The sequence below is a fragment of the Rosa rugosa genome, chromosome 3, assembly GCF_958449725.1.
Source record: "Rosa rugosa chromosome 3, drRosRugo1.1, whole genome shotgun sequence".
Lineage (NCBI taxonomy): Eukaryota > Viridiplantae > Streptophyta > Magnoliopsida > Rosales > Rosaceae > Rosa > Rosa rugosa.
In genome coordinates this window covers 22,210,352-22,271,299 of record NC_084822.1, presented here as the reverse complement: position 1 = coordinate 22,271,299, position 60,948 = coordinate 22,210,352, and the positions used below count along the sequence as shown (strand labels likewise).

General features: G+C 39.1%; 2 protein-coding genes across 2 annotated transcripts; both read right to left on the bottom strand.

Moving 5' to 3' along the window:
- Positions 1–352: 352 nt before the first annotated feature.
- On the bottom strand, positions 353–18,744 carry LOC133735470 (methylmalonate-semialdehyde dehydrogenase [acylating], mitochondrial-like). The gene is made up of 20 exons (XM_062162875.1): positions 18,629–18,744; positions 17,089–17,662; positions 15,022–15,116; positions 14,786–14,857; positions 14,537–14,698; positions 14,370–14,448; positions 14,136–14,290; positions 13,249–13,312; positions 10,951–11,030; positions 10,576–10,641; positions 3,499–3,549; positions 3,239–3,390; positions 3,018–3,108; positions 2,546–2,626; positions 1,395–1,472; positions 1,235–1,270; positions 1,099–1,142; positions 936–1,014; positions 712–802; positions 353–570 (listed from the first exon to the last, which is right to left on the bottom strand). Exons 2-20 carry the CDS (start codon positions 17,642–17,644, stop codon positions 470–472), a joined length of 2,133 nt encoding a protein of 710 aa, XP_062018859.1. The 5' UTR covers positions 17,645–17,662; positions 18,629–18,744; the 3' UTR covers positions 353–469.
- Positions 18,745–20,664: 1,920 nt separating this feature from the next.
- On the bottom strand, positions 20,665–23,160 carry LOC133735471 (uncharacterized). Its single transcript, XM_062162876.1, has 2 exons — positions 21,777–23,160; positions 20,665–20,983 (listed from the first exon to the last, which is right to left on the bottom strand). Exons 1-2 carry the CDS (start codon positions 22,633–22,635, stop codon positions 20,934–20,936), a joined length of 909 nt encoding a protein of 302 aa, XP_062018860.1. The 5' UTR covers positions 22,636–23,160; the 3' UTR covers positions 20,665–20,933.
- Positions 23,161–60,948: the final 37,788 nt, after the last annotated feature.

Here is a 60,948-nt window from a genome sequence, read left to right as displayed (position 1 = left end):
TAATGCAAAAAATAAAAAATTTGGCCCTAACCCTGACTTTGATCTAAATGAAAGCAAGTATTAAAAAGTGAGTCAACAATGTTTCACACCTTTACCCACTATTCATAACTTTGCCTCAACGGATAAACTTGTTCTTAGTGAATGATGAAGCAATGCTCTGAATCCTACTTCATTATTCCTACGGACAAGCTAATACGACTGCAGATACTTTGTGCTCATGTTGCTTTATCACATGCACAATTGACTGGAGTAATGCTCCTCCATATTTCATTTCAAATGTTTTGCTTTCAGATTGTAATATTTCTTGAGTTCTAAAGAAAGTTGATCTATTCCCTAGGAAGAAGAAAAAAAAAAAAAAAAACTAACGGATGAAGATATACATTGATTAATTAATCATTCTTAAACACGATAGTTTGCATTAACTAACTATCCCCAATTCATATGGACAAACAAATTAAGTAAATCACTGTCAAGTTGACATTAGCAAGGCTTGTCCATCACTGTCAGGTAAATCCCTCCATTGTTGAGTCACAGTCTTCATCTGGGTGTAAAACTGAATCCCTGCTTTGCCTGCAGTTCAAATATCTCTAGCTTGAAGTTCAGAATGATTAATAAGGAAAATCAGAAAAATTGCCCATCTGACCTCAAATAATTGCCTCCATTAACTGAAGAAATTTGAGTATTTGACCATTATCAAGGACATTAATTTACCATCAAAATTAAGATCACCCGCAAAAGATGGCCGGGAGCTCGTAAACAAGGAATAGGGCAATGGAACTGAGATGGGAATATTTATGCCAACCTGAACCAAACCCAGTTCATATCAAATTAGATGAGGTAAATCGATACAATTTAACAATTTAGAGATCTAGTAGTCCTATTTTTGACCATGAAGGCTAGCTCAATGACATGATCAATACAATTTAACAATTTACCTGGCCCACTTCAATCTCAGTCTGGAATTTTCTTGCAGCCACACCAGACGTTGTAAAGATAGAAGCTCCATTGCCATATCTACAACAGAACAACAAGATATAAGATTTTTAAAAGGTTCTGGCCGTATGAGGGAAACAAGAGAGGAGCTCTGTTTGAAAATACTTATTTTTGTTGACGATGTTTATGGCATCTTCAATGTTGTCAGCCTGGGCAATAACAATTTCAATCTTTTAATACATTCTAAAGTGGCTAAACAACCATTTTGCAATTATCAAACAACAGGTATATGAGTAGTAACCTCCATACAGAGAAGAACTGGGCCAAAGATTTCTTCCTGCACAACATGAGATGGAGGAGTAATTTGTAAATTAACATTGGACTATGAAATTGTAAGAGTTGAGTCTTCAACTGACATGATATTATCTTCCATTTTCTAAAAAGAAAAAGTGACAAAAAACCTTATAACACTCCATCTCTGCTGTGACATCGGATAAGATGGTGGGACCAATGAAGTTGCCATGCTCAAATCCAGGAACCTATTTCAATATTCCAAAATTTTGAACAGATTACCGTAAAATGTCCTACCAAACAAACAAATTCTTACAAATGATAGATAATCAGTAAATGAAATTGTTACAGCATATAAATGCAATTCCCAAATAAAATAATGAGATTGTTGTGTACTAAACCACTGAAAGCAAATAGAACTTTCAAAATAGATAGAGTTGGAGCATGTTTTAGAAGTCTAACAAGTTTACTCTTCAAACTAGACTTTGTTGATCTAAGCGGCAAGTTGGAGTGATCTGCAACTTAAAAATTTTGTTTTGCAACACTCTTTTATTAATGGGTCGTCCTTTTTATTAATTTAATAGATTTTGACCAGTTCCTCCATTTCTTCCATTTTCACAATTTCTTTCCTTCGCAACTCCAGCTGACCTATCAGAAAGCATCAAAAATCAAACTTATGCCTTTAACCAGCAAAGATCAGACTTCCATTTGTCCCACAAGACATGGTCAGATTCTCAATGATCAATACACCATATTTCCATGTTTCATTTTGAATCATCATGAAGCTATATCAATATCTACAAACTCTGTCTCAATCCAGCCTAGCATTTGTGGCAGTCCATGGAGGCAGCTTGGACAGTGGCAAAGAGAGAATTTCAGCTTATTGAAGGGCGAGCTTTCAAGAACTACAAACAGGGGGGGTATGCTAGAGAAGACAGAATGGGCAAAACAGATTTGACTCCATACTTACATAGTGAAACACACAACTACTCTATTAACAAAAAAATAAGCAATTAAAACCATATTTCAGTGTTTCTTTTTATCACTGTCGTTATAATTTTTCCTCTGTTAATGATGACTTTTTGTTGGGCATGATTATTAGAGGTTTAGGTATCATATTTGAATAAAGATAGATCGTTCCTTTTGGAAGTCTTTTTATGCTATTTGTATATTTCTAACTATAGAACCTCAGTCTCCAGCAGGCTTAGTCCTAGTCTCACAGTGTTTTGGCTGATGTTGTGATTCCACAATTGGAAACACCGAACACAGTAAGATTCCATCGGTTAACATGGTGAGATATAAAATGTAGTTCAAAAATTACCAAGATATTTCTACCATCAAGCACCAGTTTTGCACCACTTTCAACACCTGTTTGAATCAATCTGCATATCTGTTCCTTTACCTGTAAGTAACAAGGAAAACAGTATACTTGAGAACTGATTTTAGCTAGATGCAAACAAAAGCGTCCAAGTTATCATGAAGCTCTGAATCATGCTCCAAATTGACGACTCATAAATTACTTCACTTGTATAACTATAACATTATTTCCTTGAAACTAATAAATGACAACTGTTGTAAAACCAATGAAATAATATGCAGAAAGGATTAGAAACTACCAGTTTCACAACCAGTAGGTTTCTAGGAGTCACTCCTGAGAGAAATAAAAAATAATGGCTTCACACCGGCCTTTGGCATCACGCCAGAGGTGTCTTGGAATCTCTCCAATTCAACCCATGCTTCACACACAAGTTTAATGCTAAGACATCTGTAAAAGGCATGAATCATGTATCAACCTGCTTGCTAATCACTGGACCAATGTCTACATCTGCTTGTGATCCGGCATCAACCTTGAGTGCTTTGGCACGCTCTACAAGTTTGTCTTCCCTGGAAAAAGGTCATAACAAAAGAAAATCCCTCTACAACAAGCTATTTGATATTGACGACTAATTTAACTCTGACATGCTATACATACATATACAAATATTAAAAAAGCAAAGGGGATAAATTGCTATACCATAGATGTATGCCTCCAATGAAAACAACTGTTGTAAGTGCTGTGCAGCTTTGTCCTGCAGCACCAAAGCCAGCAGCAACTAGAGCATTCAGAGTAGTGTCGATGCTTGCATCAGGCATGACAATAGCATGATTTTTCGCTCCAACATTGGACTGAGACAATAGATAACCAGCCGATTTACATTGACTTCAACTATTGTATTGGTGAAAAAGTGCAACTGCATTGCTCATAGTACGAACTGCATAGATGCTTGGAATTACCTGAATACGTTTCCCCTTAGCCGATGCTCGGGAATAAATGTAAGCACCTGCCTTTACAAAATATCAAAAGGAATATTACAATACATCGAAAAGTATTGTGTAAGCCCCCCTTTAGGATCTTTGTGTTTTACTAAAGCAAAATCAGAAAATAGATGAACTGAAAACAGAAACAACACAGCAGATTTTATAGTGGTTCAGCCAAAACTTTAGCCTACGTCCACTTCGTGATCTCTCTTGAGAGATTCACTAGCACTATGAAGAATTTAGGTGTTTACAAGTACTTATTGCAGATCCCTCAAACCCCTCAGACTAGTTCTTATCTCTCTATCACCTTAACTCTCAGTTTTCTGCACTCTCTGTCTTCTTTTCCAGAAAACTGACTGCAGCTCCTATTTATAGGGCATAGAGGCTGCTGATACAACATGGGATTAGGATTCCTAACCCTAATAGACTAAGCTTTTAATACAAATCCTAATAGATCTTGAAAGACTAACTTTCCTAGAACTTATAGAAAACTGCGCGCAAACCTCTTTCCTTTCTAGACTTGGATTTGAATTCTACATCCTAATTTTCAGATTGTATCAATGAGCCAAAAACACAACAATCTCCACCTTGGTGAGTTGATACCAAAACGATTGCTGCAACCTTCAGGATGTCTTGAACTTCTTGAAGTAATCCCGAACAAACCTTCAAGAACCCTCACCTTGGCAAGACTCTTCTTGCCTCAACGCACCTCAAGTGAGGAGGTGCTCCACCACAACTCAACATGTTGTGACACTGAGCAAGTTCAAGCAATGCTTGAACTTCTCTACATCAACGGGCTTGGTAAGACAATCTGCAGCATTGTCATTTGTGTGAACCTTCTCCACAAAGATATTTCCAGATTCTACCCAATCTCTGATCCTGTGATAGCGAACATCAATGTGTTTCGTCCTTGCATGAAACACCTGATTCTTTGCCAAATGAATGGCACTTTGACTGTCACACTTCACTACCACTCCTTCTTGGTGAATTCCAAATTCACTTGCCAGCCCATTCAACCAAATAGCTTCCTTTGAAGCTTCCGTTAATGCCATATATTATACCTCAGTAGTAGATAGAGTTGTGACTGCTTGAAGAGTTGATTTCCAGCTCACAGGTCCTCCTCCACAAGTAAAAACATAACCTGTTGTGGACCTCCTTTTATCCAAGTCTCCTGCATAATCTGCATCCACAAAACCAGCCACGCATGCTACTTCTTGTTTCCTCTCAAACATGATTCCAAGCTGCCTAGTCCCTTTTAAATACCTCAAAATCCACTTCACTGCTTCCCAGTGGGGCTTACCCGGATTTGACATGTACTTAGAGACGACGCTCAATGCTTGAGCTAAATCTGGTCTTGTGCAAATCATCGCATACATGAGACACCCTACTGCACTTGCATATGGAACATCCTTCATCGCATCAATCTCTTTTTGACTTGATGGCCTTTGCTTTGCACTTAACTGATAATGTGCAGCTAATGGGATAGAAACAACCTTAGCTCCATCCATGTTGAAGCGTTCAAGTACCCTCAGAATGTACTTTTCTTGTGACAACCAAATTTTACCAGCTTTTCTATCCCGCCTTATTTCAATTCCAAGGATCTTTTGTGCAGCTCCTAGATCCTTCATGTCGAATTCAGCTCCCAATTTCTTCTTAAGCTCTTGAATTTTCGACATATCCTTGCATGCAATTAGCATGTCATCTACATACAAAAGTAGTAGAATAATCTCCCCATTTTTATTTACATGGTAGTAAACGCAGCAGTCATATAGGCACCTTGTGTAGTCTATTTTCAGCATGTATGTGTCGAAACGCTTATACCATTGCCTCGGTGATTGCTTAAGTCCATATAGAGACTTCTTTAACTGACAAACCAGATCCTCTTTTCCTGTTTCAACAAAACCCTCCGGCTGCGACATATAAATGTCTTCTTCGAGGTCCCCATGAAGAAACGCAGTTTTCACATCCATCTGCTCAATCTCCATATCATACTGAGCTGCTATAGACAACAATAACCGAATTGAAGTGTGTTTGACGACCGGAGAGAAAATTTCGTCATAATCCACTCCCTCTTTCTGCGAATACCCTTTTGCCACCAAACGTGCTTTATACTTTATGGCATCAGCATCATGTATTCCTTCTTTCTTCCTAAACACCCACTTGCAGCCAACAAGTTTTCTTTCTTTGGGTTTAGGAACCAACTCCCACACGGAATTCTTATACAAAGATTCCATCTCTTCTGTCATAGCACCAATCCAACCTGCCCGTTCTTCACTTTCTATGGCATCTTGATAAGTAGTTGGATCTCCTTGACTTATACTCAGAGCATGACTCACATCTTCTTCCTGTTCGAATCCGAACCTTTGTATTTTTCTTGGATTCCTCTTAGGTTTGTCAAGTGCTATGCTTCTTTTAAATGGCTCAGGTGCTTGTGGGATAGGGGAATTTCGACCCCTCTGTGGGGATTGCTCCACCTGAGCCCTAACTGGTGACTGTTGCTGCTGCTCTGTTTCTTCAATAGCTCCTTGATCATTCCCTACTTGCTCAATTTGCTCCACCTGAACTTGGGAATCTTCATCCAATGGTTTAGCTAATGAAATCTTGATTGCTTCTTCTTCAACAACAGCCATCTTCTCCTTCTTGCTATTAACCTCCTCATTCAATGGCATAGTCTTCTCATCAAAGATTACATCCCTGCTGATCACTCTTTTGTCGTTGACTATATCCCACAACTTATAACCTTTCACCCCTTTCTCAAAGCCGATGAACAAGCACTCATGGGACTTAGGTTTCAGTTTGGTTCTTTCATCGCTGGGAATATGTGCATAAGCACTGCAACCAAACACTCTCAAGTTGGAATAATCAACTGACTTTCCAGACCATACCTCCTCTGCACACTTGAAGTTAATAGCCCTAGAAGGTGATCGATTAATCAAATAACATGCATGATTAACCGCTTCTGCCCAAAAGGTTTCAGGCAACCCCGCATGAAGTCTCATGCTTCTTTCTCTCTCCATGAGAGTTCTGTTCATCCTTTCTGCAACACCGTTTTGTTGAGGAGTCTTCTTAACAGTAAAGTGTCTTGTGATGCCCGCATCCTTGCACAGCTGTAAGAACTAATTATCTCTATATTCACCTCCATTGTCGCTTCTCAAACACTTGATTTTTCTGCCTGTTTGGTTTTCAACTTCAGCTTTCCACTCCTTGAACTTAGTGAAAACCTGGTCTTTAGTTTTCATAAAATATACCCAAACCTTCCTCCAAAAATCATCTATGAAAGAGACAAAATATCTGGCTCCACCCTTTGATTTTGTTGGTGTAGGCCCCCAAACATCTGTGTGAATGTAGTCCAATACTCCTTTGGATTTGTTCTCACTGCTGCCCACATTGAACGTCACCTTGGTCTGCTTTCCGAGTGTGCAATACTTGCAAAATTCAAGTTTGCAGCTCATTACACCTTCTAGCTGATCCCTTTTGTGTAATTCCTGCAACCCTCTCTGACTTATGTGCCCTAGCCGTTTATGCCAAAGCTCAGTCTTGTCTTCCTCCGTACAAACTGCAGCTCCACCTACCACCGTAGAACCCGTAAGTTTATACATGTTATCTGGTTGCATCACACTCCTCATGTAGACCATTTGTCCCTTTCCTACCTTGAGCTGTCCTTTTTCAGATTTATACCAAAATCCAGCCCTATCCAAAGTGCTCAATGAAATTAGATTTCTGCTCAATTTTGGGACATGTCGGACGTTTCCCAGCGTTCGGACAATTCCATCATGCATCTTGATTTTTAGTGTTCCGATTCCCATAATCCTACAAGGTGAATCATCTCCCATCAACACTTCCCCGGTGTTCCTCTCTTCATATGTGTCGTACCAATCTCTGTGTGCACACATATGAAATGTGCAGGCTGTATCCAAGGTCCAATATTTAAGAGCGCTGGAGCTGGTTGTTACTGCGAGAAGTTCTCCATCGTCACTATAATTTCCAGCAACGACATTGGCTGACTTGGAGCTTTCTCCTAACATCTGCACCTTTTTCTCCTTCCATTGTTTGCAATTCCTCTTCCAGTGGTCGAGTGAACCACATTCGAAGCAACCATTCTTCTTTTCTTTGCCTTTTCCCTTGGATTTTGACCTGCCTCTTTCTTCAAATCCACCACCTCTATTCCTGGACCTTCCTCTCTCCTTGCCTCTGACATGAAGTCCCCGTGCTTGAGAACTTTCTTCTTCTTTGTCCATTTTGACATATGATTCCAAGTTCTCACAGACTTTTGAAAGTGTGATAGTATCTTTGAATATCATGGTGGTTTTGAAGTGCTTGAATGAAGGTGGAAGCGAATGAAGTAACATGACAGCCGTGTCTTCGTCATCCATCTTTGCTCGAAGCAACCATTCTTCTTTTCTTTGCCTTTTCCCTTGGATTTTGACCTGCCTCTTTCTTCAAATCCACCACCTCTATTCCTGGACCTTCCTCTCTCCTTGCCTCTGACATGAAGTCCCCGTGCTTGAGAACTTTCTTCTTCTTTGTCCATTTTGACATATGATTCCAAGTTCTCACAGACTTTTGAAAGTGTGATAGTATCTTTGAATATCATGGTGGTTTTGAAGTGCTTGAATGAAGGTGGAAGCGAATGAAGTAACATGACAGCCGTGTCTTCGTCATCCATCTTTGCTCCAACCTTCTCCAAGTTTGATATGCAATTCTGAAAATTGCATATGTGATCATTAAGATCATCCCCTTCCTCCATCTTGAGGCCAAAGAGCTGTTCCTTCAAGAGCAACTTGCTGCTAATAGTTTTACCCCTGTAGACGCTTTCAAGCTTCTCCCATGCTTCCTTTGCAGTCATATTCTCACCAATATGAAGCAAGACATTATCAGCAAGATGCAGCTCAATGGAGCTCTTTGCTTTCTTATTCTTCTTCGTATAATCTGCTTCAGTCATTGTTGCAGGCTTATCTCCAATTGCCTCATCAACCTCTTGCTGAACCAGAATGTTCTTCATCTTCCTTTGCCAAAGCGTGAAGTTGTCCTTGCCATTAAAGGGCTTAATGGACGGTTTCACATCCCCTGCTTCGACAATGACTTTGCCGTTCACCATCGCAAAACACCTTGAGCCTAAGCTCTGATACCACTTATTGTGTAAGCCCCCCTTTAGGATCTTTGTGTTTTACTAAAGCAAAATCAGAAAATAGATGAACTGAAAACAGAAACAACACAGCAGATTTTATAGTGGTTCAGCCAAAACTTTAGCCTACGTCCACTTCGTGATCTCTCTTGAGAGATTCACTAGCACTATGAAGAATTTAGGTGTTTACAAGTACTTATTGCAGATCCCTCAAACCCCTCAGACTAGTTCTTATCTCTCTATCACCTTAACTCTCAGTTTTCTGCACTCTCTGTCTTCTTTTCCAGAAAACTGACTACAGCTCCTATTTATAGGGCATAGAGGCTGCTGATACAACATGGGATTAGGATTCCTAACCCTAATAGACTAAGCTTTTAATACAAATCCTAATAGAACTTGAAAGACTAACTTTCCTAGAACTTATAGAAAAGCTGCGCGCAAACCTCTTTCCTTTCTAGACTTGGATTTGAATTCTACATCCTAATTTTCAGATTGTATCAATGAGCCAAAAACACAAGAAAAAGTAGACCCAAATGAAATGAAAGTAGAGAATTCCAGGGAAAGTAAAGCAAAGGAGCCCGAATGAAATACAAACGTAAATGTTGAACTACAATGCAATGCATATAGCACATCAGGAAACTATATTGAATAGGAGATAAAGTAAAGTAAGTGACTGAGTAGAGAAACTACAAAGACAACTACTATATCATGTCAAAATCAATTCTTCATATAGAGCAAGGTGATAGATGTCTAATAAACGTACACAAGCCAACGTAAATATATTCTAGAAAAGTCCCGATCGGGTTAAATTAACCATTTAGGCCAGTAGTTTTCTTTTCCCGTACTGCCACTTTACTACAATGCAGTAACTACTACAGTGCAGTAACACTGCACTGAAAATTATTGGAGTATTAAGCTTTTGATATATACAACATGAAATTTCAAATAAAATAAAAGATTAAAAAAAAGAACATAAACAAAAGAGATATTCCTAGTTGTAGACTTTAATACAAGAGTAGAACAATAAAATTTAAACGTAATTATGAATTCAAAAAGTCATAGATGAAAATTTGGAAGAAAAAGAAAAAAAACTAATACTAGCGCCATAAAAATCAAAACTTTCATAAATTACACCAACTTCCCACATGACCATTATCAGATTAACTTTTTAATACGGGACATGTAGTTTAAAATCCTAAACATTTTAATGATGGAGATAGTATTGACAGTACAAATGCTTCACAGTGATGATTACTATATTGTTGGAATATTGAGATGAGTATAATTGCTATATTCTGAATTTAATTGGAGTTCTAACGGATGTATAAATCAAGAGAAAAAGAACCCACAATGTATTTTGCTATCTTCTAAATTTATCTCAGGCAAGTGTAATTTCTAAGATACGAGAAAATTTTCACTAACCATGGTGACGTTTGTGTAGATATTTGCTTATTCAAGAAATATTTCATATATTCTCTTTATTCTATGAATCATTATCACATAGAAGATTAATATATTGGTATCATTATAACATCTGGATCCAACCAATGGTCCTCAACCTCATTAAATTCTCCACCCTAACAACAACCTGAGCAATTAAAAAAGAAAAAAAGAAAGAAAAAAAAAACCATATACAAGTCACAGAGAACTCCTTATATTATGTGCTATATAAATTATTGGTCGTGACCTCTCCACCTTGTTAGCCATGATTACAATTGAGTGTCTTTTCGTGTAGCTATAAGGTCGTCAGCCCACCATATTTAGCCACAGGAGTCTACCACAACTATTCGACCAAACTAGAACACAAAATTTATAAAATAAAATTGAAAAATCTACCACAGGTACAGCCTATCCATAAACCCTAAATTCTCTTACAGAGATGATAAATCTGTAACTTGTAGTGGTAGTTCAACTGAGGATAAACTTACTGCTTTTGTTCCAACAAATGAGATAGCTTTAATGTCATCATCATCACAAATAGCATCAAAAGTTTCCTGCTCAAAAATTTAAATTATGTTAAATTTCCACAGAGAAAAAACCATATGTTAATTGATATGCAATATTGAAACAATAAGTCACAAAAAGTTGACTGTTGAACTCCAGTTAAAGCTTCTGGAAAAAGACAAGGACAGTGAACAACGCAAGTGGCGTACACTAAATAGAAGTGGATTTGTTTGCCAACATTCGTTGAAACTGTTACATGGCTTATTAGACAGTTCGAGTAATATATCACTTCAAACATTTGGTAGAATTTCAAATTGTTGAATGGGCTGAACAAAAAGTTGATAAAAGGAAAACCTTACATTAGTGCCATGAACAATATTTAACACGCCACTTGGCAAGCCAGCCTCCATTGCCAACTCTGCAAGCATCACAGATGCACCTGAAAAGCACCACCAAATATATCACATCTTTCTAAAGCATAAACATATAAATGTTAACGGGAAACAAGGAAATAAAGATAAAAAGAAAAAGGTTGTCAGTAACACACACATTTAGTATGTATATACATTTACACACACACGCACAAACAGATTGTGGGCAGGGGAAGGTCAAAACATGCCTCCCACAAACCTGCAATCATCACCAAAATGCAATAACCAAGGTATAAATCAAAGGAAAATCGATACTGGAAGAACACCTAGCATTTTGGCCAACTAGGTTATAAGAAGAAGCCAACCAAAATTTCTTCCAATGTAGTTAATACCAGACTAGAGTGGTCAATCCAACTAAACTGACCAGAAATAAGCCGGTCGTTTCACTTTATCAATAAAAGAAAAATTGGCCAAAAGCAATGAAATAGTCAGTTCACCCATGGACCAATAAAACTGACCACAGTTTAACTAGCCAGTTCATATAGTGCATCGCCAATTTAACTAGCACGTTTCTTTTACATAAACTCAGTAATAAGTGTTTAAGTTACAATATGTTTAAATGTGATCAATTTAATTATATGAAGTCACGCCCCAGCCCCCCCCCCCCCCCCCCCCCCGGTTCACTTCAATCAACAGAGTTTGGGTTTCTAATTTTTTATTTTTGCAGATCCTAAAATCAAATCCAAAGCTTAATTTGCTGATATCTGAGAATGAGAAAGAAAAAAAGAATGCCAGGAGCCCAGGAATTGGAATGCTTCTGTAAATTCCAATCCCAAATCCTAAAATTACTGAAGGGCATTCCAACCAATAACTCCAAAATACTCCAATGTAAAGAAATATTATATATCTTTAGATTATAAGGGATATATATGCTTGCATTTATTTTTCATCGGTGTCTTGTTGCATTTATAGTTGGTTGTTTATTTCATTTCATTTGAATCTCAACATTTAAAAATGTCAGGATCTAAGATCTTCGCTACTATTCTCAGTTTAATAGCTCAATCGTTATTGACAAGGAAATCTGGAAATGTTTCAACTAAAACAGTTCCAAATTATGAAAAGTTGAAAACTCCACAAAATGTGACCATTCAAAAAAATTATAAAAAAATTAGAATAGGATGGTGAAATTCCGAAATTTGCGGTCTGAATTGAAATGAAAATTACCTTCCAATGTTTTTACATCAGAATTGGAACAGCTTGTTTCCAATCCAACATGTGCAAAACATATCCTAGCTAAGTCACACCAAACAAGGAATTTGGCCCAACCTAATGTGAATGAGCTATATAACGGTTAAAAGACACAATGCCTAAAACAGAGGAGAGAACTTTAGCATACTTGTTTAGTCCAATTGTTGTACACAGAAAAAGAAAAAATAAATTATGTGTGTGTGTATAGAGAGAGAGAGAGAGAGAGAGAGAGAGAGAGAGAGAGAGAGAGAGAGAGGGAGAGGGAGAGAGAGAGATGCATGGCTAGATAATGGCATGTTGTGTCTCCTACAATAGAAATTGATTTCCATGAGATTGAGGTTTTGTCAAGATAAGGTCTCCCATGAGATTGGCGGATTGAGGTCAGTTCTTGAACTAGTTGAGGTGGGCATTCACTTTTAATATTAACTATTTCATTTGCTTACCCTTGTGAGTTTTGAATATGGACACTCGGTTTGAGTGAACATCCATATCTTTATATCTCTAGTAAAAGAAAACAAAAACAAAAATTCAACAGTAATATGCTTCAGAGCAATAGGATAACTGAACAGACCAGCCCACATTATACAGATGAAAACTAAAAGCATTTCAAATGAAAAGGATGTCAAGTTTAAGAGAAATTATCACAAAAGGTACCTGAACTCATCGCTATCTATCATACTTGTACCTGAACAGATTTATCATTTTGGTGTCACCAGCGACATGCCAATCGGAAAAATATAAGCAGCATAAGCTCCAAGGCAAAGAACTTAAATGAAGTAAATTATGTAAAGGTACTAAGATTTCTGGTTTTCCTCAGTTTAGGAGGTTTTATGGGTTGTTAATTATGTCTGCTGATGAAAAAATGAGATGGAATCACAAGTTCTCAGTACTAGTTCTAGTGAAACGATGAGTTCGTGTTCCTAATGGAAATTTGCCATGATTTCAGGAAACCTTCTGTGATAATTTCTCCAAATTTAATGCATTATACTTTTAAGAAGTAAAAGATCTATATATTAGGAGGAAGGATTTAGCAATCACCTGGATCCATCTCTGATGGCTTTAGAATAAATGAATTACCACATGTCACTGCAGTAGTGAACATCTGCGTATAAAAAGATGAATACACATAAATAAAACACCTTTTTAACTAAGTACCATATACGTCATTGGAAACTTGCAACGAAAAGCCTATCAAGCACAACAGTCATTAGGTTTTTCATGGAAGTAACTGATAGAAAAGCAGCTTATATTAACAAAATTTATGGCAAGTTGACATTAACCCAAAGTCTTATACACAGTCGCAACTATCAGTTTGCATATTGAACGTGTTTCTTGATCAAAAGCCTATACAACTGTCTCTGTATTTTGCAAGATCATAATGGTTGCACTTAATAAGGTTGTGGATTTCTGTATCTTTGTATTCCTTCATCTCTTTCTGTTTAAGGACAAGTAGCTTATACTATACCGGCGAAGTGACATACTATCCCAAATCTAGGAACATGACATAAATTATGGCATCCTAGTCAAGCTTACCCTACAGAATCAGGAGATGAGATCAAGGGGGTGGCTTAAGTAATGACATTTTCAACCAATATCAGTAAAATGAACTGTTTCGAGCACCATAGAAGATTTTCTACTTCTAAGCTTTTGCAGTAATATATTATGTATACTTTAAACACATCCAGTACAGTTATTAATTTTTTCTTGACTGAAAAGCACCACCATATTTTCTTTTTACACATGTTGGCTAATCAGATCAAGCACGACTTGTTGTCTCATTTAAAAGGCTAAAAAACCTTGTGTGAAAATGCTATACTATTTATCTATTTCTAATTAATCACCTCATAAAGCACACTCAAAACAATATTGTAGAATCAAACAGTGAAGAAACAGCAAACTGAAGTATTGAAGTATAGCGAGCTTACCCATAAGGGAATCATGGCTGGAAAATCAAAAGGGCAAATCCCAGCACAAACACCAAGTGGCTCCCTAATGCTGTAGCTATCAATTCCATTTGATACATTGGAAATAAAATCTCCCATCTGCAGAGTTGCAAGTCCACAAGCATGTTCGACCACCTCTTTGGAAGGAAATCAAAGAATTATTGGGTAGCCATAACCAACGGAGAATGGAAAGCTTATCAAAATCTAAATACCAACCTAGCCCACGTGAGACATCATCATATGCATCCTTCAATGCTTTGCCATGTTCACTTGTAATGGTCATAGCAATCTTATCCTAGAAATTGTATTACTTTCCATTAATAGGAATATTCTAACTATAACACATTAATTTGCCTTATGTAAGTAATAAATTAAAAATTTACAATGTCTCTGCGTATAAGCTCTTGGAACTTGAACATAATACGCTGACGAGTAGTAATAGGTGTACATCGCCACAATGGAAAGGCACGTTTTGCTGAAAATACTGCAGCTTTGAACTCCTCATTTGTTGTTAAAGGTACTTGAGAAGCAACTTGCTGTGTTGCCTACAACAACAGAAACATGTACCCAAACAAAAAAATTAACTCGACATTGACAAAATGAATAGAAAATTTTATTCTTTCTGAACTTACAGGGTTTAAAACATCAATGGAGGCAAATGACTGTGAATCAACAAATCTACCTCCAATGAGATTGGGAACTCTCTGTCATACATCACAGATTTGCAGTGTAAAATAAGATAACAGACAATGAAGGGAGATATAAAGCTGATAACCTAATTTATTTATTTATTTGCAGGTATCACCAAGTATTTCCAACATAAGGAACTTATGTTGAGTTGCACTGCATTCAATAACATCTAGCTTACCGGGGGGTTGCGCTGCCTCCAAGATGGCTCGATGACCACAGAGTAATCGTTCCTTCCCAATGATTTCTGTGGACTCAAAGACTTGAAGTTTCTAACTGCAGCACAACATGTCATCATCAACTGTAAGGAACCTGATTCATTTCTTTTCTTTTTGTATCTTATGCAGAAAAGAAACTAAAAACTTGTGATATATTCACAGAACTATAACGAGAACTTGTGGTTAGAATTGCAAGAACTTATTACTAGGAAAATGCAATGATGAGTGCAAATGAGTAATCCATGTCTACTACTTGTAGTTATAGTTAGAAGTTTCTGAGATAATAAAACTAAGCTTATTTGCTGAAAAATAAAAGACATGCAGAACTTGCTCATTGGCTCAACATCACTAGAACTTAGTCATCAGAAAATGAGGAGTACTTGAATAAAAAGTCAAATAAAAGAGAGCATAAGAAATAAGGGGCATACCAATTACCAATATGCTTACGCAGCAAGTTCTATTATATAGAAACAAAGTTAAAGTTGGTTGGCCAAAGCAACATACAAGGAGACTTGGGAATCTAGAAGAGTCCCAACCTCCACTCAGGGCCGTCCCAATGGTAAGTGAGGCCTAAGGCGAAAATCATAACCTGTTTTTTATTTTTCTGTATTTTTAGCATATTCTTGCTACTTTACAAACAAAGTATTTGGTACAAGAATTTTGGGTCTCTACTATGAAAATAAGAATAACATAACCTATAAATGGAGCCTAATTTCAATTAGTTAACTACTTAAGTTCAAACAAATCGAGTATGCATTAGCTGCATTAGCTAAAGATAGACAAGTACAAAATATACAAGAAAGTTTGTAGTAGAAAGAGAGAAAAAAATTGACGCAAAGGTACGAGGCCTAGTTCTACAAGATCTAAATAAGTTCAAATGACTTGATAATATGTTGGGTAATTTAGAAGTTGTATTCAATTTTTGTTGGGCTTTAAATAGTATAAAGTACAAAAACTTGTTTCAAAGTGAGACCTTCACCCAAGTGAGGCCTAAGGCAGTTGCCTTGTCTGCCTTGGGCTAGGACCGGCCCTGCCTCCACTCTTTCACATAGAGTTGATTCCAAGAATTAAATCCTTAGACTTATACCAGAACCCACTTTCCTATCTGCTTGACTTGGGAATGACCAAATCCAGGGTCTACCATTAACTGGAAATTAAAGATGAATGAGCTCAGCAGATCCACGCTTCTAAATAAATCTTACTATTTGACAGATGGCCTCATAAAATATACATTAGCTATAGCCTATAATCCAACATTAATGGTAAAAACTCATCCTGAGAGGGACCATGATTGGGCATGCCTGCCTATATAGAACAATCATAGTGACTGAGCGTCCTAGCCAGTTCACAGCTGAAACTAGCATTGATCTTATATGAGACAAGATTCTACTAAACCTGACAAGCCATACACACAAGATGTCCAATGAATACCTAAGCTACAACTATTGAAAAGTAATAAGATATCACTCCTCTATATTAGAACAGTCCAATCTGAAGAAATAGCAAAAAAAAAAAAAAAGGGATATCCTTGAATTCTGAAGAGATCAAATGAAAGAATACCAAAACCTTATTCTATCACTGCTCCCTAGATTCAAAAGTTCTACCAAAACCAGGTGATTACACCACACATATAATAGCTTTGTCCCTTCCCTAACAACAATGTGATCTCCTTCCCCATTATAGTACAAGATTTAAAACAGCACCTTTGAGACAATAATCACCACCATCTAAATCATCTATGAAGTTTTAATCAGAGCCTATCTCCATACATAATCCCAAAAAAAAAAAAAATGTATAGCATGAAAATAACTTGATCAGATCATATACAACCCCTATGATATTAACCAACAGTGTAACCTGTAACCCATCTATTACACCCAATTGTTTACCATGGAGGACCTTGTGCCAGCTGGTTTAGTAATTACTAAAGTGTTTTTCATATGAGAAAGTGAGAAAAGATTTGAAGATCACAGCCACTCAAACACTCTTTGTATACTTAAATAAAATGAAACCAGTTTAATGTCACCTACCTCCAGTGTTTCCTTGGCGAAGCTTTGCTTTAACATTATAAACATGCTTCGGAGTTGATAAAAGATCTGGATTGCTTTGTCTTAATCTCTTTAGAATTTGGCGAGGTTTTAAACCAGATTCTGTCATCTCTTTAATCATCAAAACTTCTCTCTCGTTGAAACGACGAGCAGAGGGATGTTCAGAAATATCCTTCATGGGTTCATGGTTGTGGGTTCCATTTTTTACAGTAAGTACCCACAAGCCATCACCCTTTTTCCCCACAGCTTCAAAAGGACAATTTGTCAGCCGAGATCCTGCTTTTCTCCTTTTGTTCTGTTCACTACAGGACTCATCAACCTGTTTCTGCCTATTACGGTAAACACCTCCTCTGTCACAACCAAGGATAACTACTCTATCCCTCTTAGACTGCTTGATAGTTACAACATAACCCTGTGACACAGCAAAGTCCCCAACATGTTGAATGAGTTCGTCACGATCCACAAAAGATCCAGGTGGAGGTGGAAGCATCTGTCGTGGGTCATTTAATCCCATGCAACTCTCAAGGTCCATCCTCATATTACTGGAAGACAAAACCTGCAGTAAAATGTCCTTATAAATCATCATTCGTGTACGCAATTTTACTCATATCCGATACTAGAGTTGTGTTCCTGAATTATAATGCATTGTGTGATATGACCCCTTAAGAACAATAAAGAGATTTTCTTATGAATTTTCGGATGTCGGACCTCTGTAGTAGTGATGCATGCTCTTAATCTCAGATTGCTGCAAAAGTAATGCTGAGATATCTAACTAAGAAATGAAACCCACACCATATGTCCACGAATGTTCACAAATATTTAATTTCCTGTCGAGAGAAAACGAAAAACACATCATCAAATTACTCAGGTTCTATTTTTCAATCTGCTGGTTCGCAACCATCAACTCATGCTATGCTTCATTAAAATACAAGAAAACCCGCTTTCCCCAAATTAAAATTGGTTGATGAGAAGTATTAACCAAATGATGCTACGATAGCTTTCGTGCTTCAATCACAATACCATTTGGAAATTATATTGTATAACAGTTGAGATTTGAACTAAAAGCCTTATAGTGAGACCAAAAATCCTGGAACACTTAAAAACCATGCAATGTACTCGGGCATTCATCATCCTTTCATAAAGTTTATTAGAGGTCCATTTTAAGATAGTTGTGCTTCCACTTGTGTATAAATATCCAATCAAACTATAAATGACTAGAATATCCCAAACAGATGAATATGAACAATGTTATGCAATCTACTCAGGCATTCATCATTACGTGTTTCGCAAAAGTTAATTTGATTCTTCAACCTCCAAAGAGCATTCTTTTAAATGGAACAAGTGAGCAATGTTACTCTGTCCACCACAATTAAAGTGAAATGCATTAGAAAGATATTCAAAATCCAAAAAGAAGAACAAAAAATCAAATTCCATACTACTCTAGCCGTCTATTATTGAGTAATTCAATTCCTTCTTGTTAATATTTTGAGTTTGTCCGCAATCAAAGAGAAGATAGGCTTACCGGGAGAATAGACGGTGACGGAAGTCCGGGAAAGCCAGAGCTTTTGGTTCTTCGGCAAATGGCTACGACTCTGTGTCGCTCTGAAACTTGTTTGCCGAAATAGTTGGACCTTCGTTCTGGTGTTTTGTCGGTTAAAAAAAAAAAAAAAAAAAGAAGAAGAGGTTCTCAGATTAACCACAAGGCATTTGACATTTCTTTTTCTCTGTTTGAGTTTTATGTAAAAAAGTAATAAAAAATAGGGTTATTATCACAAATGGTACCTGAACTATACCTCAATTTTATTGATGGTACCTGAACTTCAATTTTGATCACAACCAGTACCCGAACTTTTCGATTTCATTTTAAATGGTACCTAGAGCCACCTCCGGTCACTATTCCGACTAAAAACGGCATGGGAGGCGATCATAGTGATGATTTTTGTTGATTTCAAGGGTTGCGATCATATATAGTGATGATTTTTTTGTAATAGACTTGCCTTGAACTTGTTTTTTTGTTTTTTATTTTTTTAGATTTGGGTTTTTTGGCCGGAATAGTAACCGAAGGTGGCCTTAAGTACGATTTAAAATGAAATCGAAAAGTTCGGGTACTGGTTGTGATCAAAATTGAAGTTCAGGTACCATCGATAAAATAGAGGAAAAGTTCAGGTACCATTTGTGATAATAACCCTAAAAAATAAAAGAAAACCATATGAGACATAAAGGTGCCCAGACATTCAAAAGCAACCACTAATAAGGTAGTAAAACATTTAAAACCACACTATGAAGCTCCCTACGACCAAATTTCGTTACGCTCCGTTAAATTATATCACGTGTCGTACGCATGATTAAAAATTGAGATTGTATTTTTTTTTTTGGCTAAAATAATATTTACTAACTTGAACCGGACATAAAAATACCAAACTTTCAAAAGTGATCAATAAGATACCAGGCTTTTCTAAAAACACACCATGAGGGTTCCTATATCTATTTTCAGCTATAACTCAGTTAAATGAGATCACATATTAACTTTATGGTTCTTGTATCTCCAACAACATCTTGTATTTTTCCGAAGCTTTTCCTATTCGACAAGACTAGAGACTAGTCCAAACTTGCTCATTGAGGCCCTTAAAGTCTAGGCTTCATGAAAGCCACCACTTCTCTAGTCAATTCCATTTACCATATGTTGGAAGCCAATGTCAGAAATTCATGTTTTCTGTTTAAAGTGGAAGCAAATCTGATGCCCTGAACAAGGGCGCTTCAATAGCAGAATTTGTAAAACACTGCACCGATGAACTAGCACGAAAAGCCCCCTTCAGCAGTCCAACCACACCAATTCCAGCTTATTTACTGTGACTATCCCAAAGAGACCTGATGTTTAGATAGTCTGTAATTGCCCATGGACGATTGTTTCAGGGGCCGGAGGGGCCGGCAACACATTATTATACACCTGCTCCTCCAAACTTTCCACATAAAATAAGCAACAAAGGTGATCGATGAGGTAGTACTCCCTCTTCTTTTTTGCAACTTCTTGTTTCCTGGCCAACTGCCGACTCCTAACTACTTTACAATGGCCTGCAGTTAGAACCTCCTTTAACCTTTCTCATACATCTGGTTTTTGAGTCTGCAGCAGGCTTTGAATGAAACAGGTATCATACATTGTTTTAGTTTTGGCTTCGGGGTTCCTTTTCGACTAATGAGTTTATTTAGAGAAGTATCATTCCTATCATACGGTGGGAGGGAAGACAGTAATGTGTCTAAAAAATTTGAACAAGGTAGATAAGCTAAATTAGCACTCAATTGTGTATGCTGTACATGTAATGTTTCTACTACTGTGTGTGCATAACAACTTGCAGACCAAAAATATTGCCATCATACGTCAAGTTTTTGTTACTGAATTCAACACAATGATTGTGGAATGGGGTCTTTGTACTATTAACTTATGCAGAAACAAAGAAACACAGCAAGCTAAAAACAGACGGTTTAAGATATTACTGATGCATGGTCAGAACAATTATGAGAATAGAATCAATATTTATGGCTTCTTAAAATAACCAAGAACCTAAATTTTTACTAAAAATGTCATCGAATGTATGTGAATACAAATTGCCTCTCGAACACACGCACGGCAATGTGCGTGGATCGACTTGCTTCTGTAACAAGAACAAGTAAATAGAAAATCTCCATCCCATATGCCCTTCATTGATAAAATGATGATATGATGTTAGTACACCAGACTCCAGAGTATTCAATTGTGTACACATATGCAAGTGGGTACTTCAATAACATACCCAGAATTCCACACATATTTGCAAATAGAAATTTGTGCTTCACAGTAACAAACCATTCAACAACACTAGGAGAATAATGATGGAGTTCCCTGATCAAGCACAAAACCAAAAAACAACTCAGACAAATCCAGTAACCATTGGGACCACTACTATCTGTGGTCCTAGTATTCTTTGGGACCATTATAACTTCTAAAGCTAAAATATAGAAGAATGAATGCACAAACTTCTTAGAATGATTCGTTACCTAATGATAATATATAGAACAAGATTAGAACTAAATGAGACCAGAATCTCAAACAACATGAAAAAGAGTGCATTGCATAGCAGCATTTCCTGCTCTTTTTATCCAACTCATAAGAGTGAATGCACAAACTTCTTAGAATGATTCATTACCTAATGATAATATATAAAACAAGATCAGAACTAAATGAGGCCAGAATCTCAAACAACATGAAAAAGAGTGCATTGCATAGCAGCATTTCCTGCTCTTTTTATCCAACTCATAAACATGAGAGCTACATTATGCCATACATATATGGGGGGGGGGGGGGGGGGGCTTCCCTGCAATATCATAAACCTGGTTGTACTACTCACTTCTACTGAACCCAAATGAACAGCGAAACCAAGCTATATCAATGCATTATTCAATATGTTTCCAACAGCTTCAAGAGGAGTAAAGCTATTAATTCTAGCAAATTTATGAATCACATTGCAGACGTCATATATCCATTTGTACTCACTCATCCACGTCACGCACCTCATCCGAAAAAATGATTCGTCGGTGCGCAAGTGGGTCCTACCTCTGTTTATAGAAGAAGCTAAATCCATGATGCAGTTCATAAATGTGATTCTTCTAGCATTACTCGGATTCAAAATACCTACAATGTGCATCAAAGACATCTTCGAGGCCATCATCTTCCAATGTGGTGGAATCGAACAGGTTTTTACTTGGATCACCTTCCTCAGACTGACCATTGCACGTTTGCCTGCACAGCCTCAGTTGCTCTTCCAATTGACTCCTCTCGGATTCGTGTTTCATTATAATCCACTGCAAGGACTGAATCACTGCTTCATCATATTGCTGCTTCTGCTCAGCTATCTGGCGATAATGATTGGCTTGGATTTCAGTAGAACTCTTCTCGTTCTGAAGACGCAAGATCATGGTCATTGCTTCCTCAGCTGCAGATGCAGCAGCCATCCTTTCCTTCTCGAGTTCTGCACGTGCCTCATCCCCCCGCCGGCGCTCAATCTTTACCAATTTCCTCAATGACAGAACATCAAACACTTCATCCTCCTTACAACAAACATTCTCATCATCATTGTCACCATCATTATCATCTTTTCCTTCAATTGCATCTTCTGCCTTGACAATTTTGGTTAACAGAAAACCATCTGTATTTAATGACTGTAAATTCTCCAATGATTTCAGTGGTTCAGATTTGCAAGACACGGCCTTTGAAGCACAAACTTCATGAGAACCGCAGTTTGAGCAAAATCCATTACTAAAGTCACTGGCTTTCGCTCTATTGTCACATACGAATTTAATCAAATAGTTGTAATTGTATAACAACCCAAACCCGAACATGAGAGACAACCCTGACACAAAAAGCGGCGAGAAACGACCGTACAACAAAACCCCAAACACAAAATCCATCCCGAAGAATCCCAGAAAATTTTGAACAAACTCAAGAACAGCAGAAAAACAAATAAGAAACAAGTAAAACTGAACCAAACTTTGCATCTGGTCACCTTATCCGACACTCCCTAAATCAATCAATCCACCCAACCTTGTCACCCTCCTGCCTAATTCCTATATATATAAGGAGTGAAACAAAGAATGAATTATCCAAAAGGGTTTGGGTTGGTCTTTCTATATACGACGATATACACATTGAGAAGGTTATAACCTCCAATTAACTAGAGGGAGAGAGAGAGAGAGAGACTTACACAGAGTGGGTATGAAACACTATGAGCGTGAGCAAGAGATATGGTATTACCGTATTGAGAAGCCAGAATAAATTGAAGGCGTGGACAACGAGGATATTTATATGCGAGTCATCAAAGGCTGGCTATATGTAGATGACACAATTAATAGTAATTATAAGGCCAGTAATCAAGTCCTGAGGCTAGTAATGCTGCACATGACCGTTGGTGCGTTACGATCTTGTAATCAAGGAGGAGGTTAGGGGAGGGTCGTGTTTCATTATGCGTCTTCTAGTGGCGGCCTAAAGAGCAACGCCGGTGGTCCTTAAGAGGGATGAGACTTATTGCGAGGTGGCTTATATTTGGAATTTACCGTTAGATATGGTCTTATATTTATATGTGAGAGATTTAGACCATGATTCTCTTCGGTTCGGAAAGAATGTTCAAGGTTTGTATTTGACGCCTCAAAGTTTCAAGTGCACGTTGTCATTTTTATCTTATGCTTGTTGTGGATACTTGAGGCAGACTTCTCCAGTAGCTGAGTTTGTAAAGGATGCAACGCTCTTGCAAGCTTGTGTGGTACTTCGTTGATTAAGATCTTTATTTAGGCTTTGGCAAGATTTGGTCTTTCGCTTCCATATCTCCTTTTGAGAATTGACTAGGAAAAGTTCCCATTTTGACTTGGACAATATATGCGATCCAAGTTTTGACCCCGATACGGCATAAATACCTAAGACCTAGGGTAGCAAGTATCATTATGTATTTTGGGCTCAAACTATTTATGGTTTAGCGATCAATGCTCCCTTGGAGGGGGTGGGTGGGTGGGTTTAGCATATAATTTGATTCATAATCGGTAATTGAAAGAGACTCAGGATTTAAAAATCGGATTAAAGCTTGAGGGAAATTTCATTCTGGACTAATTGGCTCACAATCTCGCGTAGTTATACTTTTTTTCTTTGTAAGTAAAACTTGTTCATAACTAAATAAGAGTCACATAAATGGCCAGAAACTAATTTAATATCATAACAAAATGGAACGAAAGAAATACTAAAAATAAAATATAAAATAAAGGTTAATTCACCAACAAATAAGTACAAAAAGAATCGAGCGAAATATTTATTCTAAATGTACACCTTTATCGCCAATATCTATTGACAGAATACCATCAACAATCAGTAACATATATCATGTCATACTTGTAGGCTCAGTTTGATTATACTAATTAGTATTACTCTTTCAGAGTGCGTTCATTCCCGGCAGACTCATTACTGATAATACTTTGGTGGCTAATGAGTTAGCACATTTTATTCATAATAAACGAGCAGGTGCGGAATTCATGGCCTTAAAATTGGATTTGAGTAAAGCCTATGACCGTTTGGAATGGGGGTTTTTACAAAAAGTTTTGGAGCGAATGGGTTTTACTCATGGTTGGGTGCAGATGATTATGCAATGTGTCTCCTCTGTCAGGTATTCTTTTCTTGTCCGGGGTAAACCTAGAGGATATGTGGTACCTTCACGAGGGTTGCGTCAGGGGGATCCGTTATCACCATATTTGTTTCTTCTTGGAGCGGAAGGTTTGTCTGCTTTGTTGCAAAAGGAAGCTCATCAGGGTATGCTACCAGGCATTGCTATTTGTGATGGAGCTCCTATGGTAAACCATCTTCTTTTTGCTGATGATAGTATGTTATATGCGAGGGATAATTTACTAGCTTGTCATGAGATTAGTAATGTATTGAGGGTGTATGGTAGAGCGTCCGGTCAAAAGGTGAATTTCCATAAGAGTTCTGTTACTTTTAGTAAGAATGTCAGCACTGATCAACAGAATATGCTTGCAGCTCATTTGGGGGTCATAGTAGTGGAGTCCCATGAGAAATATCTTGGGCTGCCTACATATGTTGGTCCGAACAAAACTCGTACCTTTCAATATATCCAGGAGAGATTGGATCAGACTTCAAACATGGCAAGGCCGGTTGCTTAGTGGGGCGGGTAAGGACATTATTATCAAAGTGGTGGCCCAATCTTTGCCTACATACGCTATGAGTTGTTTCCAATTAACAAAGAATTTCTGTGATGACCTTCAGCAGAGGTGTGCTAGATTTTGGTAGGGGGTAACAATGAGCAACGGAAGATTCATTGGAAGTCTTGGCAATTCCTTTGTCGTCCAAGGGAGGAAGGAGGATTGAGGTTTCGTGATTTATATGCTTTTAATAGAGCCATGCTAGCTAAACAAGGTTGGAGAATTATTCAGTTTCCGGATTCTCTGATTGCCAAGATGTATAAAGCGAGGTACTTTCCAGATTCTTCTTTTTGTGAGGCGGAACACCATCCATCCCCTTCTTTCTCTTGGCGTAGTATTTTTGATGCTAGTGATGTTCTGGTCAGAGGGGCTCGTTGGCAGGTGGGAGATGAGGCTAATATTTTGTTATCTGATCCATGGGTACCTAGAGCGGCGCCATTTCGTTTAGTACCAATTCATGGGGGTTGGAATGAGGTATGGAGAGTTAGCAATTTATTGAATAATGAAGGCAGGTGGAATGAAGCGTTGGTGCATCAGGTTTGCCATATTGATGATATTCCGTTTATTTTATCTATTCCCTTGAGTAATCGTAGGGTGAAAGATCGTTGGGTGTGGCATTTTGAACCCAAAGGTTTGTTTTCGGTCAAGAGTGCTTATAGACTCTTAATGGAGGAGGAGAGAGTGCATGAGGTGTCTGTGCAGATGCAAGAGTTCTGGAAGAAACTTTGGTCTATTAATATTCCAGGTACGGCTAGAATCTTTCTATGGAAGGTGTTGAATAATTGCTTACCAACTATAGCTAGATTGATTGAAAAACAGGTCCCTTTAGAGGCTTGTCCTTGTACTCTATGTGGAATAGGGGATGAAACAATTGAACACATTTGCAGACTTTGTCCATATGTGAAGGGAGTTTTGGATGTTGTATCTGGTGTAGCACGGGTTGCTTACTCTATTGATGCTATGCAGCTAAATTTTATGGATTGGTTAGTGTATTGTGCTTCAAATTTATCTCCTAAATTATGGGCAGCTCTTGTGTTTAATTTGTGGGGCATCTGGAGGGAGAGGAATAATAGGGTATGGGATAATAAGAGTCTGGAGGTGAATCATGTAGTGGTGCAGTTGGCGGTGAGGTTTCAGGAGTACCAAAAGTATCATGGCAAGGGCTCTGGGGGAGGCAATATACTTGTAGTCCCTTGGAAACCTCCGAGTGCAGGTTGGGTTAAGATTAACATTGATGGTGCATTTCATAAAGATACCAGTTCGGGGGGAATTGGTGTTATTATCCGGGATAATATGGGGAAGTGTTTGGGAGGTCATTATGCTCCATTTACTAATGTCTCTTCTCCAGAACAAGTTGAGGCTTTAGCTGGGAGGTGATCGAAGTAATATTTTCTATGATTTTAGTATCATTTTCCCTACATTTTACTTGGTTATTCTCTTAACAATATCATTTCTAACTTACTTTTTTATATTTAGGTAGAAATGAGCTTCATAGGCAAGAAATGAGCTAAGGAGAGCTGGAAATGAAAGAAATGAAGGCAAGGAGGAAATGAAGCGCAGAAATGGGAAAGAGATGGAGAAATGTAAACTTTCCTAATCCAAAACAGGAAATCCTAATTGAAGTAGGAATCCTAATGCAACTAGGAGTGAGCTCGGAAAAATGGTGTCCAGAAATGAGAAATGACAGAGTCCTAGTTGGACTAGGAAACCTGATGACACTAGGAGTCCTGGTGGTGCTAGGAGATGTTGTGGCTTCAAGATAGTTCAAGAATGTTCTAGAATGCACAAGGAATTTCGGCAACAAAGGAGTGGGCTTTGAAATTGTCTAATTGAGAAGTCTGGCCCAAAGATTGAAACATGTGACTTGCACATGAGTTTCTAGATCCTTCTTGACGTTTTGGGAGAACCCTAAATCAATTATTATTGGTTTTTACCGAAAATTAATAGAAGATTCATGAAGATTTCGGCAAGAGTCCAATTAGGGATTATTTCGGATTACTTTTGAATTCTTGGAGAGAAAATAGAGGAAGGAGAATTGAATTATGATTCTACATGCAAGGAAGCCGAAATGAGACTAGATACATGGAGAATTCGGCCAAAGAGAAGGTGACTTGTTCTCTAATTCAAATGGAATTTTCTCATTGGTTGAATGATGTCACACAAGAGAGATTTCTTAGGGAAGTAAACCCTAGGCCGTGCACTATATAAAGGAGGGGATAAATTGCCGTGAAGATCATCATGAAACCCTGAATCAAAATCGCAATACCTCCCTTTACTCTCTCAAAGTTTCGGCCTCTCCAAGTGTTCAAGGTTTTGAAGCCGTGAAGCAAGTTCTCCCTCCATCCTCCATCCTTGCCGTGATCATCCTTGCTGTCCACCACCATTGAAGATCTTCTTGCGTTCTTGAAGCTCCTTTAAAAGTGTAACCATGAACCTTAGAACTTTGTTTTCGGTTTTGCTTTCTTGTAACTTTGAAATCAATTTGTGTAGCGTTCTATCTTTTTGGTTTTCTTGGATGATGCGATTTCATGTTAGATTAAAGTATATGTTTTGATGATTAATTTCCAATAACCTTGAAGCATGATTTAGTTTTAGGATTTTCAGATTTATAGTTTTCGAAATCTTTATATGTTCTTGAATGTTTGTTGGTTTTGTTCTTCAATCCTATCTTTCATGTTTCGATTTCTTTGTTGACCAACTTAGGTTTCGAGTTGCATGATTGAATTCATAACGAGATGCTAGCGTCCTAGGTCTTGTTAATTAAAGTGGAAAACATATAATTACTTAGGTAAATCAACAAAGAGAATTGCATGCTCGATTAGCGTTCTAACTTGTGTGTTTTTCTTAAATCAATCAAACTTTCTAAGTGTTTAATGCGTTGAATGTGTTTGTTATTGGATTGGTCACTCATTAGCATAACATGTTTAATAGGGTTAACTATGGTGCGTTCATCTAGTTAATTTAACTAAGGAAAGTAATAAGAACTTATGCATGCGTTCATGGTTTGTTCTTGATTGATTTCGTTCAAGTATGTGTTTGATTCGAAAGTTATGATTTGTGTTCTTGGATTCGTGTTAAAGGTTGTTAATTACATCATACATTCTCATCCGTCCATCTTATCTTGATTCTTGGTTGATTGGTCATTGTAATTAGTTAGTTAGATAATTAGTTTAGAAAACAAACAAATTTCGAAACCCCCCTTATTCCTTGTATATTTTCATAAATATTGTGTAAATATATTAATATTATTTCTTTGATGCTTAAATGACAGGAGCACCCTCAATCCCCAGACAGAACGATCCATATTTGCTATATACTAACAATTGACAACATGGTTATTTTTGAGAACTCATTTCGAGCTCATCAGGAGGGAGGCCGTCTCAATTGCTATGCAGCAAGGCCTTTCTCCTGTTATTTTTTAGACGGATTTTCTTACCCTTTTTCATGCTACAAAGCTGAGAGTCATTCCCCATACTTCCTTCATTGGTCGTGTGTATGATGACATTACCTTCCATCTTCAGCAGATGCCGGGTTCTTATTTCACTCATGCTTATCGTCAAGCCAATGTTGTGGCTCATACTTTAGCTAGTTATGCTTGTTCTTCTTCTAGTTCTTTATTTTGGGGCCTAGAGCCTCCAGCTTGTATTGTTGATGTACTTTCTAAGGAGTTTACCTCCTAATTAATCTGAGTTGACAGTTTCTCTCAAAAAAAAAAAAAAAGATTGGTCAATTGATTATGTACTCAATTTTGTTAAACTGCTTTTAGATTTACGTCCAACGGTAGAGAATAATGACGCAAATTAACTTATTTCAACTACCTCAATATTTTCCACTCTTGCATTTAAATCAAAAGTCATGCAGTTGAACACAACTTACTAAGGTAGTAATTGACTACTGCACTGGAGTGTAATTAGTATGAAATAGATGGAAAATAATTCAAGCGTGTTATCGCTCTATTAGGGTCCCTAATTTGATTTCTCAAGAAAACATCAGATAACACTCTTTCACGTGTTAAGCACTTTGATATGCTATGGAGGTTCCCTACGTCATCGCACCAATCAATGGAGCTGGTTGCTTGGCTCTTTCCTCATTACTTTACTTTTTGGGGTTTCTTCCTTGGGAGCTAAGTTCAACTTCAAAAGGTTGATGGCACTTTATTGTGGTGATTCAAATCTATTTAGATCATGTCGGTTGTATTAGGGTCTCCCTAGAGGTCGATGTGGGACTCACGTAGTAACTGAACTAAGAAATTTACCTTGGAGAGGGCTGAACAAACAAGTGATCGATTACAAAATTTTCTATCATTTTCTTTAGATCCATTTCTTTTATTATTATATGATTTGTGAGATTTATGTTTAGAATAGACTTTAACTCTTATGTATAGATTTTTTTGTCTTGGTACATTTTTTTTTAAATAAAGGGTAGGTGTGGCTGCCCTCAAGCCTTGACTAATGAAATTGCCGATTACAAAGGGAGGACATTGAGCCTAGATCATCTAGAAAACATCCCTAAATGATTACATGAGTCTCTCTACCAAATAAATGTAACAGGCACCAACTAGCAAAGAGTGTTATATTGGCTACTCCATTTGCTTTGACATGGCGGTGACATAACGAAAAGCTAACTCAATTACTACAAAGCATAATTACTAAAAGCATAGCTTTCTTACTATATTGCTGTTAGAGGATAAATCCGACGATACTTAGTTTCACCCTGCCACTAGGAAGTTTCGACCATTTGACAAAACAAGTAACTTGCCGCCTATCCAAAACAGACAAGGCAACTCAAAACACAACCCGCTTCGCCCCACCCCAACTTGAGAGAGACTTATTGCCAGCATAAAGCCACATTTAACTAAAAAATAACAACAAAAGATAACTTTAAAACTAAAAACAGGGCAATAATGGCCCATTGACCACTTCCAGGCCCAATCCCATAAGCAATGTCCAAGCTCAAAGGGCCAAGGCAACACAAACATTGTCTTCTTCCCTGTCCGCCCAATTCAGTAACCGCACAGACACCGCCGCCCCAAAACCAATGTCGAGCCCCCACCATCATCGCATCTTTGTCTGCCTGTCTCAGCATATCGTTGTAGAACCACCCAGAAAACCATGGGTATACATTGGGATCCAATTCAAACGCATCATCGCCATCGTCTATCCCATCTAACCCTCGATCTCATCCTGCCTTCCACTGACCGCCACAAGACACCGCTTTGACCCGATAAAGAGCCAACCCCCCTCCCATCCCACCCCGGCCCTTAGCCACGCCTCAGCCCCAGATGTGGCCACCTCCTTCCACTGAGAGAGATGAAAACAAGACCCCAACCTCTAAGTTTAGGACATGCCCACTGATAGCACAACCAGTCCAGCCGCACACACTGTGCACTAGTGAGGCCAGCACCAGTGCTGAAGCGCAGCCAGACAGGAGCGACCACTGACAATGGCGTTCTCTAGTTCTTTCTCTCTCCTTTGTACATTATGTATAGAGTAATTTTTGTTTCAGTACTAATTATGTCTACATAAATAGTACCAGTAGCAGAAATAGAGAACTGTCCATGGAGGGGCTAAAAAAATAATGAGTACAGAATTTTCTACCATATTCTTTAGATCCATTTCTGTTATTATTATTTTTTTGAATCAAGCCCCTGGGGCAAAATAATATATTCATCACAAGCTAGAATAGGCCGTTACATACCCTTCCGCTTCCATATATAGATACACAAGAAGATAGTGGTAGTACCCACAATAGTATTAGAAATAGACATACTCATTATACAATCAAATATGTAGAGGTAACGGGGATCCTCCATTGGTACTACGCCGGAGGCGCTAGAGATCTAGGTTCCTAATACAAGGAAAATTATTGCAATTAGACAAAAAAGCTAAAAACATAGGGTTGGACCAAGGGCCAAAGCCCCAGCCCAAATTAAAGCCCAGTAGCTCAAAGAATAGGAATCCAAACTCAAGGCCCAGCAGGATTGATGGCCCAGAAGGTAACGTCAAACCCGCCTAGAAGCCGTACTGCTGCTCTGATGCAGTGCCACCCGACTCTACTGCCACAAAGCTGTAGGACCATGCCATCTTGACCCATGCCGCCATTAAGCCGCACCACCCGATCCAGCACTCACGAACCTATGCCGCCATGAAGCGACACCTCTTGATCCAGCACCCACGACCCATGCTGCCGTCTTCAGCACCTTCCGACGCCTTCGACAAGGCCCACAGGACCTGTGCAACACAGCCACCGCGCTGCAGCGACGTCCACCTGACTCTGCTGCCAACACCACCCTGCAAACCTCGAGCCGAGCAACTATTCATGGGAGCCCCGGACAATACTATCAATCATTCGGTCCGGCAGCAGCCTGCTAACGTCGACGAGGTTGGCAAAGCCAGCTCAGATGTCAAGCGCCGTCGGACAAGAAAACGAACTCACAGTCGAAGGTCGGCTTTAGGGTTTTTTAGATAGAGAGAGAGAGAGAGAGAGAGAGAGAGAGAGAGAGAGAGATTCTCCAATTTTTGATCTTCTGTTATTATTATTTGTTTTGTGAGATTCAAATTTTACAATAGACTTTCTCTTATGGTATATAATATACCATAATGTATTGATTAGACCTAATTAAAATGAGTTGATTTGTTTCAAAAAAAAAAAAAATATATATATATATATACACACACACACAGCTAACCAAAGAATGGGAGTCAAACAATTTGCTCATTTTTGTTTAGAGAATGTGGGTGTCGAATGCTTCCTCCCACGTAGTTTTTTACCAACTTGACCACTTGTGGTGGTTAAATTTCAATCATATTCAAACACTATTTCTATGACGCATTCAACCTTCCAAACTACATATAACAACTCCAGAATATCATATCATTATAGTTAATAACTACGGAGTGAAGTCTAATTTTTTTTTTTTATATTTCATAATAATTATACTTAAATACAATTATCCCAACCTCCGTTGATGTCTTTTTTGGAGTTTTGACATAATAAAAAAAAAATCAAAAATAGTCGCTCAGATCGATTTAGCCTATCGACACTTAACTCACTTACTTTTAAAAAGTATCACTTTAATTAATTAACTCTAACGGTCCCGTTCACCTGGTCACTAGCTGACCAGGGATTATATAGTCAGTGACCATCCGATTGAAATCGGACGGTTGACAGTTTTCTAACTTTTTAAAAGATAAAAGCTGTCAACCGTCCGATTTCAATCGGACGGTCACTGACCATATAATCCTTGGTCAGCTAGTGACCAGGGGAACATCTCTGTTAACTCTAATATCATCTTACACTTTGGTCGTTTTGTATGGTTACCATTCAAAATCATCACGTGATTAGTCACGTACCTTATTTGCAGAGCCTATTTCTTCCATTCCAATTCACATGATTAGCCACGTGATTGCTAAATTAACAGTGAAGATTTTAACGGGATAATAGACAAAAGGACCTAATTGTGACAGGGTCTAAATGAGTGAATAAAATAAATAAAAAAATTTCCGTGAATGAGTTAAGTGTCAAATTATCGAAAACTAACTATCTCTAATTATTCCTTAATTTTTTAAAGTTTAGTTTCTAATTATTTTCGTCTCCCTGTGGCCTTCTCTTTTCGTAAATAATTTGTCCCTTGTCATATGGATTACATGGCAACAAATTCAGTGCCCGTTATATAAATCATGAGAAGCAAGGTATTCTTTTTAGGTTAGATCCTAAGAAATGTATTAATTAAGTACCATAAGGTACTGTTGCCGAGATCCATAAGGTTACACATGAAGTTTCATTCTTTTATAGCAAGTGGAATCAACAAATGTTTTTGTTGGAAAATGGTGCTAGCTGGAATGAATGTACCAATATGAGCTTTACCAAGGAATACTTTGTTGGCTTCGACCTACAAAAGGAAACATTGACGAAATTACCTAGGCTATGTTGATTCAAAAGGAAAGATTTTGTTGGAATCACAAGTCAAAAAATAGGGAACTGAAACTTTGAATTGAAATGCATTAACTATTGAGGGGATCTATATTTCTGATTGCTTTCCAACAATTTTTTTTTTTTTGCCCTTTACTATATTGGATGAGAATCATGAGATCGAACTTCTAACTGAAATCCTAATCTAGTTCTTCACCCTCTCTCATAAAAGTGGCAAACCAACTAGGCTTGTTTAAAGTGGGCTCATTTAGGAGTTGGATTGTGCTCGGACTTGCCAATTTATTGTTGGGCTTGTAGCCCATTTATGCAAACATTAGCCCAGATCATAACCCACATTGTGATGGGTCGTGCTAGTGTTGGGAAAATATACGGATCCTGTCGAAACTAAGTCCCATTTAATATAAATTTAATTATTTAGAATTGTGAAACTAAGCCTGATTTAATATAAATTTAAGTATGTTGTAGAGAAACTGAAATTGAGAGAAATTTTCTGTCAATTCTTATTGATAATAGGGGCCTCTTTATATAGAAGATTACAATACATAGAATCTTAATCATACAAGGAAAGTAATCGTACATTGAATAGGAATCTAGATCCTTCTAATTTAACCCTATTACCACTAGGTCAAGTAACCTAGGGTTTGGGCCAAACACAAATTAGGGTTTACTTGAACACTCCCCCTTGTGTTGCCCAAACGCGGTGCTTCTCTCGTTGCCTCGTGAAAAACCTTGCCGAGTAACAAAAACCCAGTGGGACAAAAATAACCTCAGTCGAGGGGGAAAAAGAGCACAACACACCCTTCACGTTTCGAGACGAACATGTAGACATCTCCCCCTGATGTCTGCGCCTCCCCCTGATGACTACGATCATGGGAGTTCAGATAATTTCCGCAAGCCAATTCTTGCCACATGTTTCTCGAACGTGGATTTGGGCAATGACTTAGTAAACAAGTCTGCCACATTGTCCTCAGATCGAACCTGGTTCACTTTGATCTTGAGGAGCTTATGTTGTTGCTGATTGTAGAAAAATTTAGGCGATATGTGCTTGGTATTGTCGCCTTTGATGTAGCCTTGCTTCATTTGTTCAATGCAAGCAGCATTATCCTCATAAATGCTTGTTGGCTCATCTGTGGTAGACTTCAAACCACAATTGCTTCGAACATGCGTAACTATGGACCGAAGCCATATACATTCACGAACTGCTTCGTGAAGAGCAATAATCTCTGCATGATTCGAAGAGGTAGCGACTAAGGTCTGCTTTGTAGACCTCCAAGATGTCGCGGTCTTTCCCATGGTGAAAACATAACCAGTTTGGGAGCGACCTTTGTGTGGGTCAGAGAGGTACCCAGCATCAGCAAAACCTTCCAAAACACTTATATCGTTTTGGGATGGGGAGAGGGAACGCAATCCACCATGTGTGGCGTCCCTGACACTTGATGGGTCCCAATCCATCTTCTCTCTGTAGGGATAGAACAAGCCCATATCAATCGTACCACTTAGGTATCGAAAGATATCTTTAACACCAGTCCAATGGCGACGTGTTGGTGCAGAGCTATATCTAGCTAGCAAGTTCACAGCGAATGAGATATCCGGTCTTGTGCATTGTGCTAAGTACAATAATGCGCCTATTGCACTTAGGTAGGGCACTTCTGCCTCTAGCACTTCTTCATCGTCATCTTTTGGATGAAATTGATCCTCCCTTGGATCAATACTACGGACGACCATTGGGGTGCTTGAAGGCTTAATCTTGTCAGTGTTGAAACGCCTAAGCATCTTTTGGGTATAAGCTGATTGATGAATCAGGATACCATCTCTACGGTGCTCAAGTTCTAAACCGAGGCAAAACCGTGTTTTCCCAAGATCTTTCATCTCAAACTCAGATTTCAAGTGTTCAGCGGTTTCCCTTAACTCTTTAAGGGTGCCAATTATGTTCATGTCATCGACATAAACCGCTACTATTGCAAATCCAGAACTTGTCCTTTTTATGAACACACATGGGCATAGTTCATTGTTGACATATCCCTTTCCAATCAAGTAGTCACTTAGACGGTTATACCACATCCGTCCGGATTGTTTCAATCCATATAGTGAGCGTTTCAATCTAATCGCAAACGCGCTCCGTGGTTTAGAGCCACTTGATTTGGGTAACTGAATTCCGTCTGGAATCTTCATGTATATCTCTGTATCTAAATCCCCATATACATACGCAGTAACCACATCCATAAGCTGCATGTTCAGTTTTTCGGAAACTACCAAACTGACAAGGTAGCGGAACGTTATGACGTCCATTACAGGAGAATAGGTCTCCTCATAGTCGATTCCAGGGCGTTGTGAGAAACCTTGCGCCACAAGGCGAGCTTTGTACCTTACAATCTCGTTTTTCTCATTACGCTTTCTAACGAATACCCATTTGTGACCAACTAGTTTGGTGTTGGGTGGTATTGGCACAACTGATCCGAATACCTTTCTTTTCGCTAGAGAATCAAGTTCTGCCTGGATCGCATCTTTCCACTTTGGCCAATCAGCTCTATGTTGGCATTCATCAACGGAGCGTGGTTCGATGTCATCGGTCTCAATAATCTCACGCGCCACTGTATACACGAATACATCATCAATGATGATGGAGTTTCTTTCCCACGTCCCATGTACACTAGTGTAATTAACAGAGATCTCTACGTTCTCAGGGATAGGTTCTGACATTGAGGCATCCCCCAATGATGTCTCTTGGACATAACCATAAGCCGGAACATTCTCATGGGACGGATTTTGAGTATCGATGATCAAAGGATTTGTTTGTGCCTCATTCGCTCTCTTTCTAGGGCGAGTATCCTTCGAACCAATCAGTCTACCGCGCTTTCTTGCGGGACCTGCGGCCATAAATGCCACATCATTGCCATGTTGGGCAATGGCGCCATCTCCTGGTGTCACAGGAGTGGCGTGGTGTCCAGTATTTGGGACATCGATCCTTGCAAGCACGTTTGCAGCAGGTATGTGTGATCTCGTCACTTTGGCAACATCAAAAAACGCATCCGGCAGAGTGTCTGCTACGTTCTGGAGCTCGATTATTCTTCACACTTCAAGTTCGGACTGTGCGGTACGGGGATCGAGATGAGACATAGTGGGGACAGACCACGACAATTCCTGTCGTTCCTGTTGAACATCTGTGTTCTTATCTCCCCCTAACGATGGGAAGACTGTCTCATCAAAGTGACAATCCGCAAATCTAGCGGTAAAGAGATCGCCTGTCAAGGGTTCAAGGTAGCGGACGATCGTTGGAGATTCATATCCAACATAAATGCCCATTCGTCGTTGTGGACTCATCTTAGTACGCTGTGGCGGAGTAATAGGCACATAAATGGCACACCCAAAAATGCGTAAGTGCGAGATATCAGGCTCGTACCCAGTCACTAGCTGTAACGCAGAGTAAGATTGGGTGGCAGTGGGTCGTAGACAAATTAGCGTCGCTGCATGCAATATTGTATATCCCCAAGCAGAAACAGGGAGATTGGTGCGCATAACCAATGTCCGTGCTATCATCTGTAGTCGTTTGATAGCGGCTTCTGCGAGACCATTTTGGGTATGAACATGGGGAACTAGATGCTCTACATCAATCCCCAGTGACATGCAATAGTCATCGAACATTTTTGATGTAAACTCCCCAGCATTATCAAGTCGAATTGACTTAATAGGATGGTCAGGGTAGTGAGCCCGTAGACGGATAATCTGGGCGAGGAGTTTAGCATAAGCAGCATTTTGAGTGGACAATAGCGCGACATGTGACCAGCGTGTCGACGCATCAACCAATACCATAAAGTATTTAAAAGGTCCGCATGATGGTTGAATTGGTCCACAGATATCCCCTTGGATTCTCTGTAAGAACGGAATGAGTATTTTGGGATCCTTTGCGTAGGACGGTCTCGGTCCTAATTTCCCGAATGAACAAGCTTTGCAGAAAGAGCGAGGGGCCTTAGAAGCAACCAAGGAGGATTTTGGTTGGGCCTAAGCGACTGTAGCGCTATTAGAAGCAAAATGTGTGACTACATCTCCCATCATGGCATTCGAGCAATGGGAATTTTTGTTTATGGCGTCATGGTCATTGGGAGGAACAACCATGGCGTCATGCTCATGGTTGGCGCCATTGATGGCGTCATCACATGGGACTTGGGCGGCCCTATGGCGCCCCAAGACTACTGCAGCGCCAGATGCTGCAATTGTTGCGGTCTTGCTAAGTCCTGGAATCAATTTTCAATTCTTGCTTCTTCTCACTCTGAAGAATGGATGTCCGTGTGAAGTCTTTAGTATACGGAGCATCATATCATGACCAGGATGTCCTAGTCGGTCATGCCAAAGCCAATATGTGTCTGAATCCAAGAGATCTTCTCTTATGACATTATTGGATTTAATAGGTCGAATTGTAGTGACATAAAGTCCACTAGATTGACACATAAGCTTCTCTAATATGCGCTTTCTTCCGCAATCATTAGAGGTAATGCAAAGGAATTCTATTCCGTTCTCACTATGCGTTTCCGCATGGAATCCGTTGGCTCTAATATCTTTAAAGCTCAATAAGGTTCGATTTGCCTTAGGAGCGTAGAGAGCTTCAGTGACTTTAATCAAGGTGCCATTAGGCAAAAGGAATTGGGCCATTCCATGTCCTTGAACTAAACATGATGGCCCAGCCATCGTAGTCACAGATGAATATGTAGGTAACATCTCCAAGAATAATTGCCTATGTCGTAGAATGGTGTGCGTAGTCGCACTATCCGCAAGACATCGAAGTTCATCCATTCTTAAAAGAAAAGCTCGTAATTAAAAAGGAGTCATAAAGAAAAGAACTCAACTTTTATTAATAAGCCAAACGGAATTACATCATCGTTTCTTTAACCAATATGGCAATTGCCTACATCTCTTGGAAAATAAAAAGACTTAATCAAAATAGCCAGTTTCTGGGTCTTGATCCTTGTAGTCTTCCACCCTTAGATCGAGATCACCATCTTGATCTTCTTGTTCCATGTAATTTGCCTCCCTTGCTTCACAATACATCTTGTATGTGTTTGCAATATTTTGGGATGCTTTACACGCCCTTGCCCAATGTCCTGGCAGTCCACATCTGAGACAAGCATCTTTACGGTCAAATTCCCTTGATCGAGACGCTTTAGGAGCGCTTTGAGGGCGGTTATATCCTTTGGTGGCGTCACCACCATAACTAGAGGCTTGGCCTCTCTCTCTCTCTTCAAACGTTTACCTCCACGGTTCCGTGCACGCCTATCTTGACGGTTTCCTTCCTCTTTAGGGCGAGAATATGAACCAGAACGTCCAGAATTATCCCTATTCTTAGGGTTTCGCTCCTTGCGTCCTCCCTTGGAGGCGCGACTATAATTAGACTCCGGAATTGACTTGGTTCCCACGGGTCTAGAGTTATAGTTCTTCACAAGTATGTTGTCGTGCTTTTCAGCTACGTTCAAGGCACTAATTAGCTCATGAAATCTTGTGATGCGTCTGGCATTGACATTAATCCGATAGTTTTTGGCTATCATCAATGCAGAGACGGGGAAGGTGGAGAGAGTCTTCTCGATCAACATTGTATCAGTGATGTTCTGTCCACAGAATTCCATCAAAGATTTGATACGAAGGGCTTCCGAATTGTAGTCAAGTACAGACTTGAAATCACAGAAGCGGAGGCTAGACCGTCTCACTTCTAAGTCTGGAAGCAGGGAATCACGGACGTTGCCAAAACGCTGCTCGAGTTCTACCCATAGTCTTCTTGGGTCTTCCTCATTGAGGTACTCATTTTGGAGCTCGTCATTCATGTGCCTTGTCATGAGAATGATGGCTTTAGCTTCATTCGCCTCTCTCGTAGCTCTATTCGCTTCAAAAACAGCAGCTTGTTGAGGAGTACGCACGTCCTGACTTGGCTCTTGGATCGTACTCAGGATCCCATCAGTCTTAAGATGCTGGCGCACATCACGGACCCACTTGTGGTATCCAGCGCCTGTTGTCTCTAGTGGAGCGAAGCTCAACTTGTTCAGGCTACTCATCCTGAAAAGCAACAAGAAAATAGGGTTAGTTTCGGAGCGAAGAAGGCTACCACGAAAAACTATAAAATTTCTTAGCGGAGTCGCTTCCAAGAAATTAGGGATTTTCTGAGCGTAGTTGCTTCCAAGAAAATCCGATTCCAAGAAGGGTTTTTGGATTAGATCGAAACGACAATGTATGTGGTCGATCGTTTTCTTCTCAACAAACTCTAAGTTTGGAGGACTCTACAAGCTCTAAGCTCGGAGTGAGCACGAACCCCCACAGTTCGGCTTTTGGTCTCCCCCATGAAGAAGAAAGGGGGGTAGAAGAAAGGATGTTGGAAGTCCCCGAGAAAAAGAAGAAGAAATTGAAAAACTTCAAAAATGGGAACTTTTAGAAAAGTTTACCTTGAAAATATGCCGGAATTCTTGACCGGAAAAGATGTTGGTTGGGCTGTGCAGTGATACTGCAGGGTCGCTGCGAGGATGCTACGGAGATGCCGCGAGGACTGTTGCGGGGCCACTGCGGGGATGCGACTGCTGCGGGGAAGTCGCCAGGTCGCGGGGACAGTTACGGGGCCGCTGCGAGGATGTGATTGCTGCGGGGATGTCGCGAGGCCGCGAGGATAGTTGCGGGGATGCTGTGGAGATGCCGCGAGGCCGCTGGTGAGTCGCGGTGGTGAGGGCAGGCGAGCGCGCGCGAAGGTAGAAGGCAAGCAGGGCTTGCGGGCGCTATAGGGGCAGCGAGGCTAACCTGGTAGGGTTAGCGATGAGTTGCGACGCGGGGGCTGCGGAGGCAGTAGTAGCGCAGGCAAGGCAAATCTGGTGGAGCTTGATCAATTTCTGGGGTTTTTGTTTCTAAAGCTAGGGTTAGGGCTCGTGCTAATAACGTGTTGTAGAGAAACTGAAATTGAGAGAAATTTTCTGTCAATTCTTATTGATAATAGGGGCCTCTTTATATAGAGGATTACAATGCAAAGAATCTTAATCATACAAGGAAAGTAATCGTACATTGAATAGGAATCTAGATCCTTCTAACTTAACCCTATTACCACTTGGTCAAGTAACATAGGGTTTGGGCCAAACACAAATTAGGGTTTACTTGAACAAAGTATTTATAATTGTTTCAGAACATTTATAGGATAAAAATGTGAGATCTGAAAGAATTGGTTTCCTATTTTCGAAAGTAAAAATAATTTCGAGTTATTTTTATTTGAATTTCTATTATTTTTAAACTCTTTAGACCCCGTTTGGATGGCAGAAAATTAATTTCATTTTTCATGTAGAGGGTGTCGTTTGGTTGTAGTTAGAGATTGGAAAGGAAATAAAAAATGAGATTTGACTGAAAATTGACTCCCTCATAAAGCTTGAATTGAATTACCTAGTAAGGGGTAGTATTCTAATTCCATTTCCCACCATTAAAGGCAAAATTACATAAACTAGAGATCGTTACGGATTCATAGGAATTTTCGGATGCTTTTTCATACACCTGAACTATTTTTAATTATTTTTGGACGTTGGATCTATCAAGAAATTTAAATAAAAATAGAGTGGCGCAATCTGGACCGTTGATTTCAAACACCGCTAGATCTGGACCGTTGGACTAAGTTATATATATGTCGGATCAGCCCAAAGGAGATTAGATCACTCGACCTGATTCTAGGTTGAGGATCCGTTTTGGAGCTACGGTGATCCGATCTCATCTCCACTTTCGGGCCACTTCCCGAAGTCAGACAGGCACCATTGGATTCCTCTTGGCGGCACGAAGCGGAGCCCAACCTTCTATTCTCCAAACAACAGACAACGACGGCAGGAAGAAGCTCAAAAATTTTATGGATTCACCAGCGAGTTTTCCGATCCGGTCACTTCTCAGACACTGACGGGTATAGATGGCTTCCTCTCGACATCCTTTCTTGGTGATGTATCTATGGTGTTAGATTGTTCTAAAAATGAACCAAAAAAGAGAATCTAAGGACAGAAGCTTCGGGGCCGCAGTCGGGTTTTCTGGATTTTCGGCTACTCTGACTTATATCTGATACGTTAAAAACAAGCACGCAATTTAACCCTACAAGAATGTCAATTGTCAATATAGAATAAGTAGGAATCGTTCAAACTAGGTATTGAGGGTACACAATTAATCACAAAAAATAAACTAAGTAAACCAAAAATAAAAGAAAACAAAGTTTGGGGGTTTTAGGGTTTTTACGAAAAATAAAAAGAAAGCAAGAAAACAAAATCAGTTTTTAGGGTTTTGAAGAGATAAGATGAAGATGTTAGAAACTCAGTAATCCACCACCAATTATGATCAAACAATGTCATCATGTTAACCTAATTTCAATTACTAAGGTGTGAAACAGAAACCAACCAAGAAACAAGTCGGAGCAGATCATGTCCCTTATTATTATTTCCCTAGATATTTAGTCTACGTGAACACACAATAACTAAACATATCAAACATGCAATTAAGGTATAGAACGCTATCCTATCAACAACACATATAATGTCAAAATGTTTGAAGCATTAAGATCTCATGAAAACGATTGGTTATAAAGTTGCATCATAGTGTGGAACGCCTACCTAGCATGCTCTTCTAGTTGTTTAAGACTCAACCTTTGTCCAAAACCTTGCATACTAGTGGATTAGAAAATAAGACAATTAGGTGAATTATTTTCTAAATCCTAGCTCCAATTACATGCATATATCCTAAGTGTCAACCCAAAGAACATAAACATATAAAAGTTTTCAATCAAACAGAAATAAACAACCAATCTCAAACCAAAGTTCAAGAAACTAGATTAAACAAAATATATGTTCTACATAATTAAAGAAAGTCAGTTACACATTGTCTTAAAAACCAAAATAAAACAAATAGAGAAAACAAAAAAGAAGAAAAAGATGGTAGCAAATGAAAAAGAAAATGAGATAGAAGAGAAGATGAAAGGTGTGGTAATCTTCAACATATTGCAGAGGCTCTATATATAAGGGATTACACATCCCTAGTTTCCTTCTTCAATTCTACTTTGCAAACCTTCCCTAGTTGCATAAGGTTTCCTTTGATTGGTGCACAATTTAATTACTTTCAAGCCTTTGTAATTTTTTCATAATCTTGTAGAATTCTTGTAGGACTCTCCTTGATAATTACAGCATCAATAACCCACCAAAAATGCACAGAAAACTCGTCCAAAGAAGATTCTTGGCCAAACTGCCTTGTTCTGACTAGGATTGGTTTTCTATTTCTGAAGCTTCTTTCTTGGACTAAGTTTGACTTGCTATTTCCATATTCCTGGATGGTTCTTGACTTCTTCATGATCTATGACTTCACATCTTCAATAATGATTAATAACTTTCTAGAAAAACTCCAAGTAAGTCGCCGGAAAAGATATCCCAAAAAGTTTCGTGAAAAGCTAACTGTTTTTGCCTTCTTGGAAAGCCTACGTACTTTGCGCTTGATTTCTTGCTACCTCGTTGATGATTCTGACTAGTTATTGGACTCATATTGTAGTAAAACATCATGGATTCAGGTAATTTTAGCCCTTTATGCAAGAGTGCACTTGGAAGGATGTAAGAAAAGCTCTCCAAAACTGTTCCCGAAAAGCTGATTCTGAATTGCAGTTTTTCTGTTTGCAGCAACTGTTTTACACAACGTTTTCCATGGACTTTCCTTGTAATTTCCTGCCAAAGGAAGGATAGAACTTGGTCCTTTGCATCAGTACTTTATGGTCCATGACTTCTTTACTCCATTTAAGCTCCCATTTCTCTTGAATTGCTTCACAAAGTACCTAAAAAGATAACCAAGTTAAAATGGACTTTTTAAAAGAAATTATACATATACTAAAGTTGGTGGGATTGGTACTGTCACTAAGCCGTGTAACAGTACGGCTCAAGCAGAGTCGATTATTGAAATTACATTTTTGCCCTCTCTTATTTTCAAATTACAGTCTTGCCATTCATAAAATCACATCATCAGCCGCAGTCTATCCTTTCCTTTCTATTAGTTTTCAAAAAAAAAAAATCCTTTCCTTTCTCTCGATCTTGTCCCTCTGTACTTTTCGCGAAGGCACTGAAGGAGATGTTGATGTTGCATGATGAAGATGTGATGACCTGGATTTCTGTTATTTAATTTTAGTAATTATTAATGGACCAGTTGTACGAATAATTGTTATTGTGCTTTATTCGTAGGTTGTTTGTGAAGTGTAATGGTTTTCGTACGTGTAATTATTCGAATTTTACAGTTTAGGGGGTCGTGTGAAGTTTGACTTTTATTACGTTGGGATTCTCGGAAAACTTCCTTCACAAAAGTCGTAGAGCACGTTGATACGAGTTCGTGGATATGTGGAACGCGGGAATCGGAGTTCGTATGAGAAAGTTATGGCTAGCGGAAGAAGTTTCCATTTTAGTATAAATAGAGAAAAAATCAGAATTCTTTCATAATTTCAAGTTTCCATTTCCGGAAACCATCTTTTCTCTCTCGGTCGATACCTTTAGTGTCTGAGTTTTCTGTCTGACCCGACCCGAACCCGGCGATCCGACACGGCCGGATTTCGCAACTGCGGCGGTCTCTGGCCGTGAAACTTGGTCAGCTGGTTCGCCTCCTCTGTCTGGTCGTCCCTGTGGTGTTCTCTAGCGGCGATATCCACCGTGTACGGCGCAGCAAGGCGGTGCAGATTGGTGTTTTTGGACCCGACCGGAAAACACAGCTCCGGCGACGGCACGGCTTCAAGCTTCCTTCTTTGGCTTCGTGGGGGTCGTCTGAGTCGATCTATGGTGTTTGTTTGGATCGATTTACGTGGAAATCGGTTCAACTCAGTTTGAGCAAAAATCCAAAGCTTGTGAGGTAGTTTTCGACCCTTTATGCTTGTTTTCTGACTTCGAGCTAGTTATGAGAATTCACAAGCATGCTTAGATGAAGCTTTTTGATGTTGGAAGTTTTGTGAAATATTGAGTTTTGGCCGGCGGCGGTGCGCCACCTTCTGTGGCGGCGTTCCGGCGGTGTTCCGGCCATGTAAGGGACTGTTTTTGGTATTATATATGTTCTACTCGTTGATACGAGCGTTTCGATATATAATATGCAAATTTTGGAGTTCGTATGGATTTGTTATGATTTTTACGGTTTCATACCGATCGATTTATTCGATCCGTGAGGATTCGAGCGTCCGATCGACTTGTGTTTGGGTCATATCGATCGTGGACGTATTCCGGAGACTTTGGGAGGTCTCGGATGTGGTTTTGCCTCGATTGGCGCCACTTTGGGGATTTTAGTTCAAAACAGGGGTTTTAGACTTAAATCAAATGTGAATCGTTACTAAGTGGAAACCGTTTGTGATTAGGTACTTGAGGAAGTATTTGGACGATTATTTGGCGGATTGGCCGCTTTGTTCTTTGTTGAAGACGCAGCAGGAATTCGAGGTGAGTAATCTCACAAGGTTCATTATGAACTGAATTACCATTATCGTTTTGGCGTTAATTAATTAACTGCAAACTATAGTTGGTATTAGTAGGCATTCCTGAGCGAATGACTACGTATATATATATATATATATATATATATATATATATATATATATATTTTACGTGAAATATATATATTCTTGTGGATGATGTGTGATGAATAATATGCATGATGATGTTCATATTATTGTTGAATGTGACTTTTCATTGAAACAATGTTGTGGAAAAGATGTTTTCTATTGTTTTGAAAAGTATCGATGGTCGATTTGAGACCAGATGGGGTCTGAAAAGCATAGGTTGCAGATGGTGACCAATGGTTGGTCCTAAGACCAGACGGGGTCTGAAAACCAAGAGTCACAGATGGTGACAGGTTGCAGATGGTGACCAATGGTTGATCTAAGACCAGATGGGGTCTGAAGATCAAGTGTCACAGATGGTGATAGGTCGCAGATGGTGATCAAAGGTTGATTCCGAGACCAGACGGGGTCTGAATGATTATAGGTCACAGATGGTGACAGGTCGCAGATAGTGACCAAGGCCTGAAAAAGGGAATCACGCAGTTGACCGGGTAAGTGGGTATGATAAGCTAGAGCGCTAGTCTGTCTGCCATTATAGTTATGGGGGTAACGGTCGAGGTTGCTGGAGACTCATAAGTATGTAGTTAAAACAGAGTTCCGAGAGTATTCTTCTTTTATTGTCTAGATGAGACTTGAATTGCTTCTTGATGGTTAAGTTAGCAAATAGAACATTGTCACAGCGGTGATTTATGTTGTCCTTTCAGTGGAAAGGATATGGAATGTTGGAAGGAATCATGGTTGCATGTTTCCTTATGCTGAATTGTGTGACTTGTTGATTGATGTTCATGAGTTACTCATACGGGCTTGCAAAAGCATACCGGGTTTGTTGTGTGGCAACCCGGTGCACCATTCAAACGGTGTAGGGGTTAATCCTGCAGGTCAGGGAAATCGTGGCTGAAGCTGAGGTAGCTTGTTGGCAGCAGAACGGGTAGGAAGCAAATTTTGTTGGCTTTGCCAGTGTATGACTTCCGCTATGTAGTAAGCTCTGAGGATCATTTACGTTTTATTTTGTGATGACAATTTAATTCGTAAGTTTGTGTAATATATAACTCTGTGGAACGAGTGTATATTGACTTAGAGGGTTCAGGGCATCAGTATGTACTTGATTTAAGGGAAATATGTTCCAGGTACTTTGTATTGATGACTGAACGATCGCGCATGTATAATTATGGGATTATATATCGATTTTTATTGTGTAAAAATCAGGGGCGTGACAGAAGACTTGAAAGGATTACTAATTCAAAGAACACAGGTTTGTAATCCAGCGATTAGATTTCAATTGATGGGCAATTGTAGTTTCCATTTAAAATGTGATTTGGGTATTGCTTAGCTTCATATGGGATTGCTCGGTTTGCGATTGGAAGTGGTGTGGTGTTCTCTTGCAGTTTATATTGTCTTGCATGTATGATTTACTCATTGTTTTTTTCATTTTCTGTAGAGTCATAGGTTGTGGACTGTTTGGTACAATTTTTCATGATCGATATCTATCGAGTTGTTGGGTTGTGCGAGTTGTTTGAAGGTAAATATTTTCTTTTCATGTGATGGATTTTGGATGTGGGATTGGTTTACAAATGGAAATTTCAGGGTTTACCAGGTCATTTTAGTATCTTTATATTCTACAAAGTTTGTTACTCGATTGTGTCGTTCTTGGCCTCATGGAATTTGATTGATATCTTGATGCATTTTCAGTTGAACAAAGATAGGAGATGGGATGAGATTGTATCCTCTTTGAAATTGGATGGGAGGAATCTCAATTTTCCGGATTTTCTTCTAAAGCTTTATGCACTCTCTCTGTTTCATTATGAACAGATTTACTTTTATAGGGGACCTGATAAATTGGCTTCAGTGCTAGGTATAGGAGTTAATCCAATAGCTTACCCAAACCTTTTGGATACTACATTCATATGTTTGGCAAAATTTACGCAAAGCGTGTGGTGTTAACTGCTTATGAGGTTGAAATTTGCAGATCTCACTATTGATATTGAGGATAACCTACAAATGGAAATGAAGTGCACAAGCCATTCATCTCAAATGGTAACAAATGTTGATGATGGGCCTGGAGAGAATAAGATGCTCAAGTAGAGCTATTCTTAATCAATGTCGACAGATATATACGGTATAGTCATCATTTCTTTTACAACTTTGTAGATTAGTCATCATGTTGCAATTGCACCTTGAGCTGTTATAATTCAACCTGATTTTGCATATAGGTTGACTGTGCCGATGGTTTCTCTTTATCATGAACAAAGACTAAAGTGTGAAGTTTGGTTTCCTTTTTTATTTACAAAGCTTCCATTTTTTTTTTTTGGTAAAAATAAGCTGTTCAATATAGTTAGATCTTGCTAAATGGTTTGTTAACTTCAAATTCTTATATGATATGATCTTTATGTGACTTACATTTATGGAGATTGATTTTGGGTTAAGAAACTACTAGACAACATTAGGTTTTTGAATGCAAAAAGGACCGATGGCTTTTTTTTATTATGTGAATGGCATAAATGGGCCATCCCTTTGCTCCAGTTTCATTTTGATCTCCCTCTTTAATTAGCAGTGTTTCATATTATGTTACATTGGATCTAACTTTTTTGTTTTTTTTTTCATTTGTATGAGTGATTGGGAAGAAAAAGAAAAAAAGGGTGAAATCTTCATTTTGGTTTTTGTTCTTTGTTGGGTTTTATTTCTACTTTTGGTGATGAAATTGAGTTGATGATTGAATGCTATTAACACATTGCTCTTTTTATTTTTGGTAAGTGCTTTGATTTCCCCAACAATTTTCATCGAAATTCTTCATCTGTATAAATTAGGTGATGAAATTGATATTGGTTTTTTATCTCACTTTCTGCTGTTGTTATGATTGCTAGAAGTTGCAGAGCAGGTTAAATTACTGGAACTTCTTCAGACTATATCAATGCAAGCTAACAAGGGAAGCACCAGACTTCTAGGTTATGGGTTATGACATTGAAGAGCCAAACAAAGAAAAACCAATTAAGTGAAAAAGGTTACCATGAAAAAGAATTGAGACTGTAATTGTAATAAATTTTGAGAGGTTTTTTTTTTCTTTTTTGATTATTTATTTTACCTTAATACATTGTACGTTGAAATATAGGAAATTAGAAAGTTTGATCTTTGTTGTTTTATAGTTAAGAATTCAGTTTAATGTTTCAATTTTGTATGCAATGATATGCAAATTTTACGTTTTATTTATGAACATCTCAATTAAAAGAATACTCATATTAAAAGATGTCAATATTAAGTTGCACATGCATTATGCGTGTGCGTTGCTTGCTTGTAGCTACTAAAAATGTAAAGGTTTGCACACTATATTTGTCGTATGCTCCTATCGATGACAATTAAATTTCAATCTTCATCGCCTCTTCCCCCTCTACATGTTTATACCCTTGGTTTTCAGTTTTACTTAGGATTGAATGAGTTGGGATTTTGGAGTTACTGAACCACCGGGGTTCAATGTTTGCCGTGGTAATGGTGGGTTGTTTCTCACGTATTTTTGGCTTAAGTTTGAATTTGGAGCATGTGTTAACTCTTGATTATGTTTGAAATCGACTTTTGATTAAGTGTGGAAAATTTGGAGTTTTGAATACCGAGCAGCTATTGTGTTCATGATGGATTGTGGTGATATTGTCTACTTTGACCATTTTCCGATAGCTTTGAACATGAATTGGTATAGTTGAATATCAATATGATTTTATGTTAAGAAAATTTGATGTTTTTGGTCGTGTTCTATCATTGTGGGTTTACTATTGACAAAGGCAGAAGTTGTAAAGTTGAGTCAAATGAGTAGAACACTTGCAGAATGGGAGGTTGATTTGAGATTCAATTCAGAAAAATATGGAGGAAGAGAATTTGGGTGATAGGAAGGTTAAACAGTATTGTTTGTGTTTTTCAAATTTGGGGTGGAGTTTGATGAATGTGTAGAGTAGAACAAGTGAAAGTCAAGATGTCTGAAACTGCAAAGGTTGACTCAAATTTTGGATGAAGGGTTTGGTTGAAAAGAGAATTGGGTGTCTAGAGTAATTACAAGGACTGGAGCGATTTCTATTTCAAATTAATTGATCGAATTGATTTGAAGTGAGTCGCCGGCTTTCATTGATTAAAGATTCGATATGAGGTTAAATGTGTGCTAGCAATCTTATAATCAAAAGGATACGAATTTCAGAGTGCGAATCACAGTGTTATTAACTTTGAGCAGCGTTGGAATAAAGCTTTGATTTTAGGTAGAGTCTCTCGGGTAACCTTTTCTCTTAAAGCGTTAGTTAGTATTATAATTGAAATCGGTGAATTGTTTGATATTGCTTAACTTAAATCTCAAATGCTATTGCTTTCTATAAAAGCTTGTGTTAAATATAATATTATGAGCATTGATATTCAAATTGTCACACATAATCCATAGAGAGGCATTGTGAGTATGCATTTGAAAGCGGTGCATGTGGAAGGATGTGAGATATGTTGAGATCGAAATGAGATTGAAAGAAATGAATTTCTTTTGTGTAGTTGAGTTTACATTATGAAGCGTTCAGAATCTATGCTCAGCCCAAAACAGGTTTCAGAACTATGATTATAATCGGCCCGTAAGTGCACATTGAGGTAAAGCAGGCCATTTCAACAAAGAGTGTTGATAAAATGATCTTATCAGGTTTCAGGTCTAAAGATCATTAATTAGTAAACAAGATGAGTAACAAAAGGGGTATATGGATTGAATTGTTACATGTGTTAGATCATTTATTCGAGACATTCTAGAGCCACCACGGGTTGGTAAAATACATGGTATAGGATGTGTAGGCTCTCTTTTTTTGATATATGGACTAACGAGTAATTAAGTGAAGTTCATTTGGCATATATACATCAAATTATTATCATTTAAAAAGTATTGATTGATAACTTTATTGCGTTACATAGTTAAGAATAACCTAAAGAGGTTTGGCCCTGCTGAGCGAAAGCTCACCCTTATAGATTCTTGTTCAGGTACGCTACAAGGTACAACACATTTATCGAGAGAACTAAGCGAGACGTTGCTTATATGTACGAGACTCGAAAAGGATTACAAAAGAGATCGAATAGCGAGTTAGATCTGAGAACGAGATGTAATTTCTCTTTATTTGAGTTTTGTTATTTCAAATGTTTTATTTTCGACGATTTTTGAAAAAGTATTTGGTATTTCCATTTTGAAATTCTACGATCACACCTCGGATTCGGTGTTAGATACCTAATCTCACCTAAACCTGGTTTCGGGCGTGACAAACAAGGTAAAATTGGAATAGCTTTTGAACATATATGTCTTATGTTCAAATCACAGAATTGTAATTTTTCATACTTTTAAAAATATTTATAAAATATTAATTATGTAATGGGCCGGCTCAATGTTGACTCAAACCATTAGGGGAATATTCCTTAGTGTCGACTTAGCCCACAAGAATAGGTCGTGCCAATCGTGACGTACTCGGGTCAAAGTGGCCCATTTGTCATCACTATTCCCTCACCATTTAAGTAACATTAATTTATAATTTATATATACATGACTTCAGAATTTAAATATTTACTATTTTTTTTTTTAATTTAACGTGCCGTATTCCTAACAGAGAATTTTTTTAGACAACTAAGTTTATTAGTTTTTTTTTTTTTGAAGGAAATAGGTCAGCCCTTTCATTAAGATTCAGCAAGTAGTACAAAATCGAAACACCCCTATGGGGTCGACAGAAAGAATCGTTCCTTAGAACCTCATGAAACCCTATTCTAGAAGAATAACATCCCAAAAAATCCCGAGTACACCCAACTTTTAGGAAATTCACGCACCATTATTCTAACAAAAACCTGGAAACCTCAAAGCTTACAATAAAATAGTTCCAACTAAGGCTCTGGTTTTTGCGACCCAAACAGAAATTAAACAATGCTATGGGCCAATACGACCCAATTCATAGGTGGAGCAGAGAGAAAGCATGTACTCTCAACCCCCATTCCAGAGGCAAACCAAGCCCTAAAAAGTCGTAGGACCCAATCCATCCACCTCCAGTCATGCGACAGGCCCTCTAGCCTATTGCCGGCCCAGCCAGCCCAGTAGGGCGAAATAGCTAAGGCCACCCCACATATTCCTCCATAGGCCAGCCAGCCACCGCCGCCGTCACCGTGGATCGCAGCCGACGAAATTGCACCATCTCTAGGATCGAAAGGCACCCAAGTCAGCGCCAACTCTTGATCACCTCGAATCAAAATCCGATCAATTCCAGTACCTTCGCAAGCAATGAAAAAACCAGATCCTAGATCGGGACGAAGCCGATCAGAGACACCCAGCACAACCAGTTCACTCAAGCTTTGATCGGTCCCCTGATCTGGTCGGATCAACCCAACTCCGGCGACACTTCGACGCTGCAACGAGTCCCCAATGCCGACGGTATCATCATCCTCCATTTCCCTCGATCCAAAACCAGCAACTGACTTGAACTCCAACCATCTGTCACCCAACATGTCCACCCTACGAGCCATCTCTGAGAAACCAACCGGACAACTCCGATTCGTGACCCAGTCCGCCACACAATCAAAGCACGGCCCCATAGATACCACCAGAACAACAGACCTGCCATCCCAGACGAACCAAATCCACGGCAGCGCTCCTAACAACCCGTCGAAAACAATAAGAAAAAAGAAACAATTAGCCACAAGGCTAGCAGTGGCCATGGCCATCAAAGTTTGAAAATTTTAGAAATTTTATCGAAGGTGAGAGGCCGACGATAAACCCTAGCAGAGCACTAGGTCAAGAAAAATAACAAATTTATTAGTTTTTTTTTTTTAAATTTTGTTTATAAAATATATCATTCATTGATTATTCAGTGAGATACAACCTTCCCCAATAACTACTATTTTTTATTGTGGGGTTAGAGAGAGAGGTTTACTTGAAGTGATAAGAGCTCTCGTCCAAAAAAATATATATATTATATAAAGTTTACCGATTACTTAAACATGGATTATCACGAAAAAATTTGATCATATGTTACCACGACAGTTGTCTTTGCAACTTAACACTTAATTTGAGCTATTTTAACCTCACTTATCCCAACATCTTATAAGATTGCCCATTTACCTAAATTTGAGCTACTTTAAGCTCACTTACCCCAACATCTTATAAGATTACCCACTTACCCAACAAATTACATATTTTTTTTCCTCTAATACCCAATTAATTTTTATTTATTTTTGTTTATTTTGGGATAATTTTGCTCTTTCTCCATTTGTCACATGGGGGGAGAGAGGGACAGAGAGAGAGAGAGGGAGAGGGAGATCGAGGGAGGGAGGGAGAGAGAGAGAGAGAGAGAGGGAGAGAGAGAGAGAGAGAGAGAGAGAGAGAGAGAGAGAGAGAGAGGTCATTGGACTCCCATCACCATCACTGAAATCCGGTTGTGGGAGGTCTCCAAAGAAGTCGTCGGAGACTTTTATTGCCTGCTAATAAAACTTAATAAACTATTATCTCACAGAAAAAAAAAATTATTGGCCCCAATAAAGGTTTACTGCCCCCCAATAAAAGGTATATTTCCCCCCAATAAAATTTTTATTGAGGGTCAATAGGCAGTGAAAAATGAAAATGTTCTTAATTTTAAAAGTTCTAGGAGGTTTATTGACCCCAATAAAAATTTATTACTCTCCAATAAAAGTTTATTTAGTACATCATTTTTTCAATAAACACTATGTCAAGCTGAATTTGCACATCCAATGACCATAACATCTTCATGAGAGATAGATATGTATAAAAATTAATAATAACCATTTTTCTTTTTTGTAGTGTACATATAGCACCCACACAATTTTTCCAAGACAAAGTTCGACGAAAATAAAACTGACAGGACCCGCCCCGGATTTCACCCTGAAATCCGAAGTGGCCCTGCGGGGCCCACTTTAGAAGAAATTCTACCAAAAATTTGGCGGAACTTCCCCTAAAAGTAGGCTACCCAAAACCTGTAGGAAAACATTTACACTTCTAAATCATCCATCCTTAATCTCCTGGAGCCATCTGCTCCCCCACATCACAACTCCAATTTCACAAATATCAGTCTCAACCCAAAAACAATATTAATCCCATAGGTTATCAGAGCAATACTAATCCACTAGGAGAATGAGTACGCGGAAGCAATACAGTTGGCTATGTCTCGACTCCATGTACGTCCGACCTCAACTAATCTAGCCTGCAAACTGGGCATTTGAAACCGAAGGGCCCAGGGGAAAAGTATATGAAAACGTTAGTGTGAGTGGACAAAAATAAATAATTGTAAAAACATAAGAGTGTATACTTTCCCACATTTATCTCTTTAAAAACCCGATGCATGCAACAATTTAAAGAAACACAACTTTAGTTCAGTTCAAGAAAACCGACTAGCCCCGCTAGCCACAACCAAGCAAAGAGGAAAGAACTTTGATACTCAAGAAAATAAGACCAGCCCCGCTGGTTAAGGGAATCGGACTAGACCCCGCTAGCCCAGCAATAATATAATGAGTAGGGGAAGATGATAGCCATACGAGTGAGCCTCCCAGGCTCGGATGATAGCCTCCCAGGCTAAAGTACTCCCATTACTCCCGTAATATACCCTTATGCCACTAAGTGTAGCGATAGGATACTGGGCTTCAGAATTACTGTCACAGAGACAGTAACCAGCGCCACAAAGGCGGAGGGCTTTGGTGATCCCATCACCTCGCCACAAAGGCGGAAGATCAATGCTAGCAATGATAATAGTCACCCAAAGTATGGCAAAAGAAATCCGAAAACCAAGTAAATCCATAAATACATGTTAATGCTTGGATCCGTTGGGGATCTAATTAACAATAAGTAAAGAGAGAGAGAGGGAGAGGGAGAGATTGACACGAGATGTATAGTGGTTCATCTCCGCCTTAGCGGGAGACTACGTCCACTTGAAAGCTCATACTAGTGTGTTGAGCCTTGCGGCCCAAGAGGGATTACAAAGGATGTAATGGGATGAATGAATGGATGGTGTTTAAGTGGGAGGAGAGTTCCTTTTATAAGTGAAGGAAGCCATCTCTTCTACATTGTTTTCGATGTGGGACAAGTAACAACTATTCTAGTGTGGAAATGCCTAGTTTGTGGAGGCAACTTTGCAAGGGCGGGAAGGTGGCTTCCCGGTGGCGGATTTGCGACTTCCGGATACCGTAGCGTAGCTTGAACATAGGGCTACACGATGCATGTCTCGGTTGGGCCTTGTCATGTCTTGTGGATGTCCCAAAGTGGGTGTTAATTATGCTTGGTGATGTAGAGAACTAGCTTGCTAGTGTAGGTATAAACAATACATAAGGCTTCCCCAACTCTCGCAAATGAATTTCCAACGACGTGTCCCACACGCCAAGAGTATCACCATAATTCGAAACAAAACCAAATCAAGAATCATCAATAGGGTATTCCCAATGCCAAAACCGAAAGTCGATAAATAAATAAGAAAGAACTTCATCGAAATCCCATTTCGAAAATCTTTTCAAAAATCTCTAATCGAAATAGAATATAATTAAAAGTATAATTCCGGAAATCACCTCGGAAATAAAAATAATTCAACACTTAAAATTATAAATCATAAGCAACTTCGGAAACGAATCATTATCGAAAGTAATTATGTGAGATAAAGCGAAAACAATCTCCGAGATTAAATCACATGCTCGAAATGTCAATTGATAAATAAATAGAGCATATTCAAGGAAATAAATGCATGCATCATTTACTTAAAAATAAAAGTCCACTCACAGTACTATTAGGCGACCACGCAAACGAGTTCTTTCATTTAACCGTAGATCGCGGCATTGCCCTGTACACAATTATTTTTCCGTAAACGGCAATCCGATAAAATAAATACGATCTTAAACGAAACCCGAAAATCCATATCTCCATTACTTCTCAAATTCCACCCAAATCTCTCCCACAACCCCAATTCCTCAATTAACATATTCTACAATGAAAACGAGGGAAATCCGACGGTCGGATTTCCCACAATTCAATCTCAAAACCCCGAACTTCGGAAAATCACAAACAATTCCAAACTCCTCCAAAATTCACCAAACTTCACATACAAGCTCTACAACAATTCTACAATTTAATGGGCTAAAAACTGAAATTAAAACACTGCCCTACACGCCACCAACAGTGGCAGCGCGTGGGCCCCACGCGCCACCGGCAACCACCTCCGATGGCCACCAAAATTTGGAAGCACCATCTACTCAACAAACCCAACCTCTTTCTCAACTACAACAAGTTCCAATTTTACCTGGAAGAGCTCTAATTTGGCCATTGAACACAAGCCCAGAAAACCCAAGAACCCTAGAATCGGGTTCTCCTTGATTCTCCTTCTACACTGCAAATCGTGGCTCAAGGCTAGGGGCAAAACGATCCTTGGCAAAAACCGTGCCTTCGACAGTGGTTTGGTGGTCGGAAATGGCCGGAATCGCCGGAAATCGACGAAACCTCCGTTTGGCTACAGTGAACTTCACGGCTAAATTCCGAGTTCCTCCGGTCGAGCCACCGCAAAACACCACCCCAGGCGTGACAAGGGAGAGAAGGCGAGCCTGCCGATGTCCGGGTTCAGTCGTGGGTCTAATAAGGACCTAGAACTAGAAAGGTACAAATAATAGAAGAAAATTGAAAGAAATTGGAAAAGTTTTATATTTCATTGATTAAGTAAAAAGGCAACAGAGGCCAGTACATATAGGTAGTAGCAAAGCTGAAGGAAAGGAAGAATTGGACACCTGTCCAATTCTTCACCGACTCAGTACATAAGATCCCATAGCTGGCAGATAAGATTGACAGCACAGACAATTTAACTTACTTCAGGTAAACAAAGGATTAAGGCTCTTAAACACACTAATGTTAGGATCAAGGTCCTAATATCCCACTCCACTTCAACAACAGCACAACTCAATCTTTGAATTCTGGAAAACGTAGGAGGAAGTTATCAGCACACTCCCATGTTGCATCATCCTCAGTAGCATTCTTCCATTGAACCAACCATCTCACTTCAGGCAAATTTCCCTTTTTAAACACAGCCCTCTCCAAAACTTTAGCAGGTATCCAGTTCATCTTATTAGAATCAAACCCAGGAGGTAAATTTGGAGAAGGGATAACAGAATTACCTAGCTTTTTTTTTAGAAGAGATACATGGAATACAGGATGAACCTTTGCTGATGATGGAAGCTGCAGCTTGTAGGCCACTTTCCCTATCTTCTCAAGCACTTGATAGGGTCCAAAGTACTTTGGAGACAACTTATGTGATTTCCTCACTTGCACTGACTTCTGTCTATAAGGCTGAAGCTTTAAAAACACCCAATCCCCCACCTCAAATGTCCTTTCTGTGTGATGTTTGTCATACTGAGACTTCATCCTTACCTGAGCATCTTGTAGATTAGACTTCAGTGTAGCCAACAAATCATCCCTGGATCTCAGTAATAAATCTACTTGATGAACTGATGTAGACCCCGGAGTATAAGTATGAATTTGGGGAGGTTGAGTACCATAAAGAGCCTGAAATGGAGACATTTTGATAGCTGAGTGGTATGTGGTATTATACCACCACTCAGCCCAAGGAAGAATTTCTGGCCATTGTCCTTTTTTTTTCACAAATTACGCAGCGAAGGTATTGCTCCAGGACCCTGTTCAAACACTCGGTTTGTCCATCCGTTTGAGGGTGGTAAGCCGAACTCATGCATAATTTAGTTCCCTGCATTTCAAAAAAATTCTTCCAGAATGCACTAAGGAAAATAGGATCCCTGTCACTAATGATGATCTCTGGCATACCATGCAATCTAAATACTTCCTTGACAAATATTTCAGCTACAGAACTAGTAGTGTATGGATGACTGAGGGCAATGAAGTGCGCATATTTGGTGAGTCTATCTACTACTACCATAATAGATGTTTTACCTGATGTAAGAGGAAGACCATCAATAAAGTCCATGGAGACATCTGTCCAGAAACCAGCCGGAATAGGATTAGGTTGCAAGAGTCCAGGTGGAGCTATGGTTTCATAATGCACTTGTTGACAAACAATGCACTCTGCTACATAGGTCTTAACCTGTTTTTTTATCCCGGGCCAAAGAAAACTCCTTGAAATTCTTTTGTAAGTTTGTAGCCATCCTGAATGTCCACCACTTTTACCACAATGTAGTTCTTTCATGATTTGCAACCTCCAATCACCAATGTCTGGAACAAAAATTCTATTCTTGTACATTAGTTGACCATTGCTGATAGTGTAATTCTTGAAGGTACTGGTTCCCTCCTCAATGTTTCTTAACAACTGATTGGTTTCTGGGTGCTCCTTGCAGGCATCTGAAATCTCATTGATAAAGTTCTTCACGGGACTTGAAATTCCCGTTAAGGAATGTAGCTCCGATTTTCGGGATAAGGCATCAGGAACTGTATTGGTATTTCCAGACTTGTACATAATTTCATAATCATAACCAAGTAACTTGAGCAACCATTTTTCCTGAGCAGGAGTTGTTATCCTCTGATTCAAAAAATATTGTTTGGTTCGGTGGTCTGTGATTATTTTGAAGTGATGCCCAAGCAAGTAAGGACGCCAATGTTGCACAGCAAAAACAACCGCCATCATTTCTTTATCATAAACACTAAGGGCCAAGTGTTTGGGAGCTAAAGTCTTGCTAAGGTAAGTGATAGGATGACCCTCCTGTGCTAGTACGGCACCTATCCCCAACCCTGAAGCATCACATTCAACCGTGAAAGCCTTGGAAAAATCCGGGAGGGCTAAGACTGGAGTAGATGCTAAAGCACACTTGAGCTTTTCAAATGCTAATTCTGCTTTAGGAGACCAAACAAAATTGTCTTTTTTTAGCATATCGGTTAAGGGTTTGGCAATAATACCAAAATCCTTAACATACTTTCTGTAATACCCCGCCAAGCCAAGAAATCCTCTCAACCCTTTGATTGTCATCGGTTTTTTCCAGCTTACAATTGCTTCAACCTTTTGTGGATCCACAGCGACCCCTTTATCACTGATTACATGTCCCAAATATTCAACCATACTGGTTCCAAATGCACACTTATTCAGCTTCACCTTCAATTGATTCTCCTGTAACTTAGCAAAAACCATGGACAAATGAAGCAAGTGTTCTTCCAATGATTTGCTGTAGATTAGTATATCATCAAAAAACACCAAAACAAATTTCCGAAGAAATTCCTTGAATACTTCATTCATCAGTGATTGGAATGTTGATGGTGCGTTGGTCAAACCAAACGGCATGACTAAGAACTCATAGTGTCCTTGGTGAGTTCGGAAGGCTGTTTTGTGCACATCATTAGGATGCATGCGGATCTGGTGATATCCGGACCTAAGATCCAACTTAGTGAAGTAGACTACGCCATGAAGTTCATCTAAAAGCTCATCCACAACTGGAATTGGAAATTTGTCTTTCACTGTCACCGAGTTAAGGGATCTATAGTCCACACACATTCTGTTGCTGCCATCTTTTTTCTTTACTAATAAGACAGGAGATGAAAAAGGGCTAGTACTGGTTTGGATCTCATTCCCTGCTAGCATTTCGGCACAAATCCTTTCTATCTCATTTTTTTGGAACTGAGGATATCGATAGGGTCTAACACTTACTGGATTGGCACCCGGCATCAACTCAATTCTGTGATCATGCAATCGCTGTGGTGGTAACATTGTAGGTTTATCAAAAAGAGAGGAAAACTTACTGATCAATGCCTTAATTGCAGGGTCTGTATTGGCTAAGAGTGCATCATCTTCAACATTAATTTTCAATAGCTGAATAAACATAGCCTCTTTCTCTTTCTTTAGTAACCTTGTCATAGTAGAAGAACTGATCATGGTGGTCTCACCAGCTAGCAACCCTTGCAAAAATTGCTCCTTTCCTTGTAATTGAAATTTCATGGACATTTTCTCAAAATTCCATACTATACCAAGTGTTCTAAGCCATGAAGCGCCCAGCAAAATTTCGCAACCATTCACAGGCAAAACATAGACCTCAGTTTCAATTGATGTATTCTGAAGCTGCATTTGTAACTGAAACGTCCCCCCCAGTCTTTGCCGGATCCCCACAAGCCACAACTACCTTCAGTGACTTGGAATGATCAATCTTTTTGTTACGTAACAAACTTGGATGTACAAACGAATGTGTCGCTCCCCCATCAATTAAAACATGAACCTCTTTGTTATTGAAAATGCCCTTTAATTGCATAGTCATAGGATTATCGACACAACTAATAACATGCAGGGTCATGGTTGCTTCTTCATCTTTATTAGCACTACTCAGGTCATCTGCGTCAATCTCTTCCACTTCTGGAGGAATGATTAATTCCCCTTCAGCAACTCCTTCAATTAATAATGCCCTCCCTTGACCTTGACCATTAGTTCCTTTACACCGATGACTTTTACTGTAAGGCTCATCGCAAAAGAAACAAAGACCCTTGGCTCTTCTATCATGATAATCATTTTGAGACCACCTCCTATCATTCGATGATTGAAGACTGGACCTTATAGGTTGTTGGGCATATGAGGACCTGTTCACTTGTGTTTGAGGAACTCTAGAAACTGGAGGAGTATGGAATGGTCTTCTTTGTTGAGCATTGGAATTAGAGATGTGTGGTCTTTGAAGTATGGCTCTTGTGCTCCTGTGTCCAGTGTATCTTTCTTCAAAAATCATCGCCAACTCATAAGCTTGATATAAAGAAGTGGGTCTCATAGCCCTTACATCCACTTGAATTTCATCCTTGAGACCTCCCACAAAACAAGCTAGTAGGATGTCATCAGAGAACCCTGAAGCTCTTCGAGCATATTTGTTGAATTGCGACTTAAACTCACTCACTGATCCTGTTTGATATAACTTCACAAGAGCTGCTTGATAATCTGTTCCGTTTTGGGAGCCAAATTCTCTCATTAAAAGTTCAGAAAAGCCCAACCCATTGCCTGGATACTGATGCTTGAATAAGTGCCACACATCAGCTGCTTCATCAATGAGGTGCATAGCCGCAATAGAAACCTTTTTATCCTCAGGAATTTGATACAATTCAAAATATTGTTCGGCTTTGTTTAACCACTGCAGTGGATCACCCTCACCAAAGGTCTGGAAGTCCAATCTCATTTGTCGCATAGTCGGAAGATTAGGATCCATCTCAGGTTGTAACTGAAACTGTGGTCCTTGGATAGCATGATGATTTTGGGGGTACTGATAGTGAGCATAATATGGAGAGTGATATTGACCCGTAGAATACGATGGTGGATAAGACGTAGCAATAGTAGAGTAAACAGGAGGCGCTTGAGTCGGCTGAGTTTGAGGTTGTGTATGTGCATTGAGAAAGTGATTCACAGCAAATGGTAGTGTGGGTCTAACATTCGGTTCCTGCAAATTAAAGCCACCTGATGGGAATTGCCATGGTGGTATTACTGAAGAATTGCTAGACTGTCCTTGCTGCAGTGGCCCTCCAAAAATGGAAGTTCCAGGAACATAGTGCATATTTGACACAGGTATACCATGAATAAATTGAGAATTATAAGCAGGTATATCAGTATAATGATTGGGACCTAAGGTATGCAGGTAAACATGAGATTGATAAGGAAATCCACCAAAATCATGGCGTTCTTCCCTATCTCGAGCTCTGAGAGCATCACCCATTAACTTTTCTCTATGACCAACAGATCCAGTAACAACATTAGTAGTAGCAGCATTACTAGCAATGGTTTTACCTCTTTGTTGACTTATACTGCCACCAGAAGCTACCTGTGAGGAAGGTGGTGAATGCGGTGCAGGGACAGGAGAAGTCGTGCTAGGTAGAGAGAACCCAGAAGGACCCCCATCAGACATAGTGCTTAATGCTCCCACTCCAGCTATGGGTAGAGGTTCTGAGGAAAGAAATCCTTGGGTACCTGCCTCAGAGATAGGTAGAGAGCCAAAACGAAGATTGTTTGGGGAGTTTGGATGGGTCTCCGGTCGCAAAGAAGCAAGCCGAAGCTGATGAAGTTCCTCAAGCAATCGATCCTGCACCTCAGCGTTTCGACTCTGGGTTTCAGTATTTTGAGCACGAAGAGATTCTTTAGCAGCACGAATCTCCTCCACAAAATCACGCATGGTTTGAATCTGAGAGTCAAACAGCGATTGTTGAGCGAGATAATCCAACTCCGTCGCCATTAAGTCACGGGTCACCAGAGGACCACCCCTGCCTTTCAGCTTTGGCATGAGCGCAAGGGCTCTGATACCAGATAATAAGGACCTAGAACTAGAAAGGTACAAATAATAGAAGAAAATTGAAAGAAATTGGAAAAGTTTTATATTTCATTGATTAAGTAAAAAGGCAACAGAGGCCAGTACATATAGGTAGTAGCAAAGCTAAAGGAAAGAAAGAATTGGACACCTGTCCAATTCTTCACCGACTCAGTACATAAGATCCCATAGCTGGCAGATAAGATTGACAGCACAGACAATTGAACTTACTTCAGGTAAACAAAGGATTAAGGCTCTTAAACACACTAATGTTAGGATCAAGGTCCTAATAGGGTCGGTCGGAAACGGAAGAATTCGAAGGAGGACGTAATCGGACCGAAGAGGAAGGAGTCAGGGGAGAGGAGAGAGAAAAGCCGGGTAAGTTTTCCAAAAATGGAAACTTACCACAGTAACTTGGC

Bases quoted from the DNA above. Each gene is read 5' to 3' on its own strand.
- LOC133735470 (XM_062162875.1), bottom strand. From the start codon at position 17,644: ATGAGGATGGACCTTGAGAGTTGCATGGGATTAAATGACCCACGACAG. The intron at 14,699-14,785 runs GTAAGTTCAGAA...CTGTTGTTGTAG, and splicing joins CCATTGATGTTTTAAACCCT to GCAACACAGCAAGTTGCTTC. The intron at 11,031-13,248 runs GTGATTGCTAAA...GGTGCTTTTCAG, and splicing joins GCCATCAGAGATGGATCCAG to GTGCATCTGTGATGCTTGCA.
- LOC133735471 (XM_062162876.1), bottom strand. From the start codon at position 22,635: ATGCAAAGTTTGGTTCAGTTTTACTTGTTTCTTATTTGTTTTTCTGCT. The intron at 20,984-21,776 runs GTAGGTATTTTG...GTGCTTGATCAG, and splicing joins AGATGTCTTTGATGCACATT to GGAACTCCATCATTATTCTC.